We start from the raw sequence: 64,782 nt of genomic DNA, 5'->3' as shown, positions 1-64,782 counted from the left end.
CATCTAATGACTGCGTGCACAGGTCTTGTAAGTGTTGCTCTAATAGCACGCCTGAGTGCACGGTCCACGGGGCATCTGTCTGACCGGGACAGCCCACATATCAGCAGCGGCAGTGGGTCATCGGGTGGAGAGGGTATGACCTGAGAGGAGCCTTCATTAGGTGAACCAGGGAGCCAATTAGTCCCCAGCTGCCCGGCAGAGCAGCGTTAGAGAGGGAGGAAGAACACTCAGTCATCCCGCTCAGTGACGGGAACAGCAGGAGGCCAGATGAAGAATCGTTGTTCAAATCTTTTTCTTGTGTGAGTTTAAAACCTGGGAAGTCTTTAATGATATTCCGAGGTTGAAATCCATCTCAGAGTCCCCCTGAAGTCTGTTGCTGTTTCTCTACACAAGGGCATTCTGGTCATTGTGGAGGGTTTTGTGAAACAGGCCTGCGGATGTGAACGATCCTCCGTGCTGATTTAGAAGTGTCCAGAGACAGTCTGGAGCTGTGTGTTTTTTGGGGGGGGGTTGGGGTTTAGAGTCGAGAAGACCCCTCTGGAGATGCTTTTCAGAAATGGTCCCCTGCTTCAAGGGGGCAGGGTCGGGGGCGTCTGGACTGGGACCGACCAGTCCGTCTGAGTGGGGACTAATGAAAACAAATGATCTGACAAGGTCAAAAGGTTGAGATCAAGGCTGAAGGATCCTCTGCCCCTCTCAATTTCCCAACTTGGGAGATTAATGAGGGCAGGGAACAGCCATTTCTCTGTATCATTTACTCCCTGAGGCCTCGGAGCCTCATGGCAGTGGTGTGCAGCCCACCTGTTGGCCTATTAAGGCCCAGTGAAGCCGAGCCGGAGGGGGATCAGTCCAGACTCGGGGCTGGGACTGCTCAGAAGCGTATTGTGTCGTCAGGGCTCCTCCTAAGTCTTGTGTCCATTTTTACTTTTCACATTAGAGACCCAAGATGGATGATTCTCTGGAGCTGCTTTGAAAACGTCCACTTCTTCACCATGAGACTAACGCACATGATTTTTAATTTCACAGTTGTTGGACACACTGTAATGAACATGCACCAAGACAGGCCCAGTGACAGCGTCTCATGTGGCATGTCATGAGCGTTTGAACATATTACATGGTAACTGATGGCCTTGAGTGAGCAGCCCAGTCACGATGCTGCAGCTGCTTCTTCACACTGTAAGATGAAGAGGTTTACGAGACAAGACTGCTCCCTTCTGGACAGTTCACCTAAAGGCAGCACAGAGTCCACAAACACATCACAGCAAGGCCAGAAGTTAAAGGATGAGTTCTCTCTCATTATCTACTCACCCTCGTGGCTGATGGAAAGTCAGGTGAAGTTTCGTCGTCCGCAAAACATTTCTGGAGCTTCACAGCGAAACAGCGTCGCAGGGTTCTCCTAAAAAACTGAAGTAGAAAGAAAATAGGTCCATACAGCTCGAAAAGATGTTATTTACGCCCTCTACAGACGGGATGCACGCCAAGGACTTTATTTTAGCAGCTACAGAGAAGATTTTGGCTTAAAACATGGTGTAAATAAAGTTCTCCTCAAATCAGTTTGGGTTATTGGGGCTTCTGCAGATTTGGATTACGCTGCAACGCTGTTTCGCTGTGAAGCTCCAGAAATGTTTTGTCGACTACGAATACTTCATATTTTCTATTTTGATAGCGTGCAGCAACAGTTCATCTGATTTTATCACATAAGTTCAATGTTTACTACGTTTTTCTATCATGTTGAGTCGTTGTGTATAAATGAAACAACTTTGATTAAATTAAATGATGGAAAACTTCTACATAAACTTTTGTTTTAATTAGGCTACTACAGATAAAGTTAAAGGGGCACTGTGTAGTCCTGCAGAAAATCAAACTCAGAAATATTTATTCTTTCAGTAAGTGAATAAACAAGCTGCTCTCAGAGGAAAATAAGGGTTTGAAGCTAGAAAGGTGGCAGGGTCCGCCACATATAAACAAAGTAAAACAGTGAGGTCAGTTTGTTTGTTCAGTCATTGAAGATTTTCTTTCTTCTGATTAAAATTTCTTCCCTAAAACTACAAACTGCCCCTTTAAGTGGAGCTTAAGGTATTTATTATTCAGGTACGTCACATAAAATCAGTGCATTTCTAACTGGCTATTGTTTCTTGTAATAAATCAAACACCAAGTCATTTAATTTATACACACTGACTCCACATGACAGAAAAACTCTGACCCTTTACTTTTAGTAATGAAATGCAGTGGATGGAAAACTGACGTTTAATTAAAATCAAGTCAGCGAAGAAAAATGTATCTCAAAAAAACTATTAATTATTCTTATTATAACCATCAGTCACATTATGAGCAGCACAACTTTAAATAAGTCACAGTATATTTTAGTTGGTACCACTCTGCTTGTAGCTGCATCGTCACATGACGGACACTAGGTGGCGCTGTTCACCAGGCTGATCCACAGCAGCGGAGGTTTGCTGGACTTCTTATCATCTGTGTGTGTTGTGATCATTGTCCCGCTGTTACATGAGAGAAAAGCTAATTATTCCACATTATCTCTGAAAACACGACAAAAAGACAGATGAAACACAAATATTAACATTATATATTTTTATTTTTATTATTTATCTGTTAGTTTGCACCACTTCACGCGCTCAGACAGCACGTGTGCATGTATTTTTCATGTGTTCATAACAAAGCATCCCTCCAGCTTTCTGCACGCTTCTCTGCAGCGCTGTTGCAGGATGGTCATTACCCATAATTCCACCTCTCCATGTAATCAACTGCTCTAATCTGGACTAATGAATTAGATTAAATCACTCATTAGGACATATTCCTCTTTGATCACGCTTCACAGTCCTCTGGGGAAACCGGCGAGATTGGATTATTTATCGAGCGTCAGCCTCGTTTTCCTACATTTCCCACACTGCACTGCTGCGCAGCCGCTTACTTGTCGCTGCTGTCGCTCTCCCGGCTGCCTGTGAGGAGCCCGCGGTGAGCTGGTCCAGCATCCCTGCGCAGGCAGGCAGGCAGCAGGCAGGCAGGCAGCAGGCAGGCAGCAGGCAGGCAGTGGGGTTAATGTAGCTGTTAGAATAAACCAGATGAAAATATGTAAACGCGGGGAAACGTTTTCTGCGTCGGCGGCTCGCGATGAGGGAAGGAAGACATGGCAGATTGGATTTTGCGCTGCGCCTCTGTGGAGCACGGACCGTTATATACTGAGAGAAATAATGCGGAATATTTCCCCCTGTAGGTGTTAACGCAGAAAATACAAGATGAAGAAGCAGTTCAATCGGATGCGACAGCTCGCCAACCAAACGGTGGGAAGGTAAGAAGGCAAACCCCTTTTTTTTTTTTCTCCCCGTGCGCTATTCTCACCGGGCCAAAGTGAAAGGAGGAGAAACCCCCCTGATAGGCTGTGAATCATAACCCATGCAGAAATGATTGCGTGTGCGTTATTGTGCATATAGATGGTCAGTGATTGTGTAGGAACAAAAGAGCAGCCCGTGTTTTAAAAAACGCCTTTTGGTGCTCCTATGCGTAATGTCCACTGAGGCTACCGCAGAGGCAGAGTGTGTAGGCGCATTGCCCCAGTGCGACCTGCCCACGGAAACACATTAAATATAGACGATCACACAGAGACGAACCCCCCCAACCTCCTTTAAGAGCGGGTGCATGAAAAAAAAAAACGTGTAATGGTGAAGTTAAGGTGTGATTACATCCAGCTCCTGTGACAGAAGCTGTCAGGGGGCGTGCGTGATGCAGACGGATGCGGTGCGGGGCTGCGACGTGAGAGGATGGAGGGGAGGGGGTGGGGGGGCAGAAAGGGAAAAGGCGCAATGTTTTCATTACGCAGTAACATCAGCTGTGAGGAGGGAAGCACCTCCTGGGCTGGAGGGGGGGGTCATCAAGTCCGTGCATTCCTGAAGGTCGTAATCCACATCTGGATTATTTTAATCTGACACTTTCTGTCTGAATAATCCTATTATGCCACTAAAAAACCAGATCCGAGGATCCTCCTGTCACAGTCCTCTACCTGTCCTGCACCTGGGCGTCTCTGAGTCCCTCCCCACCTTCAGGAATAGATGCTTTGTGACCTTTCACAGGTCCCCTGGGTTCATCCCTCTCTTCCCTCCCCTCCACCACCCTGCTGGCTCACTTCGCAGGGAGGCAGAGCAGCTTGTCAAGCAGGAGGTGTTCTCTGCTCAGTCAGTACACAGCGAGGGAGGAGGGAGGATGAGGAGGGAGGAGGGAGGAAGGTGGGGGATTAGGGCCAGGAGGTGTGTGGGTCATCATTACGACACACCTTGCGGGCTGTGTTTGTGCTATCAGTTACCCCGTCGGTTCAGGCTGCTTTCTCCAATCCTTTCAGTGTGTGAGTCATTAGTGTGTGTGTGTGTGTGGGTGTGATTCTGGAAATGTGTGTGGGCCTTCATATGAGCAGAGAAGGTAAGACAGTGTGAGAGAGACAGCCTGATGTGATTGCACTCCCCACCTCCAGTGCACGCCGCTGCTGTTTGTGAGCGATATTCTTCTCACTCTCAGCCCGCCGAGGTGGTCTGCCGGTACCGCCGAGCCGTAACGAGCACCAGAATACAGCCTCCCGCAAACCCACAGTTCACCGCAAACTCTCAAACACTGGACTCACAGCTATCCTCTGCACGTTTTCCCGTGCTAAGGAGAGCTTCGTGACTTTTTTGAGCTTCGGATCAGGCTGAGAAGTAACAGGTGTGACCCTCTGGTGACCTTGAGCAGAATCAAACTTTAGCTGTGTCATACAAGAAGAGATGAGAAGAAAAAGGAGTAGCCAAAGATGTACCATCTGCACCGAGTTTCAATCATGGTACCATACGGTGCTGTGGAGGAAACTGCCCATCAGAAGTGTTCTCATGCTGCAGAGAAAATAACAATCTGGAGGAGTTCGTGCTCCCTAAAGGTCGGCATGCTGTTCCTGTTTGTTGCCATCTTGTTTTGCATGTATTTGAAGTCACTTTCCTCTCCTTTGGTGTAGTTTACACCAACATTAGTGAACCGTTAGCTTCAAATAACAACTTAGAAATCATTTTAATTGTATTAGAGTGAATGGTGCCTCTCTCTTTCCCACTTCACCTCCCAAATGCCTGTTCTTGCACTATATAACTCGGGTTAACAGGCTACGATGTCCCTCGAGAAGTGCCGAACACTTCGCAGCGCTACATAAGACAGAACCAACCACAGGTCTTTAGCTAGCTGTAAGAAGAAACACAGTCAGTATTCTCAGTGCAGAGGCGAAGAGACCACAGTGGAAGTTGATGGATGAAGCTAAGACGAGAAAAAGCGAAAGATTAAGAGTCAAGACACGAGAGTAAACACATTCACATTACATGTTAATGACCTGACTTTTCATATCTAGAGCTAGCAGTGGTGTTCGGCTAGGTGAGAAGGCCAATGACCAGAGTTCAAGACTGCGTTTCAACATTTGTAAGGGTCAAACCCCTGAATGTTTTTACGGCGACATTGGAACATTTTCCAGCTGCGTCTGCTGCCACTAAAACTGGATATTTTTGATGGGAAGTCAAGGCAAGGTCAAGGGTTTTGGTGCCTGAGGACAGTGTTGTCGCAACATGGAATTGGAAACTGAGCCTTAAGAAACATGGAGCACATGTAGCATCACATTGTGGGAAGGTGAGGAGAACATTGCCAACAGCTATTCCTGCAACTGGGTTGGTTATCGAGCCCTTAGCTAAATAAAAAAGGCTATAAGACAGACGCTGAGCTAGCTTTATTGCTTTTGGACTGGTCAGTAATATTAGCTGGCTTGCTAGGTCGTCTTGCGTTGTTGGACTTTCTTGATGTTTGGCAGTGTCTGATTTTATCCGATTTTATTCAAGCTAACTGTGTTTCATTTGGTTGCCTGATGCTATAACTTCTGGGAAAACATCAGATGACACCTGAGAGAGTGAGGCAGGAAGTTTGCGACTGTGAACATTTCAGTAGTTGATCTGATGCTACTCCAAGACGTCAACAAACTGCGTCTTTTTCCTTTCATTGTGTTGATTGAGAGACTCCTAACAGCAGAAATCACATACTGTGTGTTTAAATGTTGATGGCCGGAGCACAGTCCTGGTACCGTACGGTTCCCTGGATGAAACTGCCCATCAAAAGTGTTTTTATGTTGCCAAGAAAATAACAATCTGGAGGAGTGTGTGCTCCCGAAAGGTCAGCGTGCTTGTTCTTGTTTATTGCCACCTGTTTTGCATATATTTAAAAATCACTTTCTCTATTAATAGAGTTAAAGAGGTGTTGTGTCCAGGCTCCACATTCTGCATCGGGCTAGTTTTCTTATGTTTGCATCCTGACCGTGAAGGGCGATGATGTCCCCTGACAGAACCACCCACAGAGCAGAGATGTGTGAGTGTTGTTTAGATGCTTTACATGCCTGTTTGGATCCGTATGTCCTCGTACACACACATGTGTTTCGGTGTGTTAGTGCAGGATCAGCGGGCGGGGTCAGACGAATGTATGTAAGTGCAGATTAATGAGGCATCTTAATGTAAACATTCACACGCAGCGAACCTTTTCCCATCATGCTGCAGTTCAAGGCAGCTCCTTTCTCCTGCGCGTGGGGGAGGACGGCATCACGATTTTAATGGCTGTTGAACGCACCCTGCAGAGAGTAACGGTGCATGTTGACTGAAATGGAGACGCTTCGGGTTGAAAGTCTCGCCGACTTTTTTATTTCTCTCTACTGGTCTGCTGTGTGGGATGAAATTCTCATGCTCCTTGTAGCAGTACAAATGTTACCCTGCAAAGACAGGAATAAATCAGCAAGAAAGGACAAAAGCCTGTTGATTAATGAGTTCACTTAGGGCTGGGAGATATGTTATTATTGCATCGTTATTTAAATATGAGACTATGGCTTAATCCCATTTCCAGTTTGTTCCCGTACCCCTGGTGTTTGACAGCCCCTTTGCCCCTCAGAACAGAGATACAAGCAGTAGTGTTTTAAATCCCCCCAATGAAATGGGACAACCCTTCAAAACTCTCAGTTTACGCCGACAATACGCAGATGATTCCTCCTGCGTCGCTGTAGCAGTCCTGGTCTCATCACAATGCCATTTGCCACTTATCTGATAGAGAGAGAGAAGCATGGACGCTCGAAATGTGTTCACAGATTTATACACTATCAGTCAAGTCATCAAATAAAAAGGAGCACTGCTTCATTACCTGGCCACTAGCGGTGCTTTAAAGGCTAACATTAGCAACCCGTGCTCCTACGCTGCCAGCGATTTCACTGCTGGACTTCAGTTAAATTTCGGGCGTCATGTGCCATGAGGGGAGGGGAATCCAACATCGGGACTGTCATGCACAAATCAGCTATAACAATGTTATGTTAGCTAGCTAGCTAGTTAGCTACCAAGACATCGGCAAGCTAGTAGCAAGTGTGCGTCTGAAAAAAGTCAATTTGGAGCACCGTGTAGCCCTGAAACTTCACCCGACCCGTCTGTCCCAACAAGAATCGGGACACCCTGGATGTGTACACACAAAACTAGAGTCAAGGTCTGTATTGAGATCCCCTAGATTTTGGATGTACCGTTATATCGTGATACGGCACAAGTGTTGTTGAACCGGACTGTTCTACGTGGACCCACGTGGTCATTATATCCACATTACTGGTGATTATTTATCAGATGTCTTGTATCAATATTCTGTAAAAGTAACAATAGTCACCCCTACAATATTGTCAAAATATTCATATTGAGGTATTTGATAAAAAAAATATTGTGATATTGAGATTTCAGAATATATTGTGTATTGCAATGTAACCTAAAAATACTGTGACACTATATTAAGGCCATGTCACCCAGTCCTAACTTCACAGATCATAGTTTTGCTCCATCTCGTGCTCACTGACTCTTCAGATGCTCGACTCTGCTGACTCAAGCTTCACAGTCCTCATAGTGGATCGGGGGGGTTACCGTGTCGGTTTGACCTCGGCGAACCTCGGCAGTCTCACTGGAGCCGTTAATACCGCTGACCGGCCCTCGGCCTCTTCAAAACCAGCTCAACAAACCCACAAGAAGCGAGTCATGTTAGCATCTGTCCGACTTTGATAACAAGAATCTGAGTGTGTGTTAGCAGGAGTGTGTCTTCATTAAGATGTAATTAGCGAGCTGTTACGACTGCAGACTTTTAATCCGGTCGTCTCTTTCTGGCTTGTGTTATCATACAGAAGCACATTTCTGCAAAAAGGATGAAAACTAAGCTGAATAGAGATCAAGTCCATTATTATGAGATAAAAGGTCAATTTCTTTCTCATAATTTCGACTTTTTCTCTTTTTATTTTCAATCAAGGCTAAATTTCATCTTTTTTTCAAGACTTTTATTTTGAAACACTTATTATTTATTGATCTTTCAAAATTCCAGGACAGAAAAAAGACGATGAGCACCACGGCAACATGACTAAAATGATAAAAAAGATAATTAATTGCATACATTTTTTAAAAATGAAATAAACTGACAAAATCTGACTGAAATAAAATAGATTCAGTGAAATCAGATTCAGTTTACAGCAGAAAATGGAAAAGTAAATAGATAAAAGATCAGTGAATAAATATAAAAATATAGGTAAAAGGTTACTTTTCCTCCGTGTTCGTACATAATTCAAATATAAATCATGTCTCAGCTTGTTGTAATGCTGCAGATATATCTTCATTTTCCATAAAATGAATGAAAAGTTCACAAATAGAAGCAAAGACCTCGTTATTACCTTTAGGAATTTAAAGGACGTCGCTGCTTCCTACTTTTAAAATACCAGGATCGGTTGGATGGATTCCTACTAGGACGTAGAGGTGAATCCACGCCGTCATCCTACCTCCTGCACGTGACACCTCACACTGTTTCGCTCCTAAAGGCAGCGAAAACAGTGCACGAGTCTTTTTTTTTCCCTGTGTGTCTTACATGTGATGGAGATTGAAGGTCTTTTTCAGTGGGGGGTTGGCGATCAGGTGTGCTGTGTCAGCACTCCTCTGGCTCTCTGAGGCTGCTGCTGCTGCTGCTGCTGCTGCTGCCGCTGGGTGAGATCCACATCATGTGATCTGCAGCTTGACCAATCAACCTCTGTGGAGCAAGACCTCATACTGGATGGAGGATGTGCAGCCATGCATACTCTATAGCTTAAAGAAATGTGTTATGGTGCAGTGGGAGAGACAAAGGGGTGTCACAGCTCTGCAAAAGTGAGAAATTATCCCTGAATTTCCTTCCGTTTTGTTAAATTAAGATGTTATTTTTGGTAGCTTGGCTTTAAATTTAAGGGTGAGTGCTTTTGCAAACCCTCTACCATGATCTAACAATTCATTTTTAAGTGTTTGTCTTCATTGTAATTTATTTAATGCCCTCATACACATGAAACAAGCCAGGAAAAGATTACTTTATTCCAGCCAGCGCTCCCACCCTCCGTTTCTCTTGACCTATTTCTCTATTCCCAGCTCACTGTCCTATCTAGGTCTAGGACAGCCGGGTAAAGAGTCCATGATACGAGTCTGTGAGACTGTCACACTGATTTCACACATGAAAAAATGAAAAACTGGCTTTCCCCCCCCCCGTTTTTTTCCTTGATAAGGACATCGCTGTCCGTCTGTCTCGGGCTACACCCTCCTGACAAATTGCCTCTCGCCTCCGCCCGCCCTCACACTCTGCACCACTCACCTGGGTGATGTTCATGAGTGGTAATGGCGTTCTTCCCTGCCCCGTGCCTTTAGGCTGGGCTTTAACTCACCACTCCACGATGCAATTATCAGAAAATGGCAGCCATTTGTGGGCTGGCAGATGAGTTGTAGATGCTTCCTCTCTCCCGCATCGTCTCACTTTTACTCTCTTCCATCTGACAGTGTGACGCAGTCTGTGAATGTGTTGCTGCCTCGCATAGATTTTTAGCGTTTATAGAAATAATTTATAGGAGTGGGACGTATAGAGAGGAGGAAGGACATATGGCAACAATAAGAGATGCGTCTTTTTGTGTAAGAAGTTTGCATGTTAATCTATATTGTGAATCACTTTATAGTTGGAGGATAATCTGGTGGATTATCAGTGTCAGTTTTCAGCTTTCTTTACGAATATTATTTCTCTACATTACTTATTCCATCTCTGGTTATTTTAAGTTTTGACACTAAGATTTTTATTTTTACTGCAGATGATTGCTGATAATCACGATCGGTTATCGGCCCTGAGAAGACCGTATCGGTCGATCCTTACTATATAGCACAAAAACACCAAATGGTTGATATATATAGGTCAGTTTTTAGGCAACACATCCTCGTACCTGTATGACTATGTGCAGCCTGTCACTTCCAAAACAACATACATCACTGTGCCCAAAAAAACATGGCCGCTGCAGGACAGGTGACAGCTGTATAACACCTTTTGTTGTACGCTTTGGTTTAGGCAAATAACTGCGTTGTGGTGTGGGTTAAAATAACTGCATTACTTATGTAACTTCAGTTAAAACGTACCTATATAAATGCTAGGACCAGGCAACAAAATCCAATATCTCAATGTCGATTGTGAGAATATTGTAGGGACGACTATCGGTGCCTCTACAAAATCTTACCAGGTATGTTTTTGATAAATAGTCGTCAGTAACCAGGCCATGAAGAGGAAGTGGGTCAAGACAAGTATTAGAAGTGAACGTGGCTGCAGTAACATTATGTATGTCACATAACTTTACAATGTGAGTGAGTTGAAATAACTCGCAGCGGTCTCCTGGGTGGAAGTCCTGCTTTCACTCTTTATACTGCTTCGCCTGACTTCCTCCTTTGCTGCTGTAATACTTACTGCAGCCTCTAGAGGTCACGTCTAACAAGAAACAACAGTATGAGCTGTAATAAGCTGCTTTCACAGATAACCTATATGTTTGTTTTACCAGATGAGGATGGCTGTTTTTAGGTTAGCTTATAGTCAAGTCCATTTTTATTTAAGGTTATCAGATTATACTTTCCAACTGCAGCAGGTCTAGACCATATCACTTAATTTATTTGCCTCATGAGCAAGAACGTGGCATCTCGATATTTTGAAATGAGATTTTTCGATAAATAATCATCAGTAGTGTGGATATATTGACAAGGTGGTCACTAAGACAAGCAGAACAGTCTGATACGTTCAGAAACGTGCATCACTTTACTGTAACGCAGCCTTTAAAACCAGGAGAAGACAACACTTATCATATCAGGACATAACAACACCCAAAATCTGTCTAACGATGCTCAAGAAGGGACAGAAAGGAAAAGATTCTGCAGTAATCCTGATCGTATGAGTCTTGTAGACAAATTGCCGTCAGCATAAAACACAACTGCCTCTGCCTGTTTCACGTGAGCGCCTCTCGGCCCGAATGTGATACTGAAAGAACATATGGTGGCTGACAGGTAACATGAGACGTAGGGGGCGACCCTGTTGCGTGCCAGTGCGGCATCTCCTCCTCCTCCTCCTCCTCCTCCTCCTCCTCCTTCACCTCACTGCTACAATTAACTGGTTGTTCAGATGAAGAAAGGTGGAGGTCTGGCCTTCACAGGGCAGCTGATGCACTGCTCCTCTGGGCTGATGCACATTGTTAAATCTTGACTAGAAAGTACATTCACATCCAAGGTTCCTTCATTGTGAGTGTTTTTCATCAGAAATGAGTCATTACTTGTGTTGGAGATCGTGGATCTTCTTTTCAAGGCGAAAGCTGTGATTGTATAGAGCCATTCAGTGTTAGTATCAAAGGTCCATGTTGATAACCCGCCCATAACCCCATCAGTGCCTTCCACAGACAGCATACTACAGGGTAGAGTTAGTGAGAGAGAGCCTTTGTCAAAGGGCCATTTTGGCCATCAAAAGAGAGATGATGTAATATCAGACAGAAGCGTTGTTTCTATGCGGCCGATTCCCTCAAAAAGACGAACTTAAAGAGCCCGGCGCTGTCGGGTCCAATACAAACATGTAAGACACAACTGCTCGCTCTCATCTGCACTTTGATTTAGTTTGTGTCTCCGTTGACCTGCTGCATATTAAAGAGGAGTTCGATCTCGGGTGTCGGGGTCGACCCAGTGCGTTGCTCATGATCTCATCTTCAGCAGGAAGTGACCTCGGGGGTCCGAACGAAACGCAGCAAATGAATCAGATGCAATTCAGCCTGCGAGGCGTTCAGGAGCAAGACGGGATGATCTCATGTACGACACAAAGACACAAATAACCCACAAATGACTTTGTAAGTGCAGCTGTTATAGGAACATAATCACCTCTGTTTCAGTAAGTTTTCATTCATCATCAGATTAAATTCATGTTTATTAGACAAACTGTGGTTTATGGAGGTAATACTCAGAAGATGCAGTCATATCTTTGTCCCTCATAAACAGAAATAATGGTAACACAAATGTTATGTTAAGGAGTTGGTAATAAGCAAGAAACATATTTAAAATTCCTTTGAAATGACCCCAAATTACCACAATAATAACCTTGTAATTTATTGATAATGACCCCTCTATTATTTGATAATAATATTTTCCAGTAAGCAGTAAATAAATAGCCGGTAATATCTTTGATTCATGTTCAGGAAACTTCTGCAGAAACCAGTTGGAAGTTACCTGGAAATTAAATTATTTAACTTATTATTAGAAGGGGTAATTTTCAATAAATCTTGGGGTAATAAATGTTGTAATTAAGATGTTATTTCAAAGAAATTTAAGATATCTCACTTAGTAATAACCACTCACTTACCATGAAACTTGCAGACCTGTGAAGTGTTACATAAAGTTACTGCTGTGAAAAGATATTCAGAAATAGAAATTCTCTTCACGTCCAACCCAAGGTCCTTCACTGTACGTTCATTCAGCCGCTGCATTATTCTGAGCAACAATGAAGTGAGCGTAGCTACAGTAGAGCGTCATTGTTGTTAGAAATAATGAAGTTCTCCTCAGGAGGAGGCGGGCGACTCCCTATCAGCATGCCCACTTCCTTCCATTCAGGAATGCCAATAGCCTCAAAACAGGAAGCACTAATCCACTAATAACAATTTCCTGCTTTGTTTACCTCGTTCTCATTTTTAACATGTAGATTTTAGCCCCTTAATTATAAAAAAAAAAGATGATTCTCCATCTTCAGTTTTTCTATACAGTAGGTGTAAGATCCTCCTCATTCGCTGTTGCCTAGAAACGCTCATTTGGTATTAGCTGTTTCATCAAACTCGTTCGGTTTTTGCCAACCCACATGTTCGTTTTGTCCAAAAATGGCAGCGAATTCTTCTTTTTGGAAGCGGCACAGAACGACGGCTTGAGGAAACATTTTTCTTGGTTGCGCGGTCGGTGCCGATCCGTCGCCTCGTTCTGGTGTCTATTCGATTGCTCTCTACTGGACGTTTGGCTTCATTTTAGGTGTTTGCTGCTCTGGCGGTGTTAAAGCAGTGAAGTCACAGAGCAAGAGTGCTTCTTGTGCAGATTATTCACCATGAATAAAGTTATTAGAGATAACTCACTGCTTGTGTTTCCAGTGAAACGTTGCTGAATGCTGCAGGCTCTCTCCCTCTCTCTCTCTCTGTCTCTCTCTCTCTCTCTGTCTCTCTCTCTCACTCTCTCTCTCTCTCTCTCTCTGGACATGTGTGTGTGTTTTGTGTATGTGCGTGTGCACGTCAGTGTGCACGTGTGTGTACACTCACTCTCACAGTTATTCTTGCATACTTAACAGAACTGTGACCTAGTTTGCCGGACAACTACAGTAAGTGGGTTTTTCTGTTTTAGTAACCTTGCATCCCATCAGCCCCTCCGCCTCGTCTTTTGGGAGGAGCGAGGCCTCTCGGTGCGTTTGCACGGGGACGGTTCTGGAGGGGGGAAAAAAAGCAATAAATGGAGAAATATTCACGGAGCATCTCTAGCATGAACACTGCTGTGTGTTTGTGTGTGTCTGAGTGTGGATCTCATGCCAGCGCTCCAGGCCGTGCGGTGCCCTGCTGAGGCCCAGGGCCGCCATTCTGCTCCACTACCCTCCCCTCGCAGCATCCAGCTCAGCTCTGTCAGGGCCTCAGAGTTAGCGTTGTTGTTAGCCATGCTAAGACCCAGAGCGTGATGCTATCTTCTTTGTTCAATCTCAGGTGGACCTGTGGACTCACAGTGTTATAGCCAACAGTTGGCTCGCAACCAAGGCATTATGTTCAAGGCTGGGGATGTTGTTTTTTCACATTTTGATTACATCCGCATTATTCATGCTCTCATAAACCATGCACAGCACTGGAGGGGGGGCTGAGCATGAAGGCCCTCCAACATTAACATATCTGGAGATAGAAATATTTATTATATAAGACATATTTGTGTGGAGTGTGAGGCTGAAATGGTCAGCTGGATATTTGGTGCACACATGTTACTTCCCATGTTGAGAAATTGGAATGACTTGGAATGTCTGAGGTTGTTGTGTCGTGCTATAATGCAGAGTTGACCATAGAGGGCGCTGCAGGAATGTGTGTGACATTGCAGTTGTTGTTGCTGTAAGCGGGAGAGAAAAAGAATGAATAAAGCGCGTAGACTGAGGCACAGAGAAGCTCTCCGGCTATCTATTTTATTTTGCATATACTAAACACCACATTTTGGCGACGAGGATGGCCGTTTCCGTACCTTTGCCTGCGCCTTTCATGCCGTGCCCAGGCGAACCTGCTATTGCTTTTACTACCTGGTTGAAGATGTTTGAGAACTACATGCTAGTTATCGATGCTACGGGGGATAGCTGGCCTGATGCTAGAAAACGCGCCGTTCTTCTCCATGCCCTTGGCACAGAGGGACAGAGACTGTTTTATGCTTTGCCGGATACAGGTGATACTTACGCTGCAGCTGTGGAAGGACTGAAAAAGCACTTCGTTCCCAAAGTCAACATTATAGCGGAACGTCACAAGTTTCGTCAGAGAGCACAGAGACCTGATGAGACGGTAAACGAGTTTCTGGCTGCACTACGCCAACTCGCTGCTGCCTGTGAGTTTGGTGATATGGAGGAGCAGATGCTTCGTGACCAACTGATAGAGCGTGTTGCCAATACACGCATACGGGACAGATTGCTGCTGGAATCAGACCTGAACCTGGCTAAGGCTACTACATTAGCCCTGCAGATCGAGACCGGAATACGCAACGCCGACGTCCTTTCTGACAACACTGCTGCTGCTGCCGCCGCTACACCGGTGAGAGCCATACATTCACAGACGCGGAACAGCCGGCCGCGGGACAAGAAGAAGCTGGCCCCGAGGACCGCGCCTGCTACAGCTCCAAACGCCGGTAAACGTCGCTCCTGCTACCGCTGTGGATCTACCAGCCACTTGGCTAATAAGCCATCATGTCCTGCGACCAAAGCCACATGCAACTCCTGTGGTAAAGTGGGACATTTTGCTAAAGTTTGTCGGTCTGGCCAAAAAGAGGTGCGTGAGGTACTGATAAACGAACTGACTGTGCTTTACATGAATGATGCTGTGCAGGAGAAGATTCTCTGTACTGTACATGTTGATGCTAATGAACATTCTCATGATGTTGAGCTAATTGTTGATACAGGCTCATCTGTTTCTATTCTTCCTGTGAGCATATACCAGAACCTCTTTCCTACATGTGAACTTGCTAAGCCTACTGTGACCCTGTGCACATACTCAAAAGAGAAAATACAAGTTATTGGACAGTTACATGCAACAGTAACTCATGAGGGACATTCAGCTAAATGCTCATTTATGGTGGTTGAGTCAGGTGCTGCTTTGCTTGGGTTAAACCTGTTTGTTGCTCTGCATATGTGTATTGAGGGTGACAAAGTAATTCCTGCTGCAAAACCCAATGGCTCCCCTGACCCTGAGCCAACAGTACCAGTTACACCACCACTGATTGCTCCAGAGGCTCAGGTACAAGAAGTTGGATGTGCGAAAGGATTTGTGCACAAAATACAGCTGAAACCGCATGCCATTCCAGTTCAGCAGAAGCTGAGGAGGCTTCCTTTCTCAGTAAGACAGGATGTTACGGAGGAGATCAAGGACCTACAAGACAGGGGCATCATCGAGCGCATTGATGCGTCACCATGGGTCTCTCCCATCGTTGTCACTCAGAGACGAGGTGGAGGAAAGCCTCGTATGTGTGTTGACTTGAGAGAGCCAAACAAATCAATTGTTTGTGACTGCTACCCCTTACCACACATGGATGAACTGCTCACCAATCTGCGTGGGGCTACTATGTTCTCCACCATTGACCTTGCCTCTGCATATCACCAGATGTTGCTCCACCCAGATAGTCGTGATATTACTGCATTTATCACACACGAGGGCCTTTTCCGGTTCTGTCGTGTTCCATTTGGCCTCGCTTCAGCTCCGTCAGCTTTCCAAAAAAATGATGTCTACCATACTGTCTGGCCTCCCAGGCGTACAAGCTTACCTTGATGATATCATATGTTACGGTGTCACTCAGCAGGATCACGAAGCCAACCTACGGAGGGTGCTGCATGCCTTGAATGAGGTGGGACTCAAGTTGAACATGCGTAAATGTAAGTTCAGGCAGTCGTCTTTGTCTTTCCTAGGACACACCATATCCAAAGATGGACTTCACCCTGATAAAGATCGAGTCAGCGCAGTGGCTCATGCGCCTGCCCCACATGACACAGGCTCCCTGAGATCTTTTCTTGGTCTCGCAGCATGGTACAGTAAGTTCATTCCCAACTTTGCTACTGTTGTTGAACCATTACGTGCTACACTCAAAGACTCTACTGACCTGAAGTTCACCTGGACTGCTGAGGCTGAGTCCAGTTTTGCTGAACTTAAAAGACTGATACTTGACAGCCCTGCCCTGGCACTTTATGACCCTGAACTGCCTACTCAAGTGACCACTGATGCTTCTGACTATGGGCTGGGGGCTGTGCTCACTCAACTCCACCCAGACAACACCGAAAGAACTGTTGCCTTTGCTTCCAGGACTCTCTCCCCTGCTGAAAGAAAGTACTCTACCATTGAACGTGAAGCTCTTGCATGTGTTTGGGCGGTAGAGAAGTGGAGAACCTACCTGTGGGGACGTCACTTCATGCTTCGTACTGACCACCAAGCACTCACATCTCTCCTCACATCCAAAGGGACTGGTCGTGCTGGATTGAGAATTGCCAGATGGTCAGCCAGATTGCTTTGTTTTACGTATGATGTTACTTACCGTCCAGGCAAACTGAATGTGACAGCTGACTGTCTTTCCAGGCTTCCACTTCCCACTACAGGAGATGCGTCTGAGGTACCGGACATGGTCGCTGCTGTCTTCCACGAGTCTTTACATGCTGTTTCCTTGCCAGAATTCACTGCAGCCTGTGACACTTGCCCTGAACTGACACAGCTGAGACGTCAGATTCAGACAGGCTGGCCCAAATGCCGGAAGAATGTGACGCCTGACCTTGCTCCATACTTCCATGTGAGAGATGAACTGGCCGTTGAAAACTCGCTCATCATGAGGGGCACAGATCGCTTGGTTGTTCCTGTTTCACTCAGATCCAGAGTGATAGATCTGGCACATGAAGGACACCAAGGACTGGTACGTACAAAGCAGAGACTTCGTGAGCTATATTGGTGGCCACAAATGGACAATTATGTGCACAATATGATAGCTTCATGTGTGTCATGCCAGTACACTGATAAGACTGCAAAAACTACACCTGCACCACTCATACCTGTGGATCTTCCAAATGGACCATGGGAAAAAGTAGGGATTGACATTACAGGTCCTTTTGACCATGCTACTTGGGACTGTCGTTTTGCCATTACTCTGATTGATTACTATAGTAAGTGGCCTGAGGTAGCCTTTGCCCCTACTGTCACTGCTGAAGTTGTTATTCAGTTTTTGACCACTGTGTTCAGCCGTGAGGGAAATCCTTCCTACCTAGTTTCTGATAATGGTTGTCAGTTCACCTCCCATGCATTTGCCAATTTTCTGAGAGAGAGAGAGATAAAGCACCTGCGCTCTAGTGTATATTATCCAAGAGCTAATGGAGCCATCGAGAGGTTCAACAGAGTGCTTAAAGAGTGTTTACAGACAGCTGACAAAATGCACAGACCATGGAAACAAACTGTAACAGAGTTCTTACAGAACTATCGTGCTACACAACATGCTACAACAGGAGCTACACCATTTGAGTTGCTGAGACACAGAAAGATGCGCACAAAACTACATGTACTCCCTGTTTCACACAACATCAAGACACACGCACAAGTGGAAGAGACAGTGAAACAAAAGCAACAAAAGAGCAAAGAGTACACAGACAGAAAGGTCGGTGCAAAAGTACCTATGTTTCAAGTAAATGATACTGTGCGTGTCCGGAGACCTGATCATGTTCCAAAGGGATCATCCAGATTCACAGAACCCTTGACTGTCATCAAGAAAGTAGGACCTAACACTTACCTGCTCAGTGATGGTCGGAAATGGAACGCGTCCAAGCTGGCATCCTTCCCTAAAGGAGCTCTTACCTCCACTCGTATGGACAATGACACTACTTTTGATGGGCTTAGTGTGCCTGAGAACACGCAGCCTAATGTCCAAGAGCTTGGCCCAAGGAGAAGTCAGAGAACAAGAAATACACCCCAATGGTTAACAGGTTACGTTAGATAAAAGAGTACATGATTGAAGCACTGATACATGGTTTCTTATAATAAGGAAAATGTTCTAATACTGTTCCTTTAAAATATAAACATAGAAATGTTGATACAGTTATGACTGATGCAAATAACGGTTCTATACTGTTATAATGATTTGCTACTGTTAATTCATGTGATGCTGAGAACTAGAGTTAAAGGGAAAAGTACATGTTATGTTTGCAAGTGGTTTAACATTTCATACAGTGCATATAATTTAGTTAAAATCACATGATGTGAAAAAAGAAGGTGAATATATATTTGTTTAATCTTACATATCCTGTGGAAGAAAATAAGTGATACTTATTAAGTTTAAAATATTCTGCTATTCATTTATGATACTTACGGCAGTTAACATTTGTTTGGTTACAGAATACTGTTGAAAAAAATGCTTCATTTAATCAGTCTGTGAAAGTAATTCCTTCAAGAAAAGGGGAAATGTTGTGTCGTGCTATAATGCAGAGTTGACCATAGAGGGCGCTGCAGGAATGTGTGTGACATTGCAGTTGTTGTTGCTGTAAGCGGGAGAGAAAAAGAATGAATAAAGCGCGTAGACTGAGGCACAGAGAAGCTCTCCGGCTATCTATTTTATTTTGCATATACTAAACACCACAGAGGTCTCTGGGAAAATATGCACATTAAAAATGATATTTTTCTACGACCAGCTGTAAATACAAAAGCAACCCTCCTTCTTATCAGTGCTTTGTAATCGTTGCCACCAGAGGTTGAGGAAAGTATTCACGCGAGAGCAGTCTTGGTCTCAAGACCGCTTTAATTCGGTCTCGGCCTCAAAGTGGACTCTGGAGGGTACCACAGTATCACAGTATTGAATTGTTGCTGTTGTCTAATTGTTTACTAAATACTGTGCTTAATGATGGTTTCTATGGGAGGACAAGAGTCGCACAGAAAACCTGACGCTTGCACTAAAAACTAGAGCCAGTCTCAGCCTTGGTCTTGACTTGCTCGCGACCTTTCAAAGTCTTGGTCTTGTCTCGGTCTTGATACACTCTGGCCTCGGCCTTGACTCGGTCTTGCCCTGCCTTGGCCTCAAACTTGATTTGGTCTTAAACCTTCAAATGCACTCGTTGCACTCTTGTCTTGGTCATGACTCGGTCTTAACTTCAACACTGGGTTGAGAGGGAGATATTCAAAGTGTGGCAGCTGATCTTACTGTCAATATTGTCTCAACTTATTCAGGTTCATCTTTAGTTCGAGCAGTCGTCCATGTTTGCATTGCGCTGATTTGTAGTTCTCCTTCCACTGATGTACCAGAGAAAACAGCCAGAATCTGTCAGCTTTTTGAATTTATTTTGTGTGTGTTGGACTAAAGTCTTCTGATACATTTCAGCACTTTGCTTTAGTTAATTAATCAGTATATTTATAGATGTGTGTTTTCACGTGTGTGTGTGTGTGTGATGGAGAGAGAGAGAGTGTGTGCATGTTTGTATTGAGTCATCAGCACCTCCAGGTAAAGGAATGCCTGCGAAGTGGCAGATGGTTGGCATAAACCTGGCAAAGTCTCTCTCCCCCTCCATGAGCACGCCGCCCACATGGCTGCCAACTCTCCCACGTGTTTGCTTCCCTCCCAGGACTCGTTCTGCACACTATTTGCTTAGACGAATTTTCTCTCCTCACCTCCCAAATCTCCTGCGAGGTGGCTTTGCATCAGGTTCAAGCAGCTCCGGTACCCCCCCCCCCCCGCGTCCCAGCCTACGCTATGCTACTTTGTCTCTGTGTCTTCACAGGCCTGATTATGTACGATACCGCTTCCCTAAGAGGAAATACCACTGACTGAAAACAAACAAGCTGAAAGAACAAGACAGTCCGCTGTCTTTGAAGACCGGCTCCGATCCGTTTGAAGTCTGGGTCATAAAGGCCACACCAGTTGTGGTCGGGAGAGAACAACAGATGTTTGAATTTTCATTTTCCCTTTCTTTCAAACGGCAAATGCAATTAACTAATGGTGTTTTTTTAACCGACTCCCTTTGGATTTGCACTCCCTCAATGTTCCCTCAGTCGACTCAGCCTTCAGGAAAAACACTCCCACACTCAAATAAACAGAAAGAGCGATCGCAATAAAACTTTCTAGCATATGCAGCTGTCATATCTAAGCAGGTGGATCCACGTATCACTGCCAAATATCGCTAACAGAGTAGCTCCTCCACATCCCTGTCACCGCTGGAGCTCCTGTCCCATCTGTGCCCCCTATTAGGGTCCCTCAGCTGCCAGATTCTCCCCGAGGGACGCCTCGACCAGCTATCTGAGGCCACATAGACGGCGACGAGCTCGCAGCTGCACACTGCGGACCTCCAGGCGCTCAGCATGGAGTACATGTGACAGTGTGGTGCGCAGGGTCTTTTATAGAACATGGAGGTTTTCGGAGATTTTTCAGAGTGTCGCAGCAGAACGGAGCCAAACTTTAGCGCGCCGCTCGGGTTATTTTTATCCCCCTTTTGTCATGTAATCAGCAATCTGCGATCACACTTATCCTCACAGATCATGCCAGAAATCTCTCGCTCAGCTATCAGTTTCTCTCTCTCCCTCTCAGGCTGGCATGCACACACACATTTCCTGTATTTTTTTCTTCCTCCATCAGTGAGCTGAGCAGTTTTTTTTTTCTTCCAAGAGGCTGAGTGTGATTACATCCATTGGTACATGCCTGGTTTGACCCAGTTCCCATGACTCCGTGCTCACATCCTGGCACCGAGAGCAGGGGATGCTAATAACTGACATCATTAGGGTTCAGCTTTCTGTTATTGGAGGCAACGTATGGATCATGTACACACATCACGTCAACGTTAAACATTTCAGTCCGTTTGTTTTTCTGCGTCGAGGCTTTTTAATTACGATGTATTTCTGTCCGGCTGATGAACAATAGAGTACAAATCAAGGTCTTTTCCATTCTCTCGGTCAACAGTGAGATAATTTCAGATTTCGTTTCTAAACGAACGATACAAAAAAAAAGCTATTATTCGCCATCGGCACTGGCACGGTTGGGGCACAATAGCAGGAAGAGGTTGTGCAGACAGGAAGGGGAAGTGCCGAGAGAGTATGTGCAGCAGTGGGTGGTTGCTGGGGGGTCTGCGGGTCTAGGTTTTGACTCAGTTCTGGAGGTCAGACTGCCTGCCCAAGAAGTCCCTCCCTTGTCAAGCCTGAGCAGGAAGTACATGTTATCCTCCAGTCTGATTAGATGGTCCTGATAGGTCCTGGATTGTTGCTGTAGATACGTGCATTGTGTGCGAAACTACCCAAATTAGACATGTAATATACTGCAGGTGCTCCGAGGAGGGAATCTATCTTTTCTTGAAGGATTATAAAAGCACACTGAGCTCTGTGGGGAAATCTTCTCGCTGTAAAAGAACCCAAGTCTTAATATATAAGCTTTCTGAACCGAGCTGACACCGTGTATTTATGAAATCCAGTGGTTTGCTTTTTTTCCCGAGCTTATGGCTCATTCAGTACTCCGGATGAGTAGTTTTATCTGCTTCAGCGGCGGTGCAGCTCTGCCCTTTCCTTCAGTCTTTGGCTAAGTCCCCAGTCTGCTGGATTCACGGTGGGACGTGATGCTCCTCGGTGGGAACTGGCATATTTGAATCAGTGGCCTTCGGTGGCCACCGTCCTGCTTGTTGCACTCACGCTGGTGTCAGGACACTCCAGCGAGTTTGCAGCATGAATTCAGTCATTCAGCCTGATAATGAATATGTTGATCTTGTGTCTAAGTCACAGAGGGACACACACACACACACACAGATGAGCTCACTTGAGCACCCACATATGCTCCAAAGGGACAGGAGCATGGATGTGTGGTGCACTGCCACATTGATGATGATGATGTGCAGAGAGTCAGTGAGGGATTCTGCATGAAATGTAACACAGCTGGGACTTTGTTTCACAACAGGGGAACATTTTGGCAAAGACACGCTGATGTGAAATACATTTGGATACGTACGAGACGCGCAGAGAGCCATAAATCACTTCAGCTAACATGTCATCATGAATCATATACAGGGATGAACAGTAAATGTGTTTGTAATGTTGTTATCATCAGTTTGTCGACGTTTTATAACCGTTTATAAACTGTTAACAAGTTACTTATTAGTGCTTGAATGAATAACTATCTTATAAGCTAACAATGAATGTGTTTATGATGCCGTTATTAACACTTAGATAGTCTTATTTACACATGAAGGACGAATAAAGACCTTAACACCGACTGTGTACAGAAGCTGCGTTCACTGACACAAACAGACGTGTGTCATGTACAGTCATAACATCAGCTAATGTTCATGTTGTCTCTCCTGGATTCACTGACTGTTTTTACACTTTTATCTTTACAGGGCGGAAAAAACAGAGGTGTTAAGTGAAGACCTTCTACAGGTGAGAGTGTGTGTGTGTGTGTGTGTGACAGTGTGTGTGTGTGTGTGTGTTGGCAGGGAGGGAAATCACAACACCTGTGAATCAGACTTGTTAGTCTTTGATTAGCCGATGGTCTCTTAGCAGTCGGTCCTCTCATTATTCACGCTGAGTTACATTAACAGGTGTAAATAATGTGATTATGACGCTCGTGATCTGCGTCTCCAGCGTTTTTTTGTCTCGTGATGCCTTAAAGCAAAGTCTCTTCACAGGTCACGTACAATAAGTCTTTAGTGACATAGTGACTCTAAATCTGAGAAAATGAAATCTGCTTTTCCCTTCTGATTTCCTCCCCACTCGAGATGAATGGTTATTAATATTATCTGATATTTTGGATTAACGCAACACAACACGGCACAACCCAAAACAATGTTAAACTGCTTGTACTGAGTGAACAGTATTTATTATTAAATGAATTAAGTAGAGTTCAACCATCACTCATGGATTGACTAATCATTTAATTAATTTTTCAAACACATTTGCTGCTTCCAGCCGCTTAAATTAGCAGATTTGCTGCTTTTCTTTGTCATTTATGACAGTAAATGAAGAGTCTCTGGTTTGAAGACGTCACTTTGGTCTCTGGGAAATTGTGATGAGCATTTTGTACAGTTTTTTGACATTTTATAGACTAAATGAGTAACCAATTAACTGTGAAAGTGATGAATAATCCTAAAATGGAGCCCTGTCTTAAATACAAAGGAAGTATAACACTTGCGCATGTGTTTAACTTGTTTACTGCCCGTCTGTAACATAAGACAGCAGCAGTGTTGTGTCTGTGGTAATAGATGTGAGTATGTGTGAGTATGCCGAGATGTTTCTGCTGTGTGTGTTCGTCCAGGTGGAGAAGCGTCTGGACCTGGTCAAACAGGTGTCGCACAGCACCCACAAGAAGCTGACGGCCTGCCTGCAGGGTCAGCAGGGCACCGACATGGAGAAGAGATCCGTCAAGTCGCCTTCTGTGAGTGACTGCATCCATCACCCGTCTCACACCGCGTTATTCATCATCCCACATACGAATCTCTGCAGTCGCTTCCTCTAATATCGTTTTCTCTCTGCCGTCAGAAAAAACTCCCGCTCACGATCCTGGCACAGTGTATGGTGGAGGGTGCCGCGGTGCTGGGGGACGACTCTCTACTGGGGTAAGTCATGAAGAAAACACACGAGAGAGAGCGAGAGTCATCTTTAATTATTGATTCGGCTATTGGATATCTTCTCCGTCCTCATTACCCTTGTCTTGCATATTAATTGTCTCTGATTGCCTGTGACTTTCACCAAACAGGAAGATGCTGAAGATGTGCGGGGAGACGGAGGAGAAGTTGGCCCAGGAGCTCATCCAGTTCGAGTTCCAGATAGAGCGCGATGTGGTGGAGCCTCTCTACGTGCTCGCCGAGGTGAGCTGTAACTTATTGCACCAATTAAGAGCTCAACACCTCCCTGACATGAGTTACAGAGTCGCACTCTGTCACTTTTTTTTTTATTTCTGGCGTCGTTAGCATAAAATTTCAAGCAGAATATGATCTTCATTTACATAAAAGTGTCGCTCGGAGCTGACTTTAATCCTCTGCTTGATATTCCTCTGCAAGGTGGACATCCCCAACATCCAGAAACAGAGGAAGCACTTAGCTAAACTTGTCTTGGACATGGACTCCGCTCGGACAAGGTGAGGCCACGTCCACAAATTCATTTTCTTAAAACAAAGGCTCAGGTTTTACATGTTTGTTTTTTTCACCTCGTGCCCACAGATTTCACCAGTCGTCCAAGTCATCCAGTCACCCGAGCACGCTGCAGCCCGGCGCCAAATCCGAGTCTCTCCGAGAGGAGATGGAGGAGGCGGCCAATCGGATGGAGATTTGTCGGGTGAGACAGTCGAACATTATTCCTTCCTCAAGCTCTCAGTTTGATTTATATCCCTCCTGCATGTATCAGACACAAATGCACCACAGTGCCAGGATGATGTTACAGTCACATGTGGGTGAGATCATTTCTTTAAGGACGGCCGGTCTCTGCTTTCTGTTTCAGGATCAGCTGTCAGCAGATATGTACAGTTTTGTGGCCAAAGAAATAGACTATGCAAACTACTTCCAGACAGTAAGTACACTGGGAATGTAATTAAATATTGTGTTTGTTTTTCTGTTCTGCAAAGAAAAATGTTGTCCCCCATGAGGGATGCAGCGATTAAATGATTTTACTGGTGACTGTGGTTTTTAAAATGTCCTGGTTTTGAAACCGTGAAGGCTCAGACGCACTCAGAGGTTCTGTATAGTGGCGAGTTTAACTTCAAGGGGAATTCCTCAACACTGTTAGTGGACGTAACTTTGACAGCCAGAGTTGTCCAAAAGGATTTCGTTGCACCCCTTGCAGCTGCGTTGTGGCAGCCGTCAAAACTTTAGGAAAGTATGAATCATTTACATATCGGGCCCAGGCTTAGAAATAATAGAATTTCCTTCTAATGTAACACTCAGTCGGTAGGGAATTTAATATAAATGTCTCATTTGCAGCCAGCGAAGTAGCTGCGAGTTAGAGTTTTCATGCAACGCAAAGTAAACCGAAGGCAACAAAGAAGGAAAAGGAGCAATTTCAGCATATAATCCTCTTAAGGGTGTAACACCTGCAAAAGAGATTACTGTAATTTCTTTCTTTCATTTTTTGCCTAAGTAAACAACACCTTTCCTTTATTTATACGCATTATTTTGTACGTTTTATTTCTATTTTAAAATGCAGCAACTCTTAAAAACAAGAGGCAACAGAGAACATTTGTGGGGACAAAATACAACCAAACCTCTTATTAAAAACACTCATGTGATTAATACGTGTGAAACCCTGAGACTGTGATTATAATCGTACCATTAAAATCTATAATCGCTGCAGCCCATGATAACACAGTTTATGGTAAACATTACAAATGATGTAATAACTTTATTGTGTGATGCACACGAACACTCTCTCCTCTCCGTCTGCAGCTGATAGAAACACAGGCAGAGTATCACAGGAAGTCATTAGAGATTCTTCACAGCATCCTGCCCCAGATTAAAGCTCACCAAGGTGAGTCTTACACTGTGTGTGTGTGTGTGTGTGTGTGTGTGTGTGTGTGTGTGTGTGTGTGTGTGTGGATCTGCTCCAATTCTGCACCTAAAGCAATATTCAGATGAGAAGCAGCCCCGACGTGTCACATGACAATCTCGTTAAGCTATAATTATCCACCTTCATATTCAAGCTATCGCTACTTTACAAGCTCTGAATCGAACAGACGTCTTTCATCATCCGAATAAATATATAAAATGATGACGTGGCGCTGACGTGTGATACAAACAAGAAAGTCGTCACAAAACTTAATATCTGTGCTGCCATTGGTCGGAAGCGGTCCGGCGGGAGGAGACGCGGCTGTGATGCGTAGGTTTGTTTGTGATTGGAGCTGCTGTGTTGTGTCGTGTTGTGTTGCAGAGGCGTGGGTGGAGAAGCCGTCGTTTGGCAAGTCTCTGGAGGAGCACCTGAATATTAGTGGGAGAGAGATCGCCTTCCCCATCGAGGCTTGTGTCACCATGCTGTTAGAGTGTGGCATGCAGGAGGAGGTAAAGCACACACACACACACACACACAGAGCATTTTAGATTAATAAGCTGTTGTTCCTGTTCAGTGACAGGACGTGCCAGTGGCCATAACCTGCACACACATGGGATCTGGGAATAAGGTGGATTGTGAGCAGCAGTTAGCGGTGATGCCGCCACCCTATATTTTTTGGAGCTACCTCTGAATTCTGGCCGTTTTCTTACAAATTACATCTTAAAAAGACGAGCTTCCAACCAATCACACCCACACACACACTCACACAGCACAGCACCAGACATCCTGTTCAAAATGTTCAAAATGTTTCTGTATATCTGACAACAGACCACTTTCAAGAACAGGGCTGCTGTTGCTTTTTTAAAATTCAGTAAACAGTTTAAACCTGATTTTTATCTCTCTCTCCTTGTTTGACTGGAAAGCTGACTGACTCTTATCTTCTTGACCTTTAAATTAAAATTAAATCCAGTTAAGGAAGGAGAGCAGCAACAGGAAACAACATTTCTGTGATATCGAGGTCACTAATCATCTTCACCATGGTTTTTTATTTGTTTGTGGTAAATAGACCGACTCAAATTATAGTGTCATATAACAGAAGTATAAATATTGTCGACATGTTTTGCAGTTAACGTGCTGTAACGTATGTTCCTGTGTTACGTATCATCGATAGTGTCGAGTGCGCAGCGATGGAGGCTGCAGAATGTATGCACGGGTCACGTTAGCGCTGATGATCACACATGATTGTGTGTTTCCTGTGTGTGGGCTGCAGGGCCTCTTCAGAGTGGCTCCGTCAGCCTCCAAGCTGAAGAAGCTGAAAGCGTCCCTGGACTGCGGCGTTCTGGATGTGCAGGAGTACTCCTCCGACCCGCACGCCATCGCAGGTGAACTACGCCCACACAGATGCTTTGTTCAAAGCACATTTCCATAACAACAACCCCCTACACTCTGTCATTGTGAGTTAGGAAGAACAACTGTAGACTACATCTAGGTTAAAGGCAAAGATTCTCACACAACGGTTCACGTAAAGGTCGTCGTACTGTACCGAAGTTTTCAGATTTCTGCACCTAGTCGGCGGAAAATGTGCTTCTCCAGGCGAGCAGAACAGTCAGTGAGCCGTCTTCATCAGCTCTGCCCTCAGTGCTCATTTCTCCTGAAGGCTTTTTGTCCTGATATCGCCGTCCATTTCACACATTAGCATGAAATCTGTGTTGAGCAATCTGAATCTGGCAGCTGCACTGGGCTGCGAGGGCCTGCTGGAGGGGGGGAGTGGAGATATGGGGCACAGCCTCGGCAGTGAAAAAAAAAAAACAAGCCTCTCCTCCTCTGAAAAAAAAGAGCCAACCCGTTTTTTTTGCTCCCTGTTTTTCTCACCCAAAGGGGCTCTGAAATCATACCTCCGTGAGCTCCCCGAGCCTCTGATGACCACTGAACTTTATGATGAATGGATTCAGGCCTCGAAGTGAGTTGTTGTTGTTTTCTTATTAAAAGTGTTTTCTTGAATTATGCCACTGGCCACGATGGAAAATGGAAAAACAGTCCAAAAGTCTTTTATTCAGAGGGTCTAAACTGCCAAAATGAAATATTGGTGACATTTATTAAGAAGTGGAGCGACTGTAAACTCTAATGATTTTTTTATTTTTATTTCTCCAGCGTTCAAGATATGGACAAGAGACTACAGGCGTTGATGGCAGCGTGTGAAAAACTCCCCACAGACAACTTGAACAATTTCAGGTCAGTTGCTTTCCAGCTTTCCTGGCCCGACTTCTACCGAAAGACTGAGAAGCAATGAAAGATTTTAACGTTTCGCTGGCTCGTCAGGCTCTCTGAGAAGCCAAGAAGAAACTCCCCGAAAAATAAACTGTGAACAGCTGAGTCATTGACGCAAATTACCCAAAACTAAGCCCTCATTAAACTGATGAAACCAGAACATCAGTTTCAGCCCAAAAAGCGCCACCTACAGGCAAAGAAAGTAGTTGACCTTCGAAATACTGACACCTGCAGACGATGGATACGTCTCAAGCCTCCTTAATTGCATCCACATTTCCCTCGTTTGCGAAACCATGCAAAGAGAGAGGAGAGAGAAGAGAAAGTCCTCCAGGAAGGCCGCTCACATACATCCTCGCTCCTCGCTCCTCAGAGCAGAAATAAGAGCTTTGGGACGGCCTGCAAGATGGCCGAACAGAAAGCAAGGGATCAAGGGGCGAGGAAAAGTCAAATAAGAGACGTGGAATGTAACCAGAGAGTTTTAGAGCATAGTAATCATTTTCATTATGATGATGTCAAAATATCTACATCTGCAGGTTTAAACTGCTGCTGCTGTTACTTACCAACACAGGCTGCGATGTGCACAGCTACAGTCTGACTCAGCAGATGTAGGCTGTTTGTATAAGCCTCCCATTGGGTGCCTATATCAGTCGGCACTCCCCGACCATTTTTTAAATCACTACACCAACAACAACAACATCCTCCAGGCTAGCAACATACACGCTGAAAATGGCAAATTAACCCAACACGATCGCTAACGAGCTAGCAGCTCTTACCTTCTCAGTGCCAGGGCTCAGCTCCTCATGTTCCCACTGACACTATTTTGCACCCCGGGTTTAGCGCCGTCCTACATAATTGTGATTGGCTACAAGAGATACAAACAAGCCAGAGTGGGTTTTTTCCCCCCTGTACCAGAATCATGATGATGCAGCCAGAACTTTCTCCAGCGCTGACACAGCGTTGTGAAGAAAGGTCTGGCTTTGTGAGACTAACACAGCTCTGATGATGATGTACTGTCTGTTAATAAAAGGTATTCATGAGGTGTAAACTGGTTTTAAAATGCACTTTCTCATTTAAATCCCACAGATATCTCGTCAAATTCTTAGCCAAGCTAAGCGACTACCAAGACGCCAACAAGATGACTCCTGGTAACATGGCGATTGTTCTGGGTCCTAACTTGCTTTGGACGCACACAGAACCGTATGTACTGAACTATTTTACATGTTATACATTCGTCACATGAGGGATCCTGCTGCAGTTCACTTATTTCTCTTTGTTCCAGGAACATGACGGAGATGATGACCACCTTGTCCCTGCAGATCGTCGGCATCATTGAGCCCATCATCCAGCACGCTGACTGGTTCTTCCCTGGAGGTCGGGATCATGTAATATGTATGTGATAGTTTCCTGCTGTAACATGTACGCTGATGTCGTCCTCTCCCTCCCTCAGAGATTGAATTCAACCTGACCGGCAGCTACGGCAGCCCGATCCACACCAACCACAACTCCAACTACAGCTCCATGCCCTCCCCGGACATGGACCAATCGGAGCGCAAGCAGCAGCACGACCAGAGCCGACGCCCACTGAGCGTTGCCACGGACAACATGATGCTGGAGTTTTACAAGAAGGATGGGTACGATGCCAACTGCATCCTTCTGCTGCCCACCTCTCACTCTTTCACTCTCCTTGCTTCTCTCTCTTTTTCCCGCCCACGCCTCCTCGCAGGCATCTGATGTTTGATTCTCATATCTGAGCCGGTGACACGTGCACATTAAAAACCCATTAACTCTGTGGTGTATTTACACATCCTGTAATCTAAAGCTGTCCGCTCCCGTGAGTCAAATGCATCCACAGACTACAGGGAGAGGAGGATCGGACCGTATATATCTCACCTGTCAATAATTTCAGCTACGTCCCCCATCGGCATTCAGAAGGCTGAGTGTCATTTGAATACATGGGGCTGAATTGCCTCGAGTGTCATCGTCTGGGTCTCCGATGGAGCACTGCTGGTTACATCTTTTTTATTCTGAGGAAATATTTCTTCAGGGCTATCTTCCATCCTCCCACACCCAGCTCCTCCTTCACAGTCTTGCTAGCACGTCACCTGGCCTGAGTCATTCATGCAGCCGGTGGAAAAACACTGGCAGAGTTTAAAAAAAAGCCAATGCCTTCACCAAAATACCACCATCATATTTGGTGAAGGCAGCATAAATCTGTGCATCCCATCTGTCCAGAAGACACATTCAGGTGTTTGTTTTAGTGCAGATATACAGTATGTTCTGTGTGCAAATGTTTGCATATTTATTTAGACAGCGTCAGTTAAAACAAAGACATACGGTTGTTTGACAATGTAAATTTAGCAAGGGATCATGGGAGCTGCTGTTATCTTTGTTTAACAACCACTATTGTTGATAACAATCTATCTGAAGTGATTCAGACATAAATATCGGATGAGGTAATGTTTTAAAGTTGTATTCAAAAGAAGTTTAGATCGGGATGTTAAAGCGACAGGCGGCCGAATGAAACGCGGCGTTAGCTTGAGTGAAACGAGGATTTCTCTCCGTTTAAACATTGTTGGAAACATCTGGGATACATTTAAGTATACAACGCAACAAAATATATAATAAAGGTTGAGTCGCTTTAAGATGTTGTTACTTGATTGTTACTTATTTTGTCTTTAAAGGTGCAATATGTACGATATGCTACGAAAAGATACGATACGCTACGATACAGTACAATACAATAAGATACGATACGCTACAATACGATACGATATAATAAGATACGATAAGATACGATACGCTACAATACGATACGATATAATAAGATACGATACGCTACGATACGATACGATACGATACAATAAGATGCAATACAATACGATAAGATAAGATTAGATAAGATACAATACGATACAATGTAATGTAATTTTAATGACGTCTATGGTTCCCCAAGCCTAAAAAAATCCTTCTCCGCCCAGCCGCCCGGAGCTCCTGTGCTAACGGTGTAAACACCAACACCAACCAACACTCCCCTAGTTGGAGCTCCAAGTCTGGGCAGAGTAGATACAGAATCGCTCATGGGACCACTAGCTGCACGGCTAACTGAGCTAATGAAGCTTAATACAAAAATAAATGTCATAATGGAAGTAATCAACAGAAGATTTATATCTATTAGTTACATTTTTATACCCTGTTCACCTGTAGTGTCTCTCCTCAACAGCTACTAATATGGGTTGATAGGAAATAGCTTTTTATCTGTTTAGCACAATTAGCTCAGGAAAAAACATTCGCTCTGTGTGTGTTTGCAGGACTAAGCAGGTTTAATTTGAACAAACAGGCCTTTAATTGCTCAGTAGATCAGTGCAGGCTGGTTACGTGTCCTGACGTCTCCTCACCTCTGAAACATCACTCCAGCTCCTCCCTGCCTCTGTGGATCTCACCTCCCCTCCACATACAGTATACAGAGTGTGACTGTGAACTCATGTCTGCATTACTTCTGACCTCATCTCCCTTTTGCCTCTCTTTCCCCTACTAACGCAGCATTAGGAAGATACAAAGGTACGCCCACGTTTTTCCCCACTTCTTTCCCTTACCACCACCCCTCCTCCTCTGCCTCTTTCTTCATCATAATGTGTGACTTCCTGTATGTGTTCGTCTCCAGTATGGGCGTCCGGGTTATGGATACCTCCTGGGTGTCTCGTAAGGGTTCGGCCACGCTGGCCCGCAAGGCCTCCTCCACCCCTCCCGGGATGCAAGGCCCCGGTTCTCCCGCGGACACGCTGATCCCCGAGCAGCCCGGAGAGCTCGCCACGTCCCCGTCCGCGACGCCTCCGCTCGGAGAGAGGGTTTGGTAAGTCGGCAGTGGAGACGCTTGTCCCCTTCTTCCTCCAGTCCTCTTCCATTTTTTATCGCCATCATCATCATCACCATCAGTAACTTTTCTGAGCTGTGTGGCCGTGTTAATCACCTTCATGTCTCATTCTGTTATTATTTCGGTTTCTCACTCTCCACGTCTCTTCAGTTCTCCCTGTTGTTTGTTTTGTCAGGTTGATGTCACTGTGGGTTAAAATTTTCAAACAGGATAATGACATTTTAAAGGTTTTAGTCCAAATACTGTGTAGAAGTTTTGTTTTCTGTACACTGTGTGCACTAAGCTTCAATCCGCAAGTCCTTTTGCGAGCATGTTAATATTTCCAATCTCCCATTGTCGTGGCTTGGCTTTTCTCAGCTTTGGTCGTGAATTATTTCCTTTTTCTGTTGACACTCTGACTGATTTCACCATTTGTTGGTATGATTATCATAGTTAAACACATGAATAATCACCTCATGGTCGCTGGCTCTGCCCGTGTGGCAGACACGAGATAATATGGCTTCTGGCTTGGCTGGCTTCCCTTCTCCTCTTCCTCCTCCTCCTCCTCCTCCTCCTCTCCTGTGGCTCTTTCAGCCGATGAAAGGGTTTTGTGTCTGTTTCACACTGCCCTGGGCTGGCTGCAGGACCTGCCATGCAAATAAGTCATATAGTGTAAGATAAAGGGCAGATAGGGTGTTTTTCCTCTACGCAGCAGCAGCAGCAGCAGAGAGGAGATATTGAGTCATGGGCTCAGCTTGATAACACTGTAAGGTGCAGAGACAGATCCTCACAGCTCCATGCAGTGTGCAGACACAAGGTGCTCACAGAGGGAGTCCAACACACTCTTCTTTTTCCTTTTGGCAATAAAACTTTCTTTTCCTTTGCTCTTTCTTTGTGCTTGTCTTTGTATTTGCACTAAGCTGAGTGTGTGCTAAAGCTTGGTGCCCACCACCCACCCTAAAAATGCAGTTTTTTTTTTTACTTCTTCTGTTTTTGGCTTTCGGACCGACTAACACACTAACACCCTGATCATCAAAACAGCTTATCCTTTATCGCTCCAATGCGTCTCCCTGTTCAATCACCAGAGCTGTTTCTTTTGTGCTGTCTATTCTCTTAATATCTACAGCTCAGACAACGTGTCGCCCAATCGGCCGGACACCTCTCATGCCCACCCACCCCAGGGGGAGGACCGGCCACCCCCCCCTTACCCCACCTCCTCGTGCCACGCCGGCCCGCACCACTTCTACCCCAAACCCCCACCCTGCGCTCGCCCCGTGGCACCGGGTCCAGAGTCCCAGCCCCCCGCCTCACCCCCGCCCCCGCTGCGCTGGTCTGGCTTCACTCCCCCCGCCCCGCCCCCTTCCTCCTCTTCCTCCTCCTCCTCCTCGTCACTCGACATCAATTCGAACCCCAAACCCAGCTGTCTGCACTTCCCCAAGCACAGCCCGCCTGGTGACATGTCGCATGCCGCCCCAGCAGACACTAACGCCTCACCGCTCTACATCAAAACCCCCCTGGTACTAACCCGCCATGACCAGTCCCTTGGCAACCCCCCTAGCCTCCCTTCGTCCGCGCCCCCGCCCCCGCCGTGGGCTGCCTGTCCGTGTGTCCGAGAGAGAGGACCCCCCAGGCTGACTAGGTAACTACAACACACCCATGGCCACTGTGGATGCATCACAGAGTGGCAGCTGTATCTCTCCTCTCCTCTAGCTCGCTGGCTCATGTTTTCTTTTTTGCTTTTTTGGTTTGAGTCCTCCCCCCTTCAGATGACATGACTTCAGATTCTGTAACATCCCGGTTGTGCAGGGAAGCCTCTTACGGGGGCGGCCCGGCAACTGAGGATGTTACTGGCTTATGTAGCGCTCGGTTTCATGCTGGTATAAATACATGGACAAGGCTGCATATGGCTGTCAAATGTAGCATATGAATGTATTTATTCTACAGTTCGCAGCAGTTTTTTTTACTAACCAGCAGAAGGAAAGCATCACGTTTTTTTAAAGGGACAGTTCACCCCAAAATCAAAAATACACATTTTTTTTATTTATCCTTTACAGATTGTTTTGCTGTGAGTTGCCAGATGTTTTAGATATCGGCTGTAGAGATGTCTGCCTTCTCTCGAGTAGTGTCGTCTCTTTCATGTAGCAACCGTCTTATTTCTGTATCACTGTGCAGAAGGAAATGTGCAACTAGTCATGGATGGGAGACTCGTGAGACACAACGGGATGCAAACATAAATCCTCCTAGCTTAGCTTAGTTAGCTTAGTCAGCTAGCATCTCATCCATGAGTAGATGCAGGCTTCATTCTGTGAGGTTGGGCTTAATTTGTGCGGGCACTTACCTTTTCACTATCTGTAAATACAGTTTGTAATATATTAAAGGTGCACTATGTATAACTATAACTATGTAACTGCAGCTGCTGTTAGCTAGTTAATTAGCGCTGAAGGCCTGAGCACCTACCTCACGATCACCTCCTGAGTGCAAAGTTGTGTTACGAGACTGGACGGGCTGGGGCTAGCTTGTTAGCATGCTAACTTCAGTAGATATTTCTGCAGCAAAATATACAGATGTCTTGTTATTGTTGTTATTTCTTCACATTCTATCGATAATTTAAGTTAATTTTTTAATGTTTCAAACTAAAATTCGTACATATTGCACCTTTGATTTAATTGTATTTAGTAGTACTCTGTAGTACTCAGGCACAGTCCGACGTGGTCCATGCACACCTTTCTCTACCCCTAACCTGCCAGAACAGCGCCCTCTCTGTGCTCTGGGATGATCCTGATATACAAATTAAGGACCGTTCACGATGATTCATTAAGAAAATAGTTCCTGAAACTGCTCACAACAAGGTCTGTAGATCATCTTGAGTAACAGGGTCATGAAGTCTGGAAAGCGACGTTGCCGTTGAGTTTCTGAAATGTGTCTTTTGGCGCTTTGAGCACCACAAGCCGAGCGCCAACTCGTTCCATTATATTAGAGAGAAGTCAGACATCTCTGCAACTCACACCAATAAGTAAGAACTAAGAATAGCACTACATGTAAGAGGAAAGATTTGTATTTGATTGGGGGTGAACTGTCCCTTTAATGAAGATTATCAGGGTTAATAACGGAGTATCCAGTTTGCATTAATGTCCTGCGAGCTGCGGTATAGAATATCTTCATGCAGTATAAGCATCTTCCAGCTCGACTCCAAAGTGCTGAGCTTGTCTGAGCGACTGTGGCAGCTTCCTGACTCACAAGTCTTTGGTGTTACAACCTCGCAGGACAGCGCGAATCATTACGGCCAATCTTTGTCAGCGGTCAGAACGAGCTCGCTTCATAACCGTCCCTCTTCTTGTGATTCGGTATCTCTCTGACTTCCCTCTACGTTCAGACGGCTTATTTTACCGTGGACGCACAGCTCGGAGGGGCCTGCAGGGGATCGCAGTTAATTAGATGTCACATAATCCTAAATGTGACGACCATACTGCAGCACGGGCGCTCTTTGTGGGCACGAGTTCTTACGACTTAAGCAACTATACTCGTCTATATTATTGTTATATATATATTTTACTAATAAGTTTATTTAAATGTAATAACTGTGTTTTAAAAGCAGGAAGCAGGGAAAGAGAAATGTACGGTATATGAAATGTTATTCCCATATTACTGGTGTCTTTAACGTCATATCTTAATAAATATATGTAGTGATTTTTCACACAAGATCAACAATCATAATTAATCATGTTTATTGTCTTTCCACACAGTCTAGTAAGAAATTAAAAGTATGTTAATCAATAAATTAAATATTTTCATATTTTTACGCGACTGCTGCTAGCGTCTGTTTTCTAATTAAAATGATGAACCCGATACTGAGCTCAGTTAATTAACGGGTTTCTGCCCCAAAGACGCGTTCATGCTACTTCCTGTTATTTGTTGCAGGATACAAATATGCACGCCATCTGTTCATTAATGCAGGGAAGAAGTCTTTGTTGTGGTTCGGTTTAGATCTCAGCTGGTGTGTAGCTCAGGCGACATCATTAACGTCCTTTTTGAGTGCTACAGGCTCCTGTAGAGTAAAGACAACTCTGTCCAACTGCAACTTTTCTTTATACTATTAAAACTGATTATTTTTCTAATTAATCATCATAACATCCATCTGACTGGATCTAGATGTGATAGTAATGGTGAAATTCGGATCAGGTTTGTCTAATTGACGTGCCAATGCCATCTGACTTCATTATTTTATATTTTAAAAAGTCCACGTTCACAATTCCTGATTGGTCAGTGACCTTTTTATCAATGAAAAAGACAAGAATGTCACAAATACACTACTAGGTGTCTCTGTGATCAATTTTAGGAACTTTTGTGCACCGATTGTGTCTAAAAACTGTTAAAAAGGAGGCGTTTAAAAAGGTGTGACACTGTTTGGTCTGTAAACACTTGGAACGGTTAGTCGATTAACTGATTAGTTGACTGAAACAAATTTAATCGCCAACTTTTTTGATCATTTATCGAAGGTTTTATTCCGTTTTCAAGCAGAAATGTCGAACGTTTGCTGGTTCCAGCTTCTTCAGTGTGAGGATTTTCTTGCTTTTTCTTTGTCACCTCTGATAGTAAATGAAGAGTCTTTGGGTTTTGGACTGTTTGTTTGTTTGGTGTTTGTGATGTTTCATTTTTCATTTTTGACATTTTATGGACTAAACTTCATCGTTTAATCGTGAAAATAATGAAAATAATGGTCAGTTGCAGCTCTGCTTGATTTAATCTTTACAGTTGGTTACAGTGAACTTTGTAAAACACTCATAAGTGATGATGATGATGATGATGATGGTGGTGGTGATAATGAGGTGTACTGACCCAGTTTATGAGCGTACTGTCTGTCTGACTCTGTTCACACACTAATGTCTGCCTGTCTCTTTCAGTTCATTGAAGAGTAAAGAGCTCTCACCTGTCATTGGACACAAAGGCATCCAGGTGGCAGGTCCTACTGTCCCCCCCAGCAGTAGTCCTCAGAGCAGCAGCCAGTCCCCCCACTCCACAGAGCACAGTCCACACACCCTGCGCAAAGGTCGGCACCACCCTCAATCTGAGCTGACATTAAAAATGACATTCGTCAGTCGGGGAGAAACAGGGCCGGTTGTCACCTTTATTAGATCTTGTAAATGAAAGTGAAAGAAGTGTGACGACCGACCTTTTTCTTCCCGTTTAAAGAATATTCAGCAGCAGACGGTAACGTGACTGTGTTGTGTGTTTCCAGGTTCAAAGAAGTTGGCCCCTGTGCCTCCGAAGGTCCCTTACGGCCAGTCTGGCGGGATGTCCGACCAGTCCACAGGTCAGCCGTCACCTGTCAGCCTGTCCCCCACACCTCCTAGCACTCCCTCCCCTTATGGACTGGTCTGCCCTCCAGGGCAAGTGCCCCCATCCTCCCCCGGGCAGACCCCACTGGGGGCGCCCCACTCCCTTTCGTCCCCGCCCTCTCTGACGGGAACGCTCACCAAGTCGCGGCCCGCCCCAAAGCCCAGGCAGAGACCCAGTCTGCCCCCTCCTCAGCCGCCCACAGCCCCTCCGCTGCTCACTGGCCCGGGCATGGCCCCAGTGCCCCAGCCCCTGGAGCAGGGCCTCCTGGATGGACTGTCTCCTGGGGAGAGCATGTCTACAGGTAATCACTACCCCTTGGCAACAACCCCCCCGCCGCCGCCACCACAGGTGGGGCTGCAGCGGCCCTCTCTCAGACTCGCTGTGGCTCTGTCCAATGGAGACGGCGGACGAGTGTAGGACTCTGTAGGACGCTGTAGATAAAACAGATCCCTCCTCCCCTTTCCTGACTGTTCCCACACGAATGTCTGAATGAATTTAAAGTTGCCTTTTAGACACAGATGCCTGAGAATGATACCATGTAAATATTAGCGGTCTTTTTTTTGTTGTGCTACTGTAGCGAGCAGACCTCCTGACCTATGTACTCATTGCTTGTGTTATGTGATGATGTTTCTGGGTAATGTGTGGAAACATCAGAGAAGCATAGCTCGTCCTGCTTGTATGGAAGTTGCCATTAGATTCATCATGTGCTCTCTGTTTATCTGTGTTACCCAGACCCTCACTCGGCAGAGGTAGGTCAGAGGCTCACACCGGTCCACTCTCTCTCTTACTTTTTGCGTAGCAGGCGTGGAAAACGTAGCCAGACAAAAAACCCCACACTCTTAACTACAGTATGATGTTCTGATGATGAGGTGTTCTGTCATTATATACCGATCATTCTGTCACTTCTGTTATATTTATCATTCTCTTGTTCCCCCTGCTACTATTGTGTACCTTGCAGCTGTGTGAGGCCAGGGGATTCAGTGTGGGCTAAGTGTGAGGGGGACTTTTAGGGTAAGCCAGACCGTCCCCGCCCCCCATGCGCTCCATCTTCACTGCCTGGCCTCGTGCTGTGGCTGCCTCTGGGGTCTCCTGCAGCCTGCCTCAAACACACCTACAACCAGTAGCTTCTCAATCGGGAACATTTTCCCGATTTTCTTTCTTTCTTTGGCGTTTTCTGACTCAAGCGATACTGCATGGCTTAAGGACTTCCCAGAGTGCACCACACTGCGCTCACATTGCAGACGCCGTCGCTTACAAAGGTCCATCCTTAAAGCCCCCCTCCTCCTTTTCGTTCCCCATTCCCAGCCCTACGCCAGCAGACATCCCCCCCCCCCCCTCCTCTCTCTCTAACGCGCCTGCCACCGGTATCAGGGGGCCACAGGTAACCCCCCCGGTCCTCCTCTGGCAGGTTCATCGCTTTTTTATAACCTCTGCTCCCTTTTTACTACACCGCCACGCTCCATCTCATTCCTACACAGGAGTAGTCATCAGCTTGGAGCTGCTGCTTACAGTAAATACAGCAGCAGCAGCACATTAGAGTATCTTCAATAAGAGCAAATACTGAACCCGGTCCTCATGAGATCTCCATTGTTACTTCAAGCCCACTTGGTGTCTTGGTGCCATTTGTTCCACAGAGTTCCACACACATCTTGTTGCCTCTGTGTTGGTTTATCTGGCCATTGTTGTACAGTACTGTGTCATTGTGCAGTCATTTTGACCTGTTATTGTATTTTTCTACCTGACAAAATATCTGTTGTTGTTGTCTTAAAGGAGAAGTTCACCCAAAAATAAATGTAAATTCAGTGGTTATCAGCTCACGGCCCACGCAGATGGAAAGTCAGATGACGTTTCATAATCAGCATCACATTTCTGGAGCTGCACAACAAGACGGTGTTGCAGCGTTTCTCCTGAACAACTGGAGCAGATGGGGAAATAGATCCATCCCCACTTCAGGCTGAGTGCACTTAGCACTTAGCGGCTAAAGTGATAGCCGTGGGCCAGAGGCGTTATGTTTTTGGGTTGTTCGTCCGTCCGTCCCATTCTTGTGAACGTGATATCTCAAGAACCTGGTCAGAGAATTTCACCACATGGATGAACTGATTAGATTTTGCTGGTCACAGGTCACCATTTTGGGGCCATTTCTCAACTTTTTCAACGATAATAACAACTTAATTTCACTGTGGCATCATAAAGGTCTGCAAAAAATGTTCTGACCATTATTCAACGCCCTCCACTGTAAATTTACTGTAAAGTTCATTTTATTTTGAAAAAGTCAGGAAAACAATTACCTTAGATTTCCCAAGTAAAGTAGAAATTTAAGTGTAAGTCGTACAAGCTGAAAAGTTTTAACAACTTGAAATTATTAGTTTAATTTACTTACATAAGTATCCTCAAGTCATTTTATCAGATTTTACAGTGTAGCTCAGGAACAGAAACAAGTGAGTTTTGGTCGTCTCCATCTTCTTCAGTTGTTTAGCAGAACGCTGCGACACTATTTCACTGCGAAGCTCCAGAAAAATGTTTTCTCGACTGCGAAACTTCACTTTACTCTACATCAGCGTGTCCTCTGAGGAGATAACGACTGAATTTTCATGTTTTGGGTGAACTTATCCTTTAAAAAGACAGAAAAAAAAGCTGTGACAAAAACACGCTAGTCTCTGAGTGAGTTCACGTCTGACTAGCGGCACACTGAAAAAAACATCCCTGTGTAGAATGTGAAGCACATGTAACCTACTGATTATTCCAATCAGGGCAAGACATCATTATGCCACTTACCATGAGTCCAGACTCAAAAAGATTAATATTATTTCTGCTCTCTTCCGTTTTTTACACCTCATTGTCATCATCATACGCCCTCTTCTCCTCCTCCTCCTCCTCCTCCTCCTCCTCCTCTTGCTCACATCACCATTTCCGCCTTCTCTGCTCATCACACTCACCTCTCCCACCATCGCTCACCATTAGATATCTTCAATTATGAAATCCCCTCCATCAATGTCAATCTGGACAGCCTCATCGATGAGTTCAGCGGTGCCCCTTGCAGGAGGTCCGTGGCAGTGACAGACTCTCCAGAGGGGGACGCTGTGCCTGAGGAGGAGCCCCAGAGCACCACTCTATGACCTATGACCCTAAGGCATCACAGCTTACCAGCACCCCTATGGCTGTTCATACTCTCTTTAAACTGTCGCCACCCAAGGCCTGATGGAAAACTCACACTGGCCTCACCAATGCCCACCTGAAACCAGAACACATCTGCTGCAGGCTGCAAAGAAACTCATCTCTTACAATCGCTCGCTAGAACATAAATGTGACTAAAAAAAAAAAAGACACCAAAATGCCATAGTGGAGGAACAGTTGCCTTTAGGAGGAAAGACTGGAATATAGATGAGTATTACATTCAATTTTTTTTATTTTTCTCTTTTTATTCGCTCTGCTTTGTTTCATCTTTGTTGTTTGATGCAGTGGTCTGTATTTTCTGTGAGTTTTTTTTTCTTCTTATTTTTGCCTTATTAGAACATGCAATCAAAATTTTTGCAATATGATATTCACACGTTATACGACTTTTTCGGTTAGGGGAAAACTCAGAGCCTGACATGGTTTAGGAGCAAAGCCCATCCTCAGGGTGAAATCACGGAGACAGAGCGAGAGTCTTAACAATGCTCACAGGGTATTCGAGCTTTTGTGCACATGAGGAGAAAAAAAAACAAACGCTGAGCCCCCTTTCGAGACAGGTTTTCGGCGCGCAGGATGAAACATTTTAATGCAGTTTAATTCTTATCGTCACCTCCCGGTCTTCTATCACATCTTTAACGACTGTAGTCCACGCAGGTCAGCTCACTTTAACTCACTTTATACCAGCACAGTATGAGAAGAATGTTACTGTAAATCCTTTTTGAAACTTGCATCTCCTATTCAGTTTTTTTCGAGGAAAAAAAGCACCGCGATGTGTTTTTTTTTTTGTTTTTTTTGCATGACGAGCCGATTATGAACGAGCCGGGCCTCAGAATGGCAGTGTTTTATTTGGTGTGAGTGTTTTTTTCTGTTGTTGTTGTTGTTGCTGTTGTTGCTGTTGTTGTCCTCGGAGAGTACATTTAAGACCGCCCGCGTTGCTGTTACGGTTCGACGATAACGGATGGATGACTACACTGCCTTTAGGTTCGTATGATTCTCTCCCTTAACCTTGTTTCAAGTGCTTCAGGTTCAGTGACCTTTGACCCCAAGTGTAAATACAAAGACTGTACATAAATCGATGTATATAAATGAGAGGAAAAGTATATGTAAAATGCATATCTTGAATATATATAATAATAATATATGTGCTGATATTTATCATGTGTAGAAAGTGTAATGATTCAAAAACTTGATGTTATTTTTGTCCCCGCACACGATGAACAGGTTTACTGTAGATTCATGATGTTTCACTCTGACACCAGGTTACAAACGATGCTGCAGCAGAAAAAAAGCAGAACGTTATTTTTCTGCTACGAATCAGTCGCGGTCTTTCTAATTCTGTCTCCTGAGCTTTGACTTCAAGCATGCTAGAGCACTAATGAGTTGCGCACCGACGCCCTATCTTCTTTTTTTCTTTTTTAATCGTTTATTTAATAGATTCCTGTGTAAATGATTGGATTACTTTGAGCAGCCCTGGGCCATTTAATTAATTCATAATGAGGACAAATGTAGTCCAAGCCTATATTGTTGCAATGACTATAGCGAAGTAAAAAATGCAACCCTGATTCCATAAAAGTTGGGATGATGTGTAAAACTATAAATAAATCAGAATGTGATCCTTCACTAATCCTCTTTCACAGACTCTGGATTAATAAACAGTACAAACTATTTGACAGGGTCAACAAAAGGCTGGGAAACACTTCAGGAACACAACATGCGGAAAACAACATTTTACAAAACACGACAACTCACAAAAAGACATGTGCCCGTTCCCAAAACACCAGAAGTTCATGGTATGCTTGCAGTTCGCTTGGTTAAGGCCGTAAAACTACTTGGTTAAGTTTAGGAAAACATCGTGTTTTGTGTTCAAATCATTAAGTTACTTCTGTAACTTCTGTTGCTAATGTACCTTTGCTTCGCAAGTAACTTATGTACGTGACGTAACTTCTTTATATTAGTAGGTTTAAAGATCTCTCTGTTGACCCGACCTCCTTCCGATCTGGACTCTCTATATATATCTCTTTATAACTTCTCCTCACTTCCTCCTTTGCAGCTGTATTAATGACTACAGCCACTAGAGGTCGCCACATAACAAGAAACTGGTCGTTATAAGCTGCTTCCATAGATGACGTATATGTTTTTTGATGAGGACGAGCTGCAGAAAACACAACAATGTGTCGGGGCCACTACAGTTTTCACTCACAGCGTGCTAACTTTGTTCAGGAATCAGGGTTGTTTGTGCTCGTTCAATTAGAAATTCAAACTCGACACACCTCTAAAGTTGTGTGTCCTTCGTTGTTCGACGGTTAACCCGAGGTATTTCAGATCCATCAGATAACAGATGCTGCAGTGCCACTTTTCTTTCCATACAAAAACGTCCTAGGACAATAATTTTGTCGATTAAAGTGCAATTACAGTGTTTTACTGATCCACCTCAGTCCAAAAAAAAGTGGTCAAAGTCACCCCCCACTCCCTCCAGACCCTCACCCCCCAAAACCTGCAGAAAACAAGCCATTGATTTTATTACAAAGCAATGAATTACTTTCTTTAAGTTTGTTTTTTTCTGACTAAATGAACTCTTAAGTTAACTTTCTCTCTCCACAAAGTGATCTATGGTATGCCTCAGTGTGACTCTGTTTTATGAAGACTTTTGGTGATGTGGATAATTATCTTGATAGTTGTGGTGATTATACTGTATGACAAACAATTTTGCAAGTGCCCTCACACTGGTTGTTATTTTTTTGGAACTATAGGCATAATTAATGTGTACTAGAGGTTTTATTTTCTGTGTTGGATCCATACATTTATACAAGGAGGCAGGGGTATCTCTCTCTCTCTCTCTCTGTCTATCTCTATCTCGCTCTCTCTTTCTGTGTGCAGACTGAATGTGACTCACTCAGATTTCAAACGCTAGCCTACCTGATTTTTTGTAATAACGTGCAGGCAGACAGGAGCGCTTGTGTGTTTTGGATGAAGGTTAATTAGGGGGCCTGTTGGCATGTATTATTATTATTATCAGTACAGGGTGGTATTACTGCAACGCTTCTCGTGCGTCATAACTGGAACTTACAGCCACCTTAAGAAAAGCATGCATTCATATTCATTATAGGTGTGATTATTTATGCTGCTGAAAAGAAGAAAAAAAAAACATCTGTACCCTCCCCTGAAAACATCAGTCATGATCTCATCGCATATCTGATTTCTGACTGTAACTTACAGCCATTTTTCAAGAGCATACTCCACCTCTTTTGCACCACATGGTACACTGTTACATAGTTTTATCAAGCATTTTAAACTACTGTAGATCTACATTTCCTAACTCACCTCACCACCACCGAGTACGTCGGTCTAAAGCTCAATTTGTTTACATTTTGTGGGAGGGGGGGGGGGTTTAAACGAGAAAAAATCTGAAGAAGATGAAGATGAAGAAGAAGTGTCATGCATGCGCTTAGATAGTCTTTTTGATAATCCACGTTTTGTGTCAATCACTGTCTTTTTAGGGATTGTAAGAGGGGTGAAAATGTAAAAGACGGACTCCAGAGAATGTGGATCACCATAGACGGTCCTTTTAGGGGGGGGGGGTTTTTCGAGCAATACGGTAGAGGAGTAGATGTTGCCTGTGGATGTACTGCCTCCTTCTGCTTTCACTACTAGTGTACAAAACAAAACAACCTGCCGCTTGTCAAGCCCACCATGTCCACCTCCCTCCTCCCTCCTCCTCCTCCTCTGCTTAGCATATCAAGTGGAACACAGTGTGTACTGTGAAGCCTACCTGCAATCCTTATCAGAATGTCAGAAATAAATATATATATTAAACTCTACATTTTTAATAATCTCACGTGGTCCGTGTGGGTTTCATTTCAGTGTTTTTTCCTCATCTGTTTCTGATTATTTGTTTTCGTCTGTGTTAATTTGAACAGGTTGTCCTCGACCCTCCTGTCGTGTTCCCTCAGGGGGAACATCGAAACTGTTTCTTGGGTCAGCGTGACCCGATGCTGCATTCATTAGCTGTCAGAAACCACAAATAAAGAGCCAAGTAAACATTGTTTGTACCTCACATAACACCAACACTAACAATTAAGTCAATATATTGCACAATAGCCTTATTGAAGCGGAAGATCGACTTACTTTTCCATAAAAAATACACGTTCAAACACTTTTTTTTGTTCTTTGGACAAACCTAGATATAAGATACATTAGTTTAACATCAGTTTTGGGAGACTATGACAGTATTTCCATTTTCTGCAGTTTAATACTTCTGTTCCTCGACATTTTTAGGGGAAAATATCATCATAATTTCTACAGAAGTTCATTACTTTTTTCTTTTTGTTTTGCCTGTGACATGTCTACAGCAGCAGGGGTTCCTCATCATGTGTCCGATGTCTACGAGTTTTTAGCAGTTTTACAAAAAAAAAATATTTTCCCTTTAAACGTTACTGTTCAAAGTCGGAGGTAAAATCATCCAATAAAAATTATGTCAACAACAGCATGAGTGGTGAAGAATCAGCTGGTCCTTGACAGTAATGGAATGTAACTAAGTACAGTTACTGGAGTACTTACTGTATTTAAGTACAACTTTGAGGTGCTTTATACTTCAGTATTTTCATTTTCTGCATCTTTTTTTCACTTTTGGAGGCAAATATTGAACTTTTTACTCCACTACATGTATTTGATCTCTTTAGTTACTAGTTACTCTGCAGATTACATGCTGCATCTGAGCCAAAGTTGCAGATTTTTAAATTAAGTTTGGTGACATTCACTTTTACCAAAGTAATATAATGTAACAGGGTATCTCTTCTTCGTCTCGAGGGCATTCACTGCTGCTTTGAGCAGATTTTTCACTCTCACTCACTCATGAATAACATTTTAGTCGGATCCTTTTAAGTTTTCATCTCTTTGCCTTGAAATTTTGTGACTTTTGTGCAATTAAAACTTCAAAGTTACATGTCAGGAAAACAGGAAAATGATCTTAAACAGTCTGAGTCATCAAAGGAAATAAATGATCATCCTCCTCCCACTGAAACCAGGTCTGACCGAGCAGCTTCCTCCTGTGTGTAACCTGTAGGACTGGACCGGCAGGACGGCTGCAGGAGTGTTTGTCGGGATGGTGGTGATACTGACGCAGCTCATTCAGGGAATGAGTTTTTTATTTGGTGTGGATCTCCACCCCAGGTCGCACAATGCGGGTCTCTCTGCTCGTCTCAATCTGGATCCTTAAAGAGTCAGTGGTAATCTAATGCTGCAGTCCAGCAGTGTATCTCCTTACAGCAGCAGCTCATCTCTACCGCTGCTCTGTCTCCTTCAGACTGCCGCGGGTGCATCAATAATTTCTTACTGGAAGTTTTAAAGGTGGCTCTGTTTACACCAAACAGAGGATGTTTACTGACACAACCACTAACTCACCTCCAACCATCTGCATATTAAACATATTCCTCTTGATCAGCATGTGCAAAATAAGAGTTAAAACTGGAAAAAGTGTGAGAATTCAGTTTAAAAGTGTCTGACATGATTTGTTTTGTGATGTAATGAGGAGAGAAGACCTGTCAACATGACACCCTGAGTGTTTGCTCTCCTCTCTAAACTGAGCTCATCCTCTTGCAGAAATATAACACCTTATTTTGTTCTTCTCGGGGACATATACATTATGCAGACGCACATAATAACCCTGAAGTTGGGAAGTCGTAGCTCTGCAGTTTAAAGTTATTGTCCACAAAGTTGCTTGGAAACGGTGTATCCACAACAGTGAACCGAGCTGCTTTAAAAACAATGGGATCAAGTGGGGTTAAAAGTTTTTATTGCATTTTTTTTCTGCATTCAAAACCTTTTTCTAAAAAAAATATACAGAATTTAAAAATGTCTACTCCAGTTGGATTTACAAGCTTACTTAAACCAGTAAAAAAAATCCTCGCATGTTTGCTTCTTAGAAAACAGGTTGAACGTGTCACAGACAGGAATGTCAAGGCTTTCCTAACCTCTACTTCACTTTGGACGGTTGCTTGGCAATGCACATAAAGCACATGGGCATGCCTACAAACCTCCTGACTTGTCCTTTAAAAACGACAATATGATGCTCACATTTTAAGTCCATGTTGCAAATCAAAGTCAGATTTTAAGTGCATGGATTGGTCACAGAAATAAGATAAGTTTGATCCCAGAATCCAAATAAACTGCTTCACACACTTTCTATCAGCGTCACTTCTTCATGTTTGGCACTTCGTGGTCACATCACTGCTCTATGCCAACAGGATCCAGGGTAAAGTCGCAGCCACCAGCGCCAGGATGGTGAAGGCTGACAGTAGAAGCAGCAGGCACCGTGCTGTTGTGCAGATCCTGCGCCTCCTCCTGCGCGGCTGCTGCTGCGGCTGAACCACGGTCATCACCACGCTGAGCGTGTCCTCCTCAGCCATGGGTCGCCCTTCAGCGCTTATGATAAAGATCTGAGACGCGTTATGGCTCGGCCTGATCAACCTCTGCCGATTGACTCGCTCGGAGATCCCTCTAAAGCAGCGAGAAATCCAGTTAACTCCCCCCGGCGAGCTGTCCCTGGAGGCGCGCCGTGCGTCCTGGAGCTGTCCCAGCGGCAGCGGCACCTCCAGCGTCTGCGCCTCACGAGGAGCCTTGTCCGCCGCGAGGGTCACCAGCGCTTCCTTCTGTTTCCTGATGAACGTGAGGTGTCTGCAGATGGGGCAGGCGATAGTGTCTCTGATGTTCCCATTGCTGTTGATGCTCACCAGCGTTTTGACGAGACAGTCGTGGCAGAAGACATGTCCGCAGCTCAGAGTCCTCTCCGTGCCGGACAGACACTCGTAGCACACGGGACACTCCTGTGCGTCCTCCTGGCTGTCCTCCTTCTGAAACGCCATGGGAGGTAAAATATAAAAATATCCTCTTCAGTCACAGAGTTATTGAGGCTCCAACAACTTCATACGTGCAGCCTGAATACCTCCAAGTCCTTTGTAACAGCTCATAGTTCCACTGTGGGTGGAGGCGAGAGCTGCACCTTGTAAAACAGGGCCTGCCACCTGCGGCTGCGGTGACTTGACTGATCGGGTCCCCTGATGGCACCAGTGGCAGAGCAAGTGGCTCAGCTGGTTTCAATTTCACGTTCGTCACTGACATTCTTTGAATATTAGAGAGAGAGAGAAAACTAAACCAAGCACATGTGACCAGGTGATGGTGGTGTTTTCATCTGATGTGACAAAGCCCTGCAGAAAGCCTTCACATGGTGCTGTTCACATCACCTACAGAGTGTTAAAGAATGCAGATTTAGTCTCATACATGATTATTTGTGAGTATTTATTTGGGATTTCAGTGAATGAGCTCAGAGAAAGATGATGAAATTAAAGGGTCGTTGTTGGAAAATGGACATTTTTGGACAACTCCTCTCTGTGACAGTCAGTCCCTCTCCGACATGGTCTCAACAAAGGTCCCCCTACTCTGTTTCATCATATTTGGTCGTGTCTTTTTTATTTTTCGTACACCTCATGTGTCCAAGTAACCGGCAAATTCCTACCTTTCAGAGAAACAAAGAGTTTTGGAGGATGCTGCCCTGCCCCCTGAGTCACAGCTGGATGGGTGCAGGACAAACCCAAAGGAGGAGCAGTGTGTGTCAATGGACCTGACGTCTGCTGACTATTAGAAGGCTTTCACACACAAATGTGACAATATAGGTAATTACAATCATGATGTGTCATGGAGATCTTAAACAACAATGTTGGATCGACTCTGCTGTCTAAGTAAAGTAGTGAAACTGCAAATGATTACTTGTGTATTTGTTTATTAGACATAAGTGACTGAATGTTAATATTATGAAATGTTATTTTATACAGTATGCCCAGAAGTAAGGGTTGCCAAAAATGATTTTAAAAAATCAAAGCAATTCTCTTTAATTTTGCCCATTTTAATCGACCCTGATTTAATTCAGTTGTCCAGGATTTGAAAGATATATAGTGTTTTAATGTTTTGAAATGATATTGTTGTTGTTGTTTGGGTTGCTGTTGTTGTGAATATATTTTGTCTTTTAACTGTTTTTTTCTACTGTAGTGTTAATTTTCTGGACAGATACTGTCTCTGTGTCCTGCCCAGGGACTACAGATGTACATTAGCTCATAGCTAGCTCTGCCACAGCTGTGAAGCCGTTCACTGTCCGTGTCAAATCAATCAAATCAGTGAAATCTCTTAAATTAGGGCAGTTGTCAGCGTCCAGAATTGTAACGACTGTATTTAAAACAGGCGATAGGATGAAGGTTTAATTACAACAGAAAACATCTGGTTGTTTTTGTTGCTGTATTTTATTGTTATGAAATGATCATATTGTTGTTGTTGTTGTTGTTGTTGTTGTCTCTGTCTCCTGCCCAGAGACTACAGATGTACACACAAATAAATTAAAAAATAAAAGCATATACACTAATAATAGTTATAATATTTATAGTAATATGAGACAAAAAGGCCGTGGTCTGAAACAATTAAAAGTGACTGCATATTCAGAGCTAATATTGATTTAAAAACAGACACAACAGCATTAATTAGTCTAATTAATACACAGAAACACTGACACACGTCTTCAGGAATACTTAATGTCTCTGGTCTTTGTGTCTGTGTCTGTGTTTTATTCTGTGACAGTCAGATGCCACCTCGTGGTCAGTGTAGTGGGTCTCTATGTGTGCACATCTACAGTCCAGACAGCACACACACACACACACACACACACACACACAGAGAGAGAGAGAGAGAGAGAGAGAGAGGAGAGAGAGAGAGAGAGAGAGAGAGGCGTGGCTCATTCTACTTCATCTATTTCTACAGCGGCCCTGCCCAGTTCTGACGTCGACGCCACTGACGTCAGCACGCACGTCCGCGTCACCATTTACGTCGCTTCCGGGAGACGCGTTGGCAATTTCCTAAACACAGTCGGGTCAGTTGTTGAGTATCATCCGAGGCCGGAGCCGGGGCAGAGAGAGAGGTGTGTGTGTGTCTGCGTGTGTGTTGGATGTAACACCGGCTGGACAAACGACCCGCAGAGACAGAAGAGCGTTGGACACGGATTTGACATGAGCAGGTACCGATCCAAAACCGGGGAAATATCCCGGGTTTTACGTTGTTTCCGTCGTGTTGTGCGATGACAGCTCGAGCTGCGTTTAAATGTCGGCTGGTGGTTTTTCGCTTCAAACGTTAAGTGTTGAATTTCTGTCCGTTTTTATTTTGTCTGTTCGCTTTTGACGGCATTAAATGCAGGTGTTAGCATTAAGCTAATGTCCCGTGCCGTCTGTCAAACCGCTGTTAGCTTATTCACACTGACAGCAGCGTTTATTAGCTAACTACATAAACCTGAAGCTCCTGTTGAGATCAATCTGCCCTCGTAAATGTCACTTTTCTTCGTTTTTAGCGCTTCTGTTTATGGTTTTTGTGAACATGTGAATGTTGGCTGTAAATGACAGTTATTTGTGGTTCATGTCAGTTGTCATTTTTATAGTAAAACCTCATTTTTAGTGGTTTTTTATGATCACTTTGACAAGCAGTATGTTAGCTGTCGTTTAAGCTAGCTTCCTGCAGCTAATCCTTAACACAAGGGGTCAATATACAGGCCAGGGCTGCAACTAACGATTATGTTCATTAATTGATTAGTTGTTTGGACTATTAATGTCAGAAAATGGTGGAAAATGTCGATCAGTGTTCCCCTAAAGCTAAAGGTGGAGTCCTGATATGTCTTGTTTTGTCCCCCAACCCAAAGATATTCAGTTTACTGTCAGAAAGGAGTAAAGAAACCAGAAAATATTCACATTTTATTACTCAAACAATCATTGATTCGATTAATCGTTACAGCTCTGAAATAACCCCATGTCAGGCTAACACTGCTAACACTCCCTGTAGAGCTAAATCTGATTGTTATTCAGATACAAGACTACAACATCATATTCTTAAAAGCATTTGTTTAAGATCCCTCTCATGAGCCCCCACTGTAAAAAATATGACTTCATCAGTGCCGGCTCTTCTTCTTAGTAAGCGCCTCGTCATCTCCAACAAAAGAGGATGTAGAGACAAGAATGTGGGAAAGGAAACTCTCTTCACTACCTTCCCCTGTCTGCTATTTCCAGATGGCTCCACAGTGATAAATGTAGTGTCACCGTCGCCACCATCTTTGCTGGCTGCGAGCCCTGCTGCCCGTCCTGGTATTGTTACGACAGACAAATAGATGCAGGGGTCAAGCTGACACCGCTGGCGAGGACACTGAAATGAGAGATGACAGGAGCTGCCATTTGTCCTGGCATAGCCTCAGTGTTGACCTGCTACCTGATATAAGTGAGGCACTAGGGCTGAAACAAATGATTATTTAACTATCTATCAATCCACCAAAATAGACATGATTAATGCATTATTCTAGTCTGTAAAATGTCCAAAAAAAGCCCAAAGCCACATCTTCAGTAGCTTCTTTTGTCCAACCAACAGTCCTAGACTCCTCATTTAATGTCATAAATGACAAAGAAAGGCAGCAGATCCTCATATTAAAGCAGCTGGAAGCTTGAAAACAGACTGAAATGATTAATCAGCTATGAAAATAGTATATCTCTGTTGCCCCATTTGAGCGAGGTATCCTGTTATTGGTCTGTGAGCTCTTGTTTGTGGGGGTGATTATCCACATCAGGCCTTTGATTTGAATCACCATGGAAACAGTTTTCTTCCGCTCATGCCGACGGTGACCCACAGGGATCAATAGAAAGCACCAGATCCCATTCAGCCCACGAAGCATCATAACAAACAGAGATCTATCTTTGTTAGACCACCTTGAAATATTCTGAGTGGCTCCCCGGACAGATCTGAAGGCCCTCCCCGGTAATATGATCGAGCTAACATGTTATGTCAGTAGCAGCTTGGGAGCGTTTCCCCTCTCTCCACCCTTGTGGTATTTTGGTCTCTGGTTTCCTTCGTGATTTCCAAAGCAGTGTACGGACACGTGAGGGCCCTGTAGCGAGTAAATTGTTGATGACGCCATCTCGGAGGAATGTTTTCAGGGGGAGAGCAGCCGGTCCGGCCTCTGAGTCTAGACCACTTTCTTCTTGGCAAGAAAAATTATACATCCTTCTCCTTTCACAAGCCCAAACCAAACTGGTCATCAAAATCTAATCATGATGGCTACAGTAACTTAAACCACTGGGCTGTCTTAGTTATACAACCACTTTCTGCACAGTTTGACAGTTTTAACAATCAAAACAAATTCCCTAAGCTGTCGATGAGCATCTGTGGGCCGAGTTGTCGTGTTGTGTCCAGCACCGTTGGCAGCTGTCATATGTTGTTGGTGGCTTTTTGGCGAATTCAGCGTGTTGAATCTGTGGTGAAGCTCGTTGGATGGAAGAAGGGAAATCCACTCGAGCCTTTTGCTGTAGTATCAATGTTTTCACCCATTTAGTGCATTTTTTTTCTTATTTTCTTCCTCCGCCTCTTCACCCGTTCCATTTGCAACTTTTTATCAGACATGTCCTCGATTTAAAAGTGGTTATATTCGCAGAAGTGGTGTACATCCCCTGTTCTGAGTCTTCCTTTTTCCCTTTTTGAATAACGAAAACAAACTAGCACTACTTGGTGGTTTGGAGAGTTATTTCTTCTCACGCAGGCGCAGAATGTGCAAGCTAGTTAGCGGTAGGCTGTAGTCTTTGCAGTGTGTCGATGTCAGCTTTTGTCGCTGCTTGTTGTTTGATATTGGTTTGGTGTGTGTGGGCCTTTAAACTGCTGAGCGTAGGGTTGGTGCTTCGACAGCTGGTCCCAAAATTCAGTTTCCAAAGTAACCATCAAGAAATTTCTAGTGAATTTCTCTCCTGCTAGTTTCAAATAAACAGTGTCCTGCAAACACCTACCATGTAATCGTTAGTCCTGCGAGTTGAAAACATGAATCTCTTCCTGTCTCCTTGTGCATTTGTCTCCCCTAATCATGATCTGAGTCATTTCAACAGGTCAATCAATAATCGCCTTAATATAGCAACTGTGCTGCAAAATGCTTTGCAAGGATGGGGTTGGATTTCTCTACGAAGCCTAAAAAGACCCAAAACATTTTAGAAACCAGAGAAGAGACCACCATCACTACAGTTATCCAGCTTTATAGACAGTTGTCAATATCCAGAATTGATCACCGAAATCAGAGTGGAAATTGGACTCTGAATGGTTCAAATCCAGACGAGACCCACCCCTGGTGGAGTGTCCTTTGCTTCACTTTCAGTCCTGCTCATGTTGTTGTTTCCTGAGCTACATCCTCTGTTTGTCTGATATCACCTCTGTACAGATCATGACCACATTCCTGGAGCTACAGCGATATGAGTGTCGATGGCAGCATCTGTATTTCCCCCCCCACACACAGAACACACACACGGTGACTCATTCCAGATGTGTTTAATAATTTCCTGAGAGCTGCCGCCTCGTCGCTCCACATTAATCACAGAGTGAGGCAGAGTTAATTAGCTCACCAGAAAAAAGGAACAACCGTCTAGTAAAGTTTTGTCTCTGCAAACGGGACGGAAGAGGAAATTGTCTGAACACTTCTGAACTGAGCTTCTACAGACGGACAGCTTTGATCTGTTAGGCACCAGCCACGCTGAATTAGCTGCTGTTAACGAATTAGGTGTGTTGACAGCACATGAATTGAGCTGTGAGGTTAGAAATGTAATGTTTTGCAGACAATGAAAAGCCTGTTGGTCATATTGATGAAAACCTGGCTTCCAAAAGATCAGGTGCTGTAGTCTGCGAGTCATAAGTGACTAAGTAACTACGTCTCGTGACCTGAGAACAGCAGTGACACAGCCAAGCTGATCTGACTGTCAAATAAACCGAGATCTGTCCTGTTGTCTCGTCCGCTGAGGAATGAGGGGAACGTTTTGAATCTTGATTTACCTGGTTGGTGTTTTACCTGTGAGATAAGAGGGGAATGCTCTGTGCCTGATGCTACACGCCTGAGGATGAAAATAGTCAAAGTTTTGTATCATATTTGAGTCACCTGGCCGGCTGTGATGCTCATAAATATGTCTGTTTAATCCTCAGGCTGCCCTGACATGGACAAAGAGATGATTCCCAAATTTTCAACAAAGGACGAGGAGGTGGATTACTGGAAGTCCCAAGCCCTCAAATACAAGAAAAGGTAGGCGATGTGAAGAACGCCACAGTGATGTATGACCTCTTCAGGTTTTTGTTATGATCAGTCGCACTAAAGGACAGCAGTAAAAGCATAAAACGTCAAAACATTGTGGGAAATGCTCATCACAAGTTCCCAGAGTCCAAAGTCCGTTTTTAAAGTGCTTGATTTTCTACATTTAATAAGTTGGAACCTTTTTGCTTGAAAAATGACTAAAACGGTTCTTCAATTATGAAATAGTTGACGATTAATGTTCTCTGAACTGAGCTTATTCTTACAAATTGGGTTGTGTTAAAATGTGTCATGTCTGTCTTTTGAAAACGTTGAGCCAAATACAAGATGGCAGCAGTTCCCCCTTGTGAAATAAACACTCAGTAAAGCCTTTAAACTCCAAACAGCAGCTCACTCTTACGTAACAAGCAGCTGTTAATTTGCTGAATTTGCTGTCTCTCTGTAGTTCTGATGGATGCGGTCGCACAATATTTCTCTCATTACCTCCAACCCAAACTTTTTGAAGTTTAAAGTCACCGCACGGAAACCCTGTGTTTTAAGCCATATAAGGCAAATGAGCAGCCGAGCGTTTTGAAATCACTGCCCACAGACAGCTGTGGCTCTCCGGAGGAAATGACTCCATCTCTGACTTCTTCAACAGAGACCACAGGCAGCAGTGGTGCTCGTGAGTGTTGCGTAAATCCCTTCTGAACCCCGTCTGTCTTTTTCTGGTTGTGTGGAGTTGGGGCCCGTCGTACTCTCAAAGGGAGCATTGAGGGTTAAACTCCTGGTGGTGGGCTTCTGAGAAATTCCTGCTGTGGGTACAGAGAGGAAAAAACTCATGGAAAAAATAGCACCAAGCACACAGTTCACACATGTTTTTGTGGATACGTTTTCTCAGGAGAACTTTAACAGTCGCAGCATGTCGTGTTTATAAGTTACCCATTGAGAGGTTTATCTTCCTGAAGTGATATTTTTAAAACTTGACTTTATACATTTCGATTCTAAATCAAATATTAATTTAAAAAAAAAAGAGCTTTAAATTATCAATCAAAATTAACAGCCACTCATGCCTACTTTAGCTGATTTTGGATTTATTTTGTTTTTCAGAGATCCTCTATTGACTTGTTTGGGAAGGTGGTTCACTCGGGAGAGATTTGAGAAACCAAACTTTGTAACAAACTGAATTTCTATCTTTTGTTTTTGGTTGTTGAGTTTCTATGGGTGATATTTTTCTGTTGAAATGTAGACTAATTCTATTTTAAGGTTATAATTTAAACTTGCCAAAAACCTAACCTTGCAAAAAGCCACCAGGAAAAAGTCAAAGTCATGCGGTAGTCTAAACAATAATATATCTGTCAGTGCTGAAAAACAATGTTAAAAATCGAATCGTGGGAATTGGAGAATCGTCACAGACATACTGCTGTCTCTGATTATCACAAAAAATAAGATTGAATCATGTGTGCGGCACTTTTATTTCCTGCTTTCACACATTTCTTGTTAATTTTCACACTTAATGCAGCTCTACGTCGCACTTAAAGGGAAACTGTTGGTTGTTTCAAACTGTGAAAAGTGTGACGGAGCACAAGCCAGGCTGCTAAACAGGGAAGTCACAGGGCGCAGCGTGCTGATGAAGCAGCCGCTGTGGTGCTGGTATGTGTGGAACGACCCCGGCACAACAACTGATTCACTGTGAGGCCATTATCCGAGCACAAGTCAGCTGATCTCAGAACAGGGTTAACCACGGTGTCATCATGTGTGTTCACACTCTCGACCACTAAATCTAGTTTTCTTTCCTTTTCCGCCCTGTAATGTTTACTTGCACTACATTCTGAGTTATGTTGTGTGTTCAGACCATCTGCCCTGACCAGCGTGTACACACATCCTGTTACTTAAACCGAGACCTCATCCCGTTTCTGTGCCGGCTCACTCTTCATTCTGACCTCTCACAGCTGAGGGTTAATGACAGCAGGCCTGTTTTTCTGAACCACCTACTGTCACAGTTCAGCTGTCTCTTTAGAGCTGCTGTATATTTAGAGTGCTTAACTCGATGGTGCTGAGCTGTTTCCTGTTCTGCCGAGGCAGGACTGAAGGTTATAAACCTACAAATGTCTGGCCGGCGTTTCATGCAGGTTTATTTCCGGCATGTTGGAGATAAAGCTGCTGGAACCTGCCTGAGCCTGGCTCGTCTTACCGGACAAAAGCCGGTCAGTTTTCTAGAGCTGGTGCCCGCGGTCATTCACCCGGTCAGCTGTGCAGCACTGAATGGTGGACAGTGAACACAGTGGCCGGTAATTGACAATGACTGTTCATGTTTCTGTGTACTGTCCAGCTGCCATGACGCTCAGGAGGAGCTGCAGGAGTTCCAGGAGGGGAGCAGGGAGCTGGAGGCAGAGCTGGAGGCGCAGCTCGGCCAGGCCGAACATCGCCTCCGAGACCTCCAGAGTGAAAACGAGAGACTGAAGAACGAGATGTACAACCTCAAGGTAACTGGGCCTGGCGACTTGCCAGTGGAGCTTATTTTGGGATTCGGCTTGCCTTTATGGTCCAGGGTTTAGGACAGCAATAAACTAATCTGCAGTTACTCAAGAGGTTATCTGATCTCTGTTGGAGGACGAGGTCCAATGTCTTATTTGTATGCAAGGTCTTAATGAGGCGCTCTTAGGTAATCCTTCAGCACTCTTTAAGTGGATGTCAGGATAAAGAGGAAGAAAATAGAAAACAATGACGAGTCTGGTTCTTAATCACAGCCGGCATGAATGGTAGTAAGGTGGTAGTAAGGTTATGCACCAGGGTCCAAAGATGACACCTGGCAGGCACCAAATGTTAGAAGACGTTCTGCTTGGCAGGTAAATCATGCAAGGCTATCCAAAGTAGTCATGTAATCAAGACTTCTGCTGAGAGTCTCTGCCGCGTTTTTGTTTTCATTCATGGACGTGCTGCTTCTGGACTTCATGGTGCATTCATGTGCACCTCGTAAACTCAAAAATCCATACTCGTATGACCGCGAGGGTTGTTTATTTTCCTCTGTTGACATACATGAGCTACTTCTGTCAATACTTTATTTATTGTGGTTTTTCACATGGCCCAACACGTGAAAATGCTCGCAGCAGCTAATGCTAAAAACGAACTGTGTCAATGAACCAGAGAGATCATGAATCATGCTTTCCTGTCTTTGTGCCTCGGGGGCCACAATGCAGGCATGCAGCCCTGCCACTAACTGTACTGTGAAGTACCGCACGGTAAATGAGCCACAGGGCCTCTCCGGGGAACAAAGAGGCTCTGTGAAAGTGAAATAATGTGGAAGAACATCTTTATCAACTGTCTCATTACACACCAGGTTGTAGTGCTGCTGTTGAAAACTATTGAATAGTACATAAAATGGTTCTTCTCACACCGCATAACTCAGGAAAAGGATATGAACATTTTCCTGGAACATTAGGTCTGTTTGACATCCTTGTTTCTCTACACTCACTCACTAAACTCTTTTCTCTTCTTCACTCGTTCAGGAGAAGCTGGAGCAGCAGTACGCCCAGAGTTACAAACAGATTTCTATGCTAGAGGACGACCTGGGACAGACTCGCAGCATCAAGGAGCAGCTACACAAATACGTCCGGGAGCTTGAACAGGCCAACGATGACCTGGAGAGAGCCAAAAGGTCAGAGCAACATAGTACATTTAATTAAGTTTAATTTAGATTAGTTTTGTCTATAACACCATTAAATGATTTTGGTGCAGAGGGTTTTAATGGCTGTGCCCCTCGTCCTCTACTGTATGTGCAGGGCAACAATCGTGTCTCTCGAGGACTTTGAGGGCCGTTTGAACCAGGCCATCGAGAGAAACGCCTTCCTGGAAAGTGAGCTGGACGAGAAGGAGTCTCTTCTGGTGTCCGTGCAGCGGCTGAAAGATGAAGCACGAGGTAAAGATGGAGCGCAGACGACTCTGTTCTGCCCTTTTGCAGCCAATCTGTCACCTGTGTAAGGGTTAGCAGAGGAGTATTTCATGATTCTGTCTCTGTCTTCTGCAGACCTGAGACAGGAGCTGGCAGTACGAGAACGGACTACAGACAGGATGTCGGCACCCAGCTCGCCCACCTTAGACATCGACAAGATGGATTCTGCAGTGCAGGCCTCTTTATCCCTCCCTGCCACACCTGTAGGAAAGGGCCTAGAGCACCCGTTCATCAGCCAGAAAGGTCAGCTCTAATTCATCTCATTTTACTGCACACATGAAAAGTGGAAATTCACTGATTTATATACTAAAATCAGCTTGTGTGCTTTTGCAGCGTTGACCAATGGCTGTGGCAACTCGTCCCTCACCCCCTCTGCAAGAATTTCAGCTCTCAACATTGTTGGTGATCTCCTGAGGAAAGTTGGGGTAGGTGTTTCCCTTATCCGTCCCATTTATATTAAACAAACCTTAAATATTCCACATTTTTCATATGTTGTTGGTATTATTTCAACAGAGTGTCCCCATCCACAGGACAAACAGGAAGATGTTTTCATGATGAGGCTAAACACGGATTTGTATTTCCTGATTCTGTTCACAGGCTTTGGAGTCCAAACTCGCCGCCTGCAGGAACTTCGCCAAAGACCAGGCGGCAAAAAAAAACTACTCCAAAGAAAACGGCACACTCATCAACAGCAACGCCACCAAGTTCTCTCACTCTCTACACACCACTTACTTTGACAAAACGTAAGTCTTTTTTAGTAAACACTCTCCTTCTTACTGTTCTGTACTTCTGTCTGTGTTTGCTAATAATTGCGCCTGTCCGTGTTGAAACCACAGGACTGTAAACGGACTGGACCCGAGCTCTTTGACCTCCATGGCAGCATCCAGAGCTGTGTCTCCACCAGGCATGCTGCCTCTGAGTGTGTGAGGCGTCCCCGCACCGACCTCTACTTCCTATCAACCCCACACAAAAACAGAGAGGACACTTGAAAGACCATTACATTGTGTGCTAAGTGTGTGTGTATGTGAGTGTGTGTGCGTGAAACAGAGAGAGTGTGTGTTGTGCCTGTTTGGGATTGTGCATTTTTTTGAACGTGAGGTGTGAAAGAGGAGGCTTGACTTCACGATGTTCGCAGCTCTGAATGCATCTGTGAGTAGGCGAAGACGTTCCTACCACATCGTTGCATGTGCCTAAAGCTGAACTGTACTCTGCTCGTGTGAATGTCGCTGCACATGCGTTGCTCTCTAGATGTCAACTCTGAAGTGGCGCCGTTAAATTCTTCCGAAAAAAACTATCCCTGACAAAAGGTCTTGAAATGGACCACAGCTTCTTTCTTTTCCTCCTGTGTTTTTCACTTAAATTGCACAGTTAAAATATTCTCAATTTAGAATGTATTATATTTAAAAAGGGATCTGTTCATTTTAATTTATCTCACAGTAAAATGCAATCTTTCTTTTTTTTGCTATTTTCTTGCATGTGTGCAAATGTAATGTGGGGTCAGAGAGGCGCGGTGGGACCCCACATTCATGACTGAAGTGAATGTTGATCGTTCAAAGCCATGTAGTGCAGTCGGTCCTCTTGTTGCTGGCTACTCGCTGTAATTTATTTGGAAGTAGTCTCCATGTTAAAGGGACAGTTAAGCCTAAAATCAGAAATATGTTTTTTCCCCGTTACCTGTAGGGCTATTTATCCATCTAGATTGTTTTGGTGTGAGTTGTTTGAAGATATTGGGCGTAGAGATGTCTGTCTTCTCTCGATTAATGCCAAAAATATACATTTAAAAAAATTGATTGGCAGTTTCTCTTTCTAGAAATCATAACCGAGTCACTCAAGATAATCCACAGACCTTTTTGTGAGCAGTTTCAGGAAGGAAGATCTCTCTACAGCCGATATCACCAAAACTAGATGGATTAATAGGATCACTTGTAACAGGACAAAATATGTGTTTTTGATTTTTGGATTATCTGTTTCTTTAAAGTTTGGAAATCTCAGCTGGTTCTGTCCTCTGGGTTAAATTAAACCTGCACTTAAACTGCTCCTCACAGGTTTGGCTGCAGTCGAGTGTTTTTTTTTCTCTGTGGAGCTCCGTTGACATTTCGAGGGAACAGTTTTGCCTTTTTATTTTTTAAATGTTTGACGTATACATTTTTTTTTTTTTTAAATATTGTGACAGGCTCATTTACCTCATTCTGATGGTGGATTCGCAACATGAGTAGGCGAATTTGGCTTTATAAAACTACCACTCAAGGATCCTTTTTGAGGCTGTTAACTAACGTTGGCTGGTCTTATGTAAATTCAGGGTCTGGAGGCCTTTTGTGTTCTGCAGCACATTTGCTGATATTAATGTTATTTTGACTTGACTCTTGAATTTTTAGCAGGTTGGACATTGATTTCATCCCAGAGTTTTGTCTAAATCCATTTTGCCCACATATTTCTCTCTTTCAAAGACCATCATAAGTTAAAGCCTTTAGTATTCATTGTTATTTAATAATATAAGATGTCATTTTTGGGCACTCTTATGAGCCTGTTACTAACGTGTGCTCTACAGTCGGTGTATATAGCTTGTAAGGATGGTAATTTTGCCTACCACATTTGTACATACTGACATTTGGCATTAAAGTCCTATTTATTTCAGATTCTGTATGGCATGTCCAGATAACGAATGGTTAAAGCCATTGTATTATGATATCAGATTGTTTGTCAAAATTGTTTAATTAAATAAAGATTGAGATGACAAATATGTTGTGTAGTTTGTGTCGTATACTGTAATTAAAGATGATGCAGCATAAGTTTCACTTATTGTACATTTTCTAAAACTTTCACGTCTTGTGTCATTATTATTGTACAATGTTTAAACTGTACGGTTTTCTGTAAATATTTCAAGTATTTTCAAGGTCAATAATCAAACTTCATCTTTATAACTTGAGAACTGGTGAAAATAAAGGTTTTGCCAGGATAATCTTTATAAATTTCTTTAAAAAAAGAAATTCATCTGTGAAAACATGGAAAAAAATTCACTCACTTTCTCACATGAAAAAAAAAAAAATATCCATGAAAGGTTTTGTACCTGATTTTTTTTTTTTTTCACTTTCTTTCAGAAATGAAAGGGGGAAAAAAAACTTTTTATTTTTATTTAGCTGTTTAACACAAGAAAGTACGGAGAAAGATGGGGAAAAAAACAAACTTAAACGTTTCTCGTGTGCATGTGATACAATCTCATGCTCACAAGATACTTTCTCGTGAGTACGAGAAACGTTTAAGTTTTTTTTCTTCACATGCCCAAATTATGCGCGACAATCATTGGTATCCCTCAGCCTGGGATATCGTTTGAAAATGGAAGTTTGATACATGAACACTATTTATTCATTGAAGTGTAGTTACGGTGAACTCGGCCTGCATCGTGATCAAGACTCACAATGAGCATATGGAGTCTAATGATTTTGTGAGAGCTGTCACTGACTTTATTTACAGACTTTCATAAATCATACAATCCCTATTCGCAGGTGGTGAGGATGATCCAGGTGAGCTGACTGGAGAAGGCAGAGTGTGTGTGCGGAGACTGCGCTGTCTCCAGTGCGCTCTGTACGCCTAAACCCCCCCCCCCAAAAAAAAAAATCTTTCTTAAAATCTAACATTTTTCTCAAAATTCTGACTTTTTTCCCCAAATTTAGAAAAATAATTGTTTCAAACCTTTTCTCAAAATTCTAACTTTTCCCCAAAAAGTTTATCCTCAAAATCCTGACTTTTTCCCCTCAACTTCTTCTGAAAATTTTGACTTTATTTTCAAACTTTTTCTCAAAATTCTGACTTTTTTTTCTCAAAGTTCTGACTTTTTTTCTCAAAGTTCTGACTTTTTTCCCTAAAATTTAGAAAAAATCATTGTTTCAAACATTTTCTCAAAATTCTAGCTTTTCCCCAAAAGGTTTCTCCTCAAAATTCTGACTTTTTTTCTCTCAACTTTTTCTCAAAATTCCGACTTAAAATCTGACCTTTTTCTCAAAGTTCTGACTATCTCCCCCAAAAGTTTCTCCTCAATATTCGGACTTTTTTCCCCTCAACTTTTCTTATAAAATTCTGTCTCCCCCCCCCCCTCCAAAATCTTTCTTAAAATCTAACATTTTTCTCTTAAAATTCTGACTTTTTTCCCTAAAATTTAGAAAAAAATATTGTTTCAAACTTTTTCTCAAAATTCTAACTTTTCCCCAAAAAGTTTCTCCTCAAAATCCTGACTTTTCCCCCTCAACTTCTTCTGAAAATTTTGACTTTATTTTCAAACTTTTTTTCAAAATTCGGACTTTTCTTTCTCAAAATTCTGATTTTTTTTCTCAAAGTTCTGACTCCCCCCCCCCCCCCCCCCCCCCCCAAATTTAGAAAAAACGTTGTTTCAAACATTTTCTCAAAATTCTAACTTTTCCCCAAAAGGTTTCTCCTCAAAATCCTGACTTTTTTCTCTCAACTTTTTCTCAAAATTCCAACTTAAAATCTGACCTTTTTCTCGAAGTTCTGACTATCTCCCCCAAAAGTTTCTCCTCAATATTCGGACTTTTTTCCCCTCAACTTTTCTTATAAAATTCTATCTCCCCCCCTCCAAAATCTTTCTTAAAATCTAACATTTTTATCTTAAAATTCTGACTTTTTTCCCTAAAATTTAGAAAAAAATATTGTTTCAAACTTTTTCTTAAAATTTTAATTTTTCCCAAAAAAATTCTCCTCAAAATTCTGACTTTTCCCCCTCAACTTTTCTCAAAATTTTGACTTTTGTTTCAAACTTTTTCAAAAAATTCTGACTTTTTTTCCTCAAAATTCTGACTTTTTGCCCCAAAATATTTCTCAAAATTCTGACTTTTTCCTAAAAAATACTGATTTTTTCTGCAATTGTTTTCTCACAATTCTAACTTTTCTTCCCTCAACCCTTTTCTGAAAGTTCTGACTTTTTTTCCTCAGCTTTTTACTTTTGTTTCAAACTTCTTCTGAAGACTTTTCTCAAACTTTTTGTGACTTTTTTCTCAAACTTTTTGTGACTTTTTTCCCAAAATTTTCTTTCTAAAATTCTACCCCCAATCTTTCTTAAAATCTAAAATTTTTCTCAAAATTCTGACTTTTTCCCCAAAAAATTTGAAAAAACATCGTTTCAAACCTTTTCTTAAAATTCGGACTTTTTTCCCCTCAACTTTTCTCGTAAAATTCTAACTCCCCCCCCAAAAAAACTTTCTTAAAATCTAACATTTTTCTCAAAATTCTGACTTTTTCCCCCAAATTTAGAAAAATAATTGTTTCAAACCTTTTTTCAAAATTCTAACTTTTCCCCAAAAAGTTTATCCTCAAAATCCTGACTTTTCCCCCTCAACTTCTTCTGAAAATTTTGACTTTTGTTTCAAACTTTTTCAAAAAATTCTGATTTTTTTTTCTCAAAATTCTAACTTTTTGCCCCAAAATATTTCTCAAAATTCTGACTTTTTCCTAAAAAATACTGACTTTTTCTGCAGTTGTTTTCCCAAAAAAAACTTTCTTAAAATCTAACATTTTTCTCAAAATTCTGACTTTTTCCCCCAAATTTAGAAAAATAATTGTTTCAAACCTTTTTTCAAAATTCTAACTTTTCCCCAAAAAGTTTATCCTCAAAATCCTGACTTTTCCCCCTCAACTTCTTCTGAAAATTTTGACTTTTGTTTCAAACTTTTTCAAAAAATTCTGATTTTTTTTTCTCAAAATTCTAACTTTTTGCCCCAAAATATTTCTCAAAATTCTGACTTTTTCCTAAAAAATACTGACTTTTTCTGCAGTTGTTTTCTCACAATTCTAACTTTTCTTCCCTCAACCCTTTTCTGAAAGTTCTGACTTTTTTCCCTAAAATTTAGAAAAAATCATTGTTTCAAACATTTTCTCAAAATTCTAGCTTTTCCCCAAAAGGTTTCTCCTCAAAATCCTGACTTTTTTTCTCTCAACTTTTTCTCAAAATTCCGACTTAAAATCTGACCTTTTTCTCAAAGTTCTGACTATCTACCCCAACTTTTCTTTTCTTAAAATCTAAAATTGTTCTCAAAATTCTGACTTTTTCCCCCAAATTTAGAAAAATAATTGTTTCAAACCTTTTCTCAAAATTCTAACTTTTCCCCAAAAAGTTTCTCCTCAAAATCCTGACTTTTCCCCCTCAACTTCTTCTGAAAATTTTGACTTTATTTTCAAACTTTTTTTCAAAATTCGGACTTTTCTTTCTCAAAATTCTGATTTTTTTTCTCAAAGTTCTGACTTTTCCCCCCCAAATTTAGAAAAAAACGTTGTTTCAAACATTTTCTCAAAATTCTAGCTTTTCCCCAAAAGGTTTCTCCTCAAAATCCTGACTTTTTTTCTCTCAACTTTTTCTCAAAATTCCGACTTAAAATCTGACCTTTTTCTCAAAGTTCTGACTATCTACCCCAAAAGTTTCTCCTCAATATTCGGACTTTTTTCCCCTCAACTTTTCTTATAAAATTCTATCTCCCCCCCTCCAAAATCTTTCTTAAAATCTAACATTTTTCTCTTAAAATTCTGACTTTTTTCCCTAAAATTTAGAAAAAAATATTGTTTCAAACTTTTTCTGAAAATTTTAACTTTTCCCCAAAAAAATTCTCCTCAAAATTCTGACTTTTCCCCCTCAACTTTTTCTCAAAATTTTGACTTTTGTTTCAAACTTTTTCAAAAAATTCAGACTTTTTTTCCTCAAAATTCTAACTTTTTGCCCCAAAATATTTCTCAAAATTCTGACTTTTTCCTAAAAAATACTGACTTTTTCTGCAGTTGTTTTCTCACAATTCTAACTTTTCTTCCCTCAACCCTTTTCTGAACGTTCTGACTTTTTTTCCTCAACTTTTTCTGAAAATTTTGACTTTTGTTTTAAACTTTTTCTGAAGACTTTTCTCAAACTTTTTCTCAAAATTGTGACTTTTTGCCCCTAAACTTTTCTCATGAAATTCTAACTCCCCGCAAAAAATCTTTCTTAAAACTTTGACGTTTTTCCCCAAATTTAAAAAAAACATTGTTTCAAACCTTTTTCTCA

At 43.3% G+C, this 64,782-nt stretch overlaps 3 protein-coding genes across 3 annotated transcripts; 2 read left to right on the top strand and 1 right to left on the bottom strand.

The window, feature by feature from the left end:
- The first annotated feature begins 24,076 nt into the window (after positions 1-24,076).
- arhgap44a (Rho GTPase activating protein 44a) lies at positions 24,077-40,827 on the top strand. The gene is made up of 19 exons (XM_073494735.1): positions 24,077-24,148; positions 24,289-24,400; positions 24,593-24,669; positions 24,752-24,866; positions 25,029-25,097; positions 25,970-26,051; positions 26,451-26,578; positions 27,340-27,451; positions 27,948-28,029; positions 28,221-28,301; positions 29,421-29,534; positions 29,617-29,708; positions 29,785-29,968; positions 31,878-31,895; positions 31,999-32,187; positions 33,314-33,826; positions 37,089-37,234; positions 37,424-37,825; positions 40,486-40,827. Exons 1-19 carry the CDS (start codon positions 24,105-24,107, stop codon positions 40,638-40,640), a joined length of 2,715 nt encoding a protein of 904 aa, XP_073350836.1. The 5' UTR covers positions 24,077-24,104; the 3' UTR covers positions 40,641-40,827.
- Positions 40,828-46,925: 6,098 nt separating this feature from the next.
- LOC141019011 (RING finger protein 222) lies at positions 46,926-47,555 on the bottom strand. The gene has a single exon (XM_073493767.1). It carries the CDS (start codon positions 47,553-47,555, stop codon positions 46,926-46,928), a length of 630 nt encoding a protein of 209 aa, XP_073349868.1.
- A 2,036-nt stretch (positions 47,556-49,591) lies between these two features.
- On the top strand, positions 49,592-60,484 carry ndel1b (nudE neurodevelopment protein 1-like 1b). Its single transcript, XM_073495297.1, has 9 exons — positions 49,592-49,747; positions 53,713-53,809; positions 56,127-56,280; positions 57,304-57,452; positions 57,577-57,713; positions 57,822-57,989; positions 58,080-58,171; positions 58,344-58,489; positions 58,583-60,484. Exons 2-9 carry the CDS (start codon positions 53,724-53,726, stop codon positions 58,671-58,673), a joined length of 1,023 nt encoding a protein of 340 aa, XP_073351398.1. The 5' UTR covers positions 49,592-49,747; positions 53,713-53,723; the 3' UTR covers positions 58,674-60,484.
- The last annotated feature ends 4,298 nt before the right edge of the window (positions 60,485-64,782 follow it).

Source organism: Pagrus major, chromosome 23, assembly GCF_040436345.1.
Source record: "Pagrus major chromosome 23, Pma_NU_1.0".
Classification (NCBI taxonomy): Eukaryota; Metazoa; Chordata; class Actinopteri; order Spariformes; family Sparidae; genus Pagrus; species Pagrus major.
Note: the sequence above shows the minus strand (reverse complement) of the source record. Positions and strands in the feature narration are given on the sequence as shown.

Bases quoted from the DNA above. Each gene is read 5' to 3' on its own strand.
- ndel1b (XM_073495297.1), top strand. From the start codon at position 53,724: ATGGACAAAGAGATGATTCCCAAATTTTCAACAAAGGACGAGGAGGTG. The intron at 57,990-58,079 runs GTCAGCTCTAAT...GTGCTTTTGCAG, and splicing joins CCCGTTCATCAGCCAGAAAG to CGTTGACCAATGGCTGTGGC. The intron at 58,490-58,582 runs GTAAGTCTTTTT...TTGAAACCACAG, and splicing joins ACCACTTACTTTGACAAAAC to GACTGTAAACGGACTGGACC.
- LOC141019011 (XM_073493767.1), bottom strand. From the start codon at position 47,555: ATGGCGTTTCAGAAGGAGGACAGCCAGGAGGACGCACAGGAGTGTCCC.
- arhgap44a (XM_073494735.1), top strand. From the start codon at position 24,105: ATGGTGGAGGGTGCCGCGGTGCTGGGGGACGACTCTCTACTGGG. The intron at 29,535-29,616 runs GTATGTACTGAA...TCTTTGTTCCAG, and splicing joins CTTTGGACGCACACAGAACC to GAACATGACGGAGATGATGA. The intron at 37,235-37,423 runs GTCGGCACCACC...GTGTGTTTCCAG, and splicing joins TCCACACACCCTGCGCAAAG to GTTCAAAGAAGTTGGCCCCT.